Raw genomic sequence first — 72,089 nt, forward strand, 5'->3', positions numbered from 1 at the left:
AAAGCTATTGTTTTAGTAGTTTATATATAATATACATAATAAGTATTTTTTTTTTTAAAAAAAAACAAAACAGTAGCTGAAAAGCTACTGTTTTAGTGTGTGTGTGTGTATATATATATCAACAATTAAAAAAAATCGAAGCGGGGGCAGGGATCAGATTCAGGGTCGGGGAGTCGTCCTTGTCCCGTCCCCGACCGAGGACCTGATTTAAATCCCCGATTTGATCCTCGTACGATTCTCGCTTTGATTGGGTCGGGGACTCGTAGGAACCCTACCCTGCGAGAATTTTGCTATCCCTAACATACATAATACTTATATATATTAAATTAATGAAATATATATATATATATATACACACACACATACACACATGCATCTAAGCTATATATTATAACAATTATAACCTAAATGATGCATGAACATGGATGAACATATGTATATCCTCGTTGGCATTATTCTATATGACATACATTATGACATATATTAAAATAATCATACATCAATGATGATTGACTTCCTAAACTTTTATTTAAATTAATATAATAATTATATTAATTTAATTAAATAAAAAAACAATTAAAAACTAAATAATTACAAAGAAAACCACCAGAAACCAAACCATCAAGAGCTAAATCATCGAAAATCGAACCATCGAAAGCTAAGCTGTTTGTCTTTCCATTCTTCCTCTAGCAAACAAAAAATGCCCAAAACAACGGGCCTTTTACATATCGAATAAAAAATAAATGGCTAAAAAACTAAAACCAATCCCAAAACATCCAAACAATCAAACCACATTCAACATACATTTATGCAGAATTGTAATCCTACCATCACTCTGTATTTCGTATGAAAATTAAAATTAGGATGAAAACACTTGCTCTGATACCAATTGAAAGAATGTGAGTACCAGTTGTAGAAGTGATCACGTCCTAATTCTAATTTTACATAACATATAGAAAATATAAAAGACAGAAACAAGATGTATAAGATCTATTAAGCATATATTTTGTGTAGAAATTAAAAAGATAAAAGAGATTCAAAAGTCACATGCCTTTGAAGACTAATCTCTTCTCAATTCCTTTCCGGAACTCGAACACAACGAACACTTTGATCGTAAAACTGCAATAATCAATCAAACACCACCATGCAAAAACCTCGTTATTCTCGGGATAGAGAATCGATGAGGGTTGTGGGTTTCAAGGTTAATTTGGAGAAAGGATTTGAAGGAAATAAATTGAGAGATAAGGTAATATCACAGTCCTCCAAAATCTACACACTTTAAGTGTATTTATAAATGGGTAAGAGGACAATGAAATAATAAATTCATTCATCTTCCACATGTCAATTAGTGAAAGAACAAATTCATTCATCTTTCATTTGTGAATTAGTGAGAGAACATGAAAAGAATATGTTATTTAAAACCAATTTTCTAATTAAAAAATATTTAATTAAATAAAAAACTGATTTTTCTTTTATTAATAAGTATACATAAATTAACAAATTTATTCATCTTTCATATGTCAATCAATGAAAGAATATGGAGAGAAAGCTTTATTTAAACCAATTTTCTAATTTAAAAAATATTTAATTAAACAAAAAACTAATTTTTCTTTAATTAATATATACATAAATTAACTAATTTATTATATATATATAAACAAAACACATTCTCTCATTTAATCAACAACAAAAACTAATTTTTCTTTAGTTAATAAATATACGTAAATTAACAAATCCATCCATCTTCCATATGTCAATTAATGAAAGAATATGAAGAGAAAATGTTATTTAAAACCAATTCTCTAATTTAAAAAAATATATTTAATTAAATAAAAAAACCAATTTTTCCTTAATTAATATATATATATAAATCAACTAATTCAATATTATATATATAAAAACAAAACACATCCTCTCATTTAATCAACAACAAAAAACTAATTTTTCTTTAATTAATAAATATACATAAATTAACAAATTCAATCATCTTCTATAAGTCAATTAATGAAAGAATGTGAAGAGAAAATGTTATTTAAAATCAATTCTCTAATTTAAAAAATATTTTATTAAACAAAAACACATTCTTTCATTTAATCAACAATATTTAATATTGATCAAATGCATATTAATATTTTAATTACATTCAAACAATTATTTTTCTATCAAATAAATCTTTATAGTATAATGTATCATAAACATTATATTATATCCCAACATAGGATGGGTTGATAATTATACCTTTTAAGACAATGCGTAATTCTCCAATGTGGGATTCTTTTTACTTTTGTTATGGACCTAAGCCCAAGAGTCATTTCAATATTCATAAGTATTGCAAAATTAATATTACACGTATAATTGTCCGTTGAAGTTGAAGTTTTTCTTTTAAAAAATAATTTTAGCCTTTTCATATACTCATGTTATCACTTTTTAAATTCATTTTAAAAATAATCAGTACAATTATACGAAAGGTAAGATTTGGAAAATTTTTATAATATTACAACTTCATTTTCAATTATATTAGATGTCTTTAAAATTTTATAAATGAATGTTAAAAAAAAATTATATTCCTTTCATTTACCAACAATTATCTATACATTTAGATCTTTAATTTTTACTAACATTTTCTTTAGTTCGACATTTAAATTTTTATTAATTCAATCTAACTTTTTATCAACTATAATTTGCTCAGTATAATTATATGATTCAATACATTATCGAGCTAATTTTAATTATTTTCACCATCTAAAAGAATGGGATGGAAAAAGACCCATTTTTGTAATCGTAGGAAATTGAAAGTTTTCATCATTTCTCGAAATTGAAAATTATCTAAAACTTCTTACATTCCAACAAAGAGTTTTCATAGTCTACCTCTTTACATTTCTTTATTATTAAAAATTATGAATGTATTTAAATCTTCATTTATTGAATTTAAAATTGTATACAATTATAAATTTTTATAGTAAGATTCAAAAAGTCATCGGGTTAATTTTTACTATTTTAAAGATAATTCTAAAAAACATAATAAATTAAAAGTAGAAAGTCTTTTTAGTAAACAAATAATAGTAAAAAGAAAATGAGATTTTCAAAAATAGAAAAATAAGAGAAATTATCAACACAAAATAACAAAATTTTAATCATCTTTGATAGAGGTTGATAGAAGTCTATATTATCTAGTCTATCACTAATAGACACTGATAGAGACGTTGATAGAAGTCTATCCGTCTATCAGTGTTTTTTTTTTTTTTTTTTTTACTATTTTTTAAATAGTTTTACATTTTTTTCTATATGTGAAAAATTTTCTAAAAAAACGTAAAGATGCATAGTTTTTTATATATATATTTTTAAATTTAACACTTTAATAAGGACTTGTATATTTTTCTTAAAAAAAAACTCATAGTAAGATTAGTGGTTAAATTTCAGAACAGATTTAAGTAAATCGACAAATTTTTAAAATATATTTTAATTCAGTTAAGTAATTAAAACGTATATTTCCTAAATATTACTAATACTCTTTGATGGATCAACTAGGCTTTTGAAAAAAAATTTAGTTCACAAGTAGAGTGAGAATTCGTCTTAGTTCAAATTATATGTTTTAATCAATCGAATAATGCTCAAATTAGTGACATTGAGAACTTTTTTATTTATACAACATCATTATATTTAAATAAAAAACATGATTATCAAATTATTCTACATGAAATCAGACAGCGTACCGATAACATATTAAAAAACAAGTTTAGAGATTCTAAACCCTATTAATCTTTTTCAACATCATACTTTTACCACATCATATATGATAGAAATGACTAGAACATTAATATATCTTTGGTTTCTTTTAGCCAAAAAACTCTTTTTTTAGCTATGGTTCAAGATTGAATTGTAACTCAAATTAGATGGAAGAAAAAGGTTGTACAACCAAAATAAACATAGCTCAAAGAGCATAGTGTTTGTACTATCAACTTCAAAATCAAATGTTCGGTTCCCTTACCTCATACATGGTTTAAAAAAAAGAGACAATTTACACTAAACTATTAACATCTTTAGGGGACAAACAAAAAGACAACTTCGATCCACTTTCAAGGATGTGGATTACTTTGTAGATGCATAAGAACATATATAGAAAGTTATTCCAAACAAGTTGGATGTATATATATGGCTAACTAGCTACTGCTGCAGAAGCTGGAGAGCTTTGAGCAAAGTAGGTCTAAATCTGTTGATATCAAGATTCACATTTTGCTTATCAAAATAGATTGATTTGAAAGTACTCCAACCCTGTTTTTCAATTATCTGAGGATCTCTCAAAACCACATCTTCTTTTGGGTACTGTTGAATCAGAGTACTTTCCTCCAAACTCATCTTGTATTCCAAATACTTCAAATCCATATCCTTTGAAGGCTCTCCAAAGAAGTTAGATGAAACCCAATCTCCCCCTCCAAATGGTACAATCTGAATAAAAACTGCTTTTTCAGGAAGAAACACTATGTTAGTAAGTCCAGCTCCATGAACTCCCATCATCACATCACAAGAATTCACAATTTCTGCTACTTTCTTTAAGTTTATATCTGGTTCTACAACAATCACTTTGAAACCCAATATCTTAGCCATTTTTCTGATCTCCTCTATGTTTGTAAAAGACCTTGTTTTGCTCCTTTTAACTATAAGAAGCTGTGGCTTTTGCTTCTTCTTCTTCCTTCCTCTGCCTCCTTTGTTTTCAATTGCTCTGGCTCTCTTTAATGAGTATGAACTTCTCAAAAACTCCTTGAAATCTTTCATGGAGTATGAATGCTTTTTTGGGTTTATTCTAAGCTCATTTGGGTCACGTTTAAGACCAAAAATGGCTTGAGGAAAGCAATGAATTTGTGTTTCCCTGTCAATGTAAATGATTTCATAGTTGGATAGCTTTGATAGTATTGTTTGATACTTCAAAACCCACCAAGATGCTTCATCAGTTATGAGAAATTGGACCTCTCCATTGAACTTTCTTGCTGTTATGAACAGTGGAATGATCACATCTGTGAAGTCATGGAAATGGTTTCCTGCATATCCTCCAATGGAGAAGAGGATGGCTGGAACACTGTGGTTTTTTGTGCACCGAGGCAATTTTTGGGGGTTTTTTGGTGCTTTTATAGACCATTCTCTTGTATTACTCATTGCTATTTCGTCATCTTTTCTGGCATAAGGTTTGATTTTCCAAGTGGTTTTGTCTTCTGAGATATCTTTCATGTCAGTTGAAGCAAAAAATACTGAGGAAGATTCTCCATGAATTCTGACATTCACACCAATCTCACAGAAGTCTGTTCTATCCATCAAACTGCACATTGGTGTTGCCTTCTTTATAACAACATTGTCAGCAACTGCAAAACAGATGCCACTTTTAATTCCTCTTAAATTCAAAATACATATATCAAACAAGTCTAAAGTCCCCTATCATTGCTTGTTTTTTTCCATGGTCCTTTATATTTTCTACCAATATTTTAAAATATAAGGAGGTGTTTGGCACACAACTTCGAGTGGGTGGCGTGGACTATAGCTCACTTTAAGTTTGGGGCACCAATTATAATAATTGATATTTTTATAACCTACAATTAACTATATTACTGGTTGAAATCCCTCTTTGTTATAGTATTTACTATTTCTTGATTATCTTCTCTCTTTTTGTTACAGTGTTTACTATTTTCTATCCAGATTAACATAGCTTGCACTCTAAACACAAACTATTATAACTAAAACTAAAACAGTCTGCACCCTAAACAGAAACCGTTATAGTCCACGGACTATTATAACTCACAAATTATAATAACTAACTCACCGCTCCAAACACCTCCTAAGTTTTGAGACTTTGTTTGATAACTATTTTATTTTTAATTCTTGCTTTTTGAAAATCAAGTCTATTTCCTCTCAATTTCTTAAAATAATTTTCATCTTTCTTAAGTACAAGAGTTGAATTCTTAGCCAAATTCTAAAAATGAAAAAAAAGAAAGTTTAAAACCTACGTTTTTTAGTTTTCAAAATTTGGCTTAGTTTTTAAAAATATTGGTAAAAAATAGATAAACAAAGCAAGAAATTTAGAAGTTGAATGTGTGTTAATATGCTTAATTAAAAAAATTAATTAAATTTTAAAAAATCTAAAAATCAAATGATTATCAAATGAGACATAAAATGCTTAATTTTAAAAAATAATAAATCAAAACTAAAATGATAATCAAACAGAGTCTAAGTTATCTGTCGGGTGAAACTTTTAGAATGGAAAGGTTTTAGAGTAAAATATATCATCATTCCTTGAGAAAATTTGTGGCTCTCTCTGTGAATGCTAGCTAGTTGGCTTACCTTCATGTAATTCTTGAGCACCGATTTCCATTCCATTACTGATCATCAGCATTTTGATGCTTGAACCTCTAGGAAGAATCCTCAGATTCACTGCAAAAATATGTCACATTGAAAATGTTAAATAATATAGAAACCAAGAACTCTGGCTTTATGTTTTATTCATAAAAAAATCATATCAAAACATCCCATCCCACAACATAAATGTCAAACCAAATGTATAAGTTTTTTTTAACATTTTTGTTATGAAAATCACATTGTTTTGAGCAAAGAAGAGCTCCCCACTTAACCAAAATGTGTAAAGATCAATAGAAGACTTACAAACTTGAAGAGAGCCACCCAAATGAGGTTTAAGCAAAATGCAGAAACTAAATGCAATCAATAAGCAACCAAACAAAGCTCCATAACCCAACTTCTTTTGCTCATGCTTGCTAAAGCTTCTAGCAAGAATAGAATCATACAAAATTTTGGCAGCCATTTATGTACAAGCTAAAACTTGAGATCAAATACTGAACCCCATTTTTTCTACATGTAAAAAGGTTGTATCTTTGAATGCAAAAAGAAAATTTGAAGCATATGGGAGTTGTATTCACTTTCAAATCATGAACTTTGATGCCATTTTCAGTACCATATTTGAAGAAGTTGAAGTGCATACTTTGTAGGAATTGTTGCTTCCCACGAATTCGTTTGATGATGTCTACTAGTGACTCTAAAAATTTTAAAAATTGGGATGAGAAATGACTCATCAGTTTGACTTTTGAATAAAAATTGCACCCCCTCCCACCGTCGTGTGATCTTTTGTGAATGATGGGTGGAAAATTAAGGGTTGTTTCGGCCGTAATGGAATGGATTTAGATCATAATGTGTAATCCAAAATCCATATTTGATTGAGCGTTTTGGGTTTGATTTGTAATATAAATTCATTCCATTTTGACAGCATTTAACCTAATCCTTGTTTCCACCGTTTTCACAATTCACGATCTCGTTTTCGTTCTGCCTTTGATTCTTCACTTATTCCAATACTCCTCTGATTCTCATTAATCCTAATTACATTATAACCTCCTAAACAGTCCCTAAAAATCTATTTAGATTGACTTTCTAATTGTTTAAAGTATTATTTTTTTTCACTTAAAATACTTTTTTTTTAATATTTATAAAATTATTTTAAACCGATTTTAAATTAAGACAAGTTTTTTAGTTTCTATTTTTTGTTTCCCTAACCACATAGATCCATTTTTCAAGTCTACGTGAATATATTTTAACTGATATGAATTTGTGTTATCAACTTCGAAACTTGAGGTTCGATTCTCCACTCATATATTGTCAAAGGAAAAAAAGGAAAAAAAGAAAAAAAGAAAAAAAAAGAAAAAAAAGACAGATCCATTTCCCAAAAGATTTAAATTAGTGAATTCATTATTTCTTTTTTATTTGTTATGCATGCAAATTATACATCATTTGCAAAGGGCTAAGTGTATCTTTTCCAGAACAATATAAAGGTTCTATAAATTATAATGTTAGCATTTTCAAACAAAACAATAGTCTGCAAATGTACATAGTGACACCCATGTTGTGCTCTTTTTCTCTCTTTTATAATAAATATATTAATATGAAAATCAGACAATGGTCAAACTCCTGGCCTATCAAGAGAATTGATGTACAATAGGCTTATTTTCTTGCATTTTATATTTCATAAAGAAAAAACAAAACTGCCTCTTTAAGCTAATTTGTTAATTATTTGGTTTTTAGTCTTTTTCTTTTTTGAAAAATCAAGTATAAAGACACGTTCAAAATTCTTCATTTGCTATCTATTTTTTAACAATGGTTTAAAAAATGAATCCAAAATTTAAAAACCAAAGACAGTAACTTTTAAAAATTTGTTTTTATTTGTAGAATTTGGATAAAAATTCAACCATCGTATTTAAGAAAGATGCAAATCATTGTAAAAAAATGAAATAAAAAGAAAATAGGTTTAATTTTCAAAAACCAAAAACTAAAAACGAAATAGTTATCCAACAGAATCTTAGTTATTCTTTTGAAATGTGAAATAATTTATTTAAATTTTGGTTTGAGGTGCATGATAGATGATGTAAGCTATGGAAATTCGATAAAAAGGATTTCATTCCCATTTTTAGTTTTGATCATCATTATCCTCGAAGAAGACATGTTATGCCTAAAAAAGAAGACATTGTTTAAGGAACATGTTAAAAATTTGTTACAAAAATGTTAAATCAAATGTTATATTGTATCATTCTCGGTTAAATTACAAATTTTGTCATTAAATTTTGAAGTGTACATCAATTTGATTCTTGAGCTTTTATAATTATAAATTTAATCTCTGAGTTTTCTAATTTTTAAATACAAAATTGAAAGCTCACATTTATATATAACTGATTTATTTACTATTGAAAGATTTGAATTGTAAGAGATCTATTAGACACAAAATTAAACGTTTAAGACTTACGAGACAATATTCGAAGTTTAGGTATTTATTTAACGCTCTTGAAGGTTCAAAGACCAAATAAACACCCTTCTCAAAGTTAAAAAACTTAGAATTTAACCTAGTCTAACTTTTTTAACATATTGCATGATGACGATCTCAATTTTTGTATATTAAAGTCTCCCTCAACCATATTTACTTCCTCTGCATATAGAAGCTTCAGATTATTTGTTGACTAAAAATATTCAATCAATGCAACTTAAATCGTTCTTGGTCAATTAGAAGTGTGGCTTTCCTCATCTAGTAAGAGAAACAATATCCAACAAACTTATAAACCGAACCAATTAAGTCGAATCCAAAGTAAGTTAAGGTACCCCATAAACTCCTTTGTGAGTTCAAGGATTCTAACAATCAATAACTTGTTATATATATTATCAAGTCAACAACTATATGAAGTTTCAAAAAAAGAAAAAACAAAACAAAAGTCAGCAACTATATTTACATCCACACATTTGAAAGATCCCCAAAAAGCCTTGTGGAAGGCTTTTATTCGATATACAAACAGACCTCCCCCGAGTGCATAAGCATCACATAATTCTTTAGGGTTGTTTGGTTTAAGAGATGAAAATTGGTAAAGTAATTGAATTGAATATGAAAATCTTGTATTCTCAAACACAAACTATGGTTCTCTTTTTCTCTTGTTCGTTGACTTTTTATTTTAAATATGGTTACTTAATTAGAACTAATCTACCAAAATCAGTACAACGAATTCTTTAATTAGAATAACTCAATAAATATTTCATTAAAATATATATTTAATTTAATTGTACAAATCAAAACTCATTAGATATATTAATTGGCTATTTTAGTAATAAATTGCTTATTTTAGTACAGTTTGATTCTTAGTTAACTATTTTTTCCGATATATTCGATGATACTTATTACTAAAATTATGTAAAATTGTCATATTTAATTTCATAAATTAATATTTTTCATAAAATTTTAATATTATTTTCCACACAACACCAAATACAATCTTCATCAATTTCTGAATATCTATTTCCAAAACATAGTATTCCTTGACATCCTTTATCTCAGACATCTATAAAACCTTAAATTAAAAAGCTCTTAATTTCAACCCTTGCCTCCATTATCACTTAAATTTCATTTCAAATTCAATGAATCATTAAAACCTTATATAAAAGGCACATAGAAGAATTTAATCATGATCCTCTCCAATCTTGCCTCCCAAACAACATTCAAATGAAGCTAAGGAAGCTAAAATCACAAAACACCAGTACACGTTACTAATATGTCATACCATACGTATGTACCCACCCACATCATCTAAAGTAAAATGAAACCAAACCCATCTTGAACATTGAGGGGGGAATGGTAATATGAAATCTACAAAATAAAATAACTAAGTAATATGAAATCTACAAAACAAAATAACTAAGTGTAATTCTATCCACCATGGGAAGTGACTTCGTACAAGCCATCCTTCGTAACATATCCATTCCTACTCTCTACCGTTTTCTTCAATTTTTCTATCAGAAAATGCTAACAAATAATCAAGTTAACAAACTCAAGCTTCATCATCATGTCATGTAGCACCGTGAAGCATGTAGCATGTTAAGAAATAATCAAGTTAACAAACTCAAGCTTCATCACCATGTCAGGTAGCACCATGAAGGAAGTACAGACCAAAATCTTCATAACAATGGGGATACCAAAAAAAAACATTAAATTACAGGGATAAAGAACACAATAGTTGGGACATATGAATTGGATTAACTAAGAAACTGCTACTTATATTCAACGATACTGATGCAAATCAAACTTTACACTCATAAATAGAAAAACACTTGTGTATAAAAGCTGGTATCCAAACAGATGGAACCCATCAATAATTTTAGGATCTTTTACCATAGCCAATAATGCGATCAGGCATTGACTCCATTGAAAAAAAGGTCCGAGCATGCTAGGCCTTCGTATCAAATTTACCATAAGTTTCCCTGCTCAATATTTCAAAGTATCTAAGTCAGTCTGTGCACAACTTGACTAAACTTATGAAACAATTGTTTAACCCTATTACAAAAACATAAGAATATTAAATCGTGCCATCATGGAATCCCAACTTTATTATATTACAATGCCTAGGAAAAAATACCTTTTTAGTCCCTGAATTTTTTGGAATATGTATGTGCATTTGGTCCCTAAAGTTTTAAATTAGGGCATAGACCCAACATTGTGCTGGAGGAGGAAAACCCGCCAACAAGATTGTATTTGTGAATTTGAACAATAATTTGTTGTTTGAGGTTTTTAAGCATGTGGATGCCACATGGCAGCATGTGTGAGCAAGCAATGGCACAAATAGGGTTTGAAATCGAAATGTGAAACAAAGAGCGGATTTCTTCATTTTTCTCATGGGTTTTGTGTTCGCGTTCTCTGTTTTTTCAGGCTCCAATTGGGAATTTATTTTTCTTCTTTCTTTTGAGAAAAATTAAATATGAATCTAATCAACAAGCCACCTCATCAAATAAAAAATCAACTTCAACAAATCAGTTAATTTAAACAGGTTTGTTAATGAAGGAGACCTTTTAAACCTATTATTGAAAGCTTAATGACTAAATTGACTAATTTGAAACTTCAGGAACCAAACACACCTATTCTTGGACTAAAAAGGTATTTTTCCATATTGCCTAAATGTAACGACCCGAGTTTAGGAGGGATACATGAATGAACAGATATCACATCTGAATAAGAGAGGCTTAAAAGAATTGAAAGTTTCTACCTATACTAACAAGGTGCACCTTCCTTTTCGATGCCTCAATCATAAGAACTCTAAATTTAAGCGTGCTTTAGCTTGGAGCAATCGTATGTTGAGTGACCTCCTGGGAATTTTCCTAAGATGCATGTGAATGATGACAAAGCATGCTGAAAGGAACCATATTGGTTTATGGGGACAACTTTCACTTCTAATAAGCATTCAATAAAGGAGGAAGGGGCATTCAAGGCAAGGGAGGAAGGGAGGATGACATAGCCAGGTCGCAGGGGACGTAGGGGAATGCCAGGATCATTAGGCACCGAATCCGGATTCCGAATCCTGGACCTGGGGCGTTACACTAAAAGTTCTAAGATCTGCAATCAGAATTAAAATGAGTTCCCGGTGAAATTTTAATTTAATCATGTCTATATATTTTTCACAAACGTTGGTAATGGCTTCTTACTTTTATTGTATGTTAACTTGGAAGAACACATATTCAATTATTTCCAAGGCTAAATATATGTTTTAATCCATGATGTTTGGGTGTTTTTTTCCAACTTATGTTTTTCCACCAACTCCAGAACTTTAAAGTAGGAAAGGTACCTTGCACATATTATCTCCGCAATGGTATTATTCTTTATTATTTGTGCTATTCTATTAAATCGCTCCTCGAGGATTTGGTAGAGATTGTGAATTCTCTTTTAAAAGAATCCAGTAATTTGGAATGAACATAATGTTAGGTACACTTAAGCATCTTGGAGAACCACACTATTGGCTATGGTAAAAGCCTGATCGCACCACCTCAATAACTAGTTTTTGAGGTGGGAGTAGAGATGTCAACGGGGCGGGGTGGGGTTTCCCCGTCCCCATCTCCACCCCCTGTTTTAATTACCATCCCCGCAAGGAAAAATTACCCGTTTAGTTTTTTTCAATTTATTTTTTTTAACAATTTATTTTAATTTATATTCAACCAAATAAAATTTCTAAATTTTTCTACATTAAATTTACACAACAAACTTCAATTAAACAAAACGTTATTGTTAAAAAAGAGAATAGGGAAGAGAAAAACATCAGGATTACGTGGAAACCCTAGTGCAGGGAGAAAAACCACGATATAAATTTTTTTCTTATTTGTTTTAAAACTGACATACTAAATACACAAGGACTCACTGTATAAATAGACAGTAGGGAACCCTAGGGGTCTTACACAATTACATAAATGCCCCTAGGTTAAAAACCCTATTTCCAACACTCCCCCTCAAGTTGGTGCATAGATATCAACAAGCCCCAACTTGCTTACACAATAATTAAAATTTTGTCTCAATAACCCTTTTGTAAGTACATCAGCAACTTGTTGACTCGAAGGAATATAAGGGATGCATATGTTTCCACTGTCCAACCTCTCCTTAATATAGTGTTTGTCTATCCCACATGTTTAGTTCTGTCATGTTGAACTGGGTTGTTTGCAATACTGATGGCCACTTTATTATCACAAAATAATTTCATTGGAAGCTCATTATCTTGCTGGAGATCTGATAATACTTTCTTCAACCAGATTTCTTCACAAATCCCTAGACTCATGGCCCGATACTCTGCCTCAGCACTACTACTAGCAACAACTCCTTGTTTTTTACTTCTCCAGGTGACTAGATTTCCTCAGACAAACATACAATATCCAGACATAGATCTTCTATCAACAACAGACCCTACCCAGTCAGAATCAGTGTAAGCTTCAACAGATCATTTATCAGTTTTCCTGAACATTAGGCCTTTACCAGGAGTTCCTTTCAGATATCAAAGAATGCGTTCAACTGCTATCATATGATTCTCACAAGGAGCTTGCATGAACTGACTCACAACACTTACTGCATAAGAAATATCTGGTCTTGTGTGAGACAAGTATATCAACTTCCCAACTAACCGCTGATACCTTTCTTTATTAACAGGAATTCCATCATTCTTATCACCGATTTTCGCATTGTATTCTACTGGCGTGTCAACAGGTTTACACCCAGTCATACCTGTTTCCTTTAGCAAGTCCAGTGTATATTTTCGTTGAGAAACTGATATACCCTCTTTTGAGCAAGCCACTTCCATTCCCGGAAAGTATCTTAGCTTCCCGAGGTCTTTAATTTCAAGCTCTCTAGCCATCTCTGTTTTCAGTCTTGTGACTTCTACATCATCCTCCCCAGATAAAACAATATCATCAACATAGACAATAAGAACAACTATTTTCCCTGATGTTGATCTTCTTACAAAAAGAGTGTGATCGAAATGTCCTTGAATATATTCCTGTGCTTTCACAAACGTCGTGAACCTGTCAAACTAGGCCCTTGGAGACTGTTTCAATCCGTATAGTGATTTCCTCAATCTACAAACTTTATTTTTAAATTGACTCTCAAACCCGGGAGGGGGACTCATATAGACTTCCTCCTCAAATTCCCCGTTCAAAAACGCATTTTTAACATCAAGCTGGTGTACGGGCCAATCTTTATTCACAGCTACTGACAAAAGCACTCGAATCGTGTTAAGTTTAGCCATAGGGGAAAACATCTCAGAATAATCTACTCCATATGTTTGGGTGAAACCTCTTACAACAAGTCTAGCCTTGTATCGGTCAATTGTCCCATCTGACTTGTACTTTATAGTAAACACCCATTTACATCCGACTGTTTTGTGCCCTTCAGGCAAAATCACCGGTTCCCAGGTTTTATTATTTTCCAGAGCTCTTATTTCTTCCATAACAACAGACCGCCATTCTGGTTTTTTCATTGCAACACTTATGTTATCTGGAACCACCTCAGTGTCCAAGCTAGTAGTAAAAGCCTTGAACTCGGATGTCAGATTACTATATGTCATGTAACTATGCATAGGATATTTAGTACATGAACGGGTACCTTTCCTCGGGGCTATAGGAAGATCAAGTGACGCATCACGTTCTTTCACATCTTCAGGCTTCTCACCATGATTTACTATCTGAGTATCAGATATTTCAGTAATATCTTCCACATCATCATTAGCACGGACCATTTCATCCTCCGTAGCTTCAATCATTTCATCCTCTACAGTTTCCCTTTCTATCACTCTCTTAGTATCATTGCTTCCTTCCCCCTTGTCATGCCTGCCTTCATCATTCTCCATATATAAATCAACATCATTAGGAATATACGTACCTGGATCTAATGACAGGTTTGACTCCTACACTGGAGCCGACAGTTCTGGTTCAACAGGTGACACTGCTTCCTTCCTGAGATTCTTCCTATAGTACGTTTTCCAAGGAACTTGATTGGTATGAAGAACCAGACTACCATCATGATCAGGACTAGGTTTATTAGACAAGGTTTGAATGGGCGCTGACTCTAAAGGAATAGCATAAGAGGACTAGTTAGTCTCTTCATTTATGTTCTCCCCCTGAAGATGACTAACAGGAAAGAACGATTGATCCTCGAGAAAGGTGACATCCATAGAGATATAGTACTTTCGAGATGACGGGTGATAGCACTTATATCCACGTTGATGGAGTGGAAGAACCAGACTACCATCATGATCAGGACTAGGTTTATTAGACAAGGTTTGAATGGGCGCTGACTCTAAAGGAATAGCATAAGAGGACTAGTTAGTCTCTTCATTTATGTTCTCCCCCTGAAGATGACTAACAGGAAAGAACGATTGATCCTCGAGAAAGGTGACATCCATAGAGATATAGTACTTTCGAGATGACGGGTGATAGCACTTATATCCACGTTGATGGAGTGGATATCCAACAAAGACACACTTCTGAGTATGAGGAGAAAATTTCGTGCTGTTTGGACCATGGGAGTGAACAAAAGCAACACAACCAAAAACCCGAAGAGAAACATCAGAGATCAACCGGGTAGTAGGAAAAGACTCTTTAAGCAATTCTAAAGGGGTTTGAAGATGAAAAATACGAGAGGGCATCCGATTAATGAGGTGAGCAACAATAAGAACTGCATCTCCCCAAAGGTATGATGGAAGGGTGGCGGATAACATAAGAGATCGGGCTACTTCAACTAGATGCCGATTTTTACGCTCAGCTACTCCATTTTATTGCGGAGTGTAAGCACATGAGCTCTGGTGAACAATACCTTTAGAGTCGAGAAATTCTCTAAACGAGGTATAAAAGAATTCTCGTCCATTATCACTTCTTAAAATCCCAATCTTTGTTTTAAATTGAGTTTCGACAATTGTGTAAAACTGTTGGAAAACAGAGGACACTTCAGATTTATCAGTGAGCAAGAAAACCCAGGTGGGACTGGTGTGATCATCTATAAACATGACAAACCACCGTTTTCCCGTGGAAGTAGTAATTAGTAAGGGACCCCATACATCACTATGAACAAGAGAAAAAGGACTCGAGGGTTTATAAGGCTGAAAATGGAAAGAAACACGATGTTGCTTGGCACGAACACAAACATCACAATTAAAAAAAGTACTAACATTACGAAATAAATGAGGAAATAAATATTTCATATATTGAAAATTCGGATGTCCTAAGCGAAAATGCCATAACATAACATCATTTTCAGAAACAAAGAAATTTAAAGACATAAACCCCGATTGGTGATCATTCCTAGAGGAAGCCTCGTCAGAAAGGAAGTAGAGTCCCCTATCGTGCCGGGCAGTGCCAATCGTCATCCCTGATTTCAGATCCTGAAATAAAACTGAATCAGGTGAGAAAATAGCCTTACACCTCAAATATCTTGTTAGTTTACTGATAGATAACAGATTATATGATATTTTAGGCACATGTAAGGTATCACGTAGAATTAAACCATGAAACGAAGAGATATTGCCCTTTCCTGCAACAGGGGCAAAAGATTCATCCGCAATTCGAATTCTCTCATTACCAACACTCGGATTATATGACATAAATAACTCTGAGGAACTCCTAAGATGATCAGTAGCCCCTGAATCCACAATCCATGGTTTTTTACCATTCACACTATTTAGGCCGAAAGAAGGAAAATTACCTGACTGTGCAATTGCACTCACCCCAACTGTACTTGAGCTGTTTTTACCGTCACTAGGAGATTTCTTCTGAGTTAGGTCATCTACTGAATCACTTGTCAGGGCACGATTAGATTTGTCATGAGACTGTCGACGCCTGCTATTTGGGAGCTTCCCGTGTAATTTCCAACATTGATCCTTCGTATGCCAAAGCAATGTTCACAAACGGGAGGAGGTTTCTTATCACCATCAGTACTGGACGGCTTGGCAACGAAAGCGGCTGCATCAGTAGTTGAGGTGGTATTATTCATGACACACGACCGATCTTCCCGCCGTATTTCAGAACAGACTTCTCGAAGTGAAGGAATCGAGCGCTGGCCCAAGATCTGACTACAAACCCCATCAAACTTTGGATTTAATCTAGCCAAAAACACATAAACACGATCTGCTTCCTCAATCTTCAAATATTGGACCCCATCCTGTGGACAATTCCAGACAATTTCTCTACACAAGTCCATTTCTTGCCACAGCATCAATAGTTTGTTAAAATAAGAGGTAACATACATAAACCCTTGTTTGGATTCACATCCAACATACATAAACACCGAGAGGCATTCTGTCGTTTAGAATATAGATCTTGCGTCGCCTCCCAGATATCCTTTGCTGTGGCAACATATAATAGCGATCTTCCTATCTGGGGTTCCATACTGTTCATCAAGACAAACCGTAACAACGAATCTTCTCCTTTCCAAATTCGTTCTTGTGGATCATCTGGGGCCGGCTTTAGAATTTTCCCTGTCAAATATACAAACTTGTGACGCCCTTCCAAGGCCATCCGAATCGATTGAGACCAAGAAAAATAGTTCTGGCCATTTAATTTTTCTCCGACAATAAATCATGCGAAGGCAGGAAACGTTAGGCACTATAGGTAATGAATTTACCGAATTTTCTGAATAAACCAGTTGAGGATTTGCACCGAACATCGTATCCAAATCAGAAATCTGCTATTGCAGGTAAGCCAACCGTTGTCTCACATCGTCTGGGTAACGAACTGAACCACAATTGATTGGAACAGGTGTTGGTTGCTCGAGACCTCGATTGTTGGATGTGAAAAAACCATCGGGTCGGCTTTTGAAGGAAACTGGATCGTCGGGTCGGGCTGGATGGTCTGAAAGTGGATCAGTTGGCGCAAAAAACTGGACAGATGAATTTTCGGGTCGGACGTGGGTCGGATCGCGGGTCGAAATTAAGGACTGCACTTTCAGGTCGGGACAGGCGTGGGTCGGATCACGGGTCGGAATTGAAGGCTGCATTCTCGGGTCGGGCCTGGCGTGGACTGGGTCGGGTCGGTCAGAATTAAAATCAACATACCGGCTGGTCTGCCCGGGTTCAACTCGAACCGGTCCGGTTTGCTCCAGACCGATACTAACCCTAATCAGATCACACTTCTGCTCTTCGCCCCCAATACTTCTCCCTCTACTTTGATCGTGACCGCCGACAATCAACCCATCCTCGCAGCCAGTCTATTCTTCACGTCTGAGACCGCCGACGACTCTGCCATGATCGTGATTGCTCCGATCGTGAATCGATGGTTCCTCGCGACCGGCTCCAGCTCCAATCGGATTCTGACTGGTTTCGGAATGGTGATACCCGATTGACTGAGGGCGATTTTCCAAGGATTGTACCTAAACGACAGATATTAATTCTGGTAGGGCATCCTAAAAACATTCCTTTACCGCTGCTCGGATTGCCGTTCTCATGTCAAAACTTGAAGACCCATCACCAGAGGAGGATTGAGGTTGATTCTCTTCCATAACGGCTAGGTTTTCATCACCGTGCTCTGATACCATGTTAAAAAAGAGAGTAGGGAAGAGAAAAACAACAGGATTACGTGGAAACCCTAGTGCAGGGAAAAAAACCACGATATAAAGTCTTTTTCTTATTTGTTTTAAAACTGATATACTAAATACACAGGGACTCACTAATAAATAGACAGTAGGAAACCCTAGGGGTCTTGCACAATTACATAAATGCCCCTAGGTTAAAAACCCTATTTCCAACAATTATAAAATCTTCGGCTAAAAACAATAATATTTAACATTCAATGCATAAAAGATATAATTAAAATTTTAGTTTCCATAATAAGTAAGCTTAAAAACAAATTTAATGTGTGTGTGTATATATATATGTGTGTGTGTGGGGGTGGGTGTGCGCGCGTCTAATTAGGGATTCCCCAGACCCCTCAAGTTAAGTGAACATCTAGGTGGGAGAGCCATTAATTACAACAAATAGGTTGCAATGGAGGATACCTTATATGCACTTGTGTCGGAATTGCTTGGTCACCTCCTCATGCATTGTCTATTTGCATCCCGTTTTTGGATCATTGTTTTGGAAGCTTTTGGATGGCCTATGCCGTTTCCAAACAATGCTTATGGTCTCCTAGCATCTGCTTTTGTGGGTCATTTTTTTGTGATTTTATGAAGATTTTATGGCTAGCTCTCCACCGTTTTTCTTTGGCATCTTTGGGTGAACGGAATGGTCGTATTTTGGATGTTTCCTTCTTTTTTGATCGTTTTATGGACACGGTTCTTTCTACAGCTTTCTTTTTGTGTAAAAATCAGTACCCCTTTGCCCTTTGTAGCTTATCATCATATTTAATTTTCAATTAGAGATTTTAGATGCAACTTTCTTTAGATGTTTGGACTTTTACTCCTCTATTTTTCATCAATGAAATAATTTTGTAAATAAAATTTAAAAAAGAGAGAGAGGGAGAGAGAGAGAGAGGAGGAGGAGGAGAAGAAACAAAAAGAGATGAAAAACTCAACTCACAAAGAAGAGAATATAGTAAATCAAATCTCTACTCAACCAACCTCGCAGATCAAAATTGTTTAATTGCTTGCAGCCGAAATATCAGTGATTTTTCCTACGGCAACTGTCTTCCCTACAAACAGAAAGAATACAATAGATATAACTATAAGATTGTGATAACAAAGATTAGCCTAAATGAATTCATAAAAATAAGGAAACTTATATTTGTCACCTTCAGTACGAAGTGTAAATCTCCCAAGCTGAGGAACATCAGAAAACTTCTCGATGCAGATCAAGTTATTGACCTGCAAGGTACCAACCGGATGCTAATCATTAACTATGCGACTTGATATAACTAATTCTACAGTAACCAATCAATAAATTGTTTAGCAATAAGAAGCACAAACACAATGAAAGATCAATTTCTAAAAGTTCAGTCAATACTGCACCCACGATCTCTTAAAATGCATTTTATTTTTCAAGGTTTTTATATTTCGAAGTTACGGCTTTTTGCTTTTTTAAACCTTTTACGTTGGAGGGATTAACGAGTGAGCTCTAATGTTTTTCCAAAAAATTTTCAAGCATGTATTAGGCATGTCCCTGACATGTCTAAGAGAAGTTATTCTAAGAAAAAGGGCAATTGAAAATATAGCAATCAAGCCCAAAGTATTGGTAAATATAGCACAATACAAAAGAATTTGCAAATATAGCACAATTTACATCCAATGTCCAAAAGGCTCAATCAGAGTCTATTGCAGATCGATTTTGCTATCGGTAATAAAAATGTATAAGTGATAGACTTTTATCAATGATAGACTCGTATTAGTGAAACTTCAATCAACGATAGCAAAATCTCTTAGTGATTGACTTGATCTCTATCATCGATAACAAAATTTACCAGTGATAAAAGTTTATTATTGATAACCTCATACTAACGATAGAGTCCATCACTGATACTTTATCACAAATAGACTCTATCGGTGACATGAGGTCATCATTAATAGACTATCAATGGTTAGAGTTTATGACTTATAGACTTTATTTAAACCCTATCAACAATAGCCAATGATAGATATCAATAAGCATATATAGATCTATCACTTATATAGAAGGCTATCATTGATAAGACTTTTATTACATACTTTTAAGTTTCAATCATTGATAGTTTAGTCGTAGTTTAGTTTATTTTACAAATTATTATAAATAAATTAATTACAAAAATAAATAGACTTCAAAGACTATTAGTGATACGAGTGTATCACTCAATTAATACGAGACTATCAATAATAAACTCATACCACTTTGCTGAGAAGAGTTTACCAATGATAGACTCGTATCATTAAAAATAGTGATAATTCCACCATATTAGTGAATTCCTATAAAACCACCCAAGAAGGGAGAGGGAGAGGGAGATTAAAGTGAAAACCCAATTTCAATCAATGATAATGCGTGATTTTATTCCAAATAAGGATATAATTGGAATAAAGATAAAATAAATTATGAGATTGGTGAAAATCTCTATATTTGCATTTCTTTTAAAATGCTGCTATATACTTAATTATAAACTCTAAGAGTGCTACCTATTGTAATTGCCTAAGAAAAAAACATATTTAAAGCCTGAAAAAGATCCCTACTATTCCATTCGGCACAGGGTTTACAATATTATTATAAAAAACATTAACATTTGCCATAAAAATATCTCGTACTTCCTTAAACATTTTCAAAATTCCAAAATAACTTATCCAGGCAAAGTTTTGTCTAGAACATGATGACACTCAAAATATTTCAGTCAGCCTAGGGCAAGACATTCCAAGCCTTGACTTGACTTATATCAAATGCTGGGTAAGAAATTGAACCTGGATGCGGCACAAAATAACTGCACCATTCTTCACAAAGAGAACTTTCTTTTTCATAGGTTTCCTGGTCTTCGGATCAATCTGCTGTAGCAGCTCTATGATCTCACATTCTTCAACAACAGCATGAATGTGAAGTACGGCCTTATATCCAGCTGTAAATATTGCCTAAAGCAGTTGTAAGACTTAGTTTACAATTTTGAATCACCAAAGGAGGAAAGAAAAATTAAGCTTGAATCATAAGCTTTAGGAAGTGACAGAAGACGATGTTAACAAGTTCAAAATTATCACTCACATTATCCAGCAGCTCAAGAATCTGCAACTGTGCAACAAACTCTGAAACAGAGGGTATTGGTTTTGCTGCAAATTTTTTTGGAGGGGGTGCAGCATTAGTGAGAAGAATGGGCAACAAAATAGTATGGAAGATCATATTGTTCAGGAAAATGGAATTATAGGGAATTAAAAATGACAATAACACAGTAATTGTCTAATCGCCATCCTATTAGAAGCATCAAAGTTAATCCTGTAATATAATAGGTTATCCATAAATAGTGGTATACTACGGAGGGTTCTAGATTTTCAAGTCTATCCTCCAACATAAAACGCATGAGTATAGAGATAGAATGACAGATTTTGAAATATTACGAATTATTGATTATTAATGAAGAAAAAGCTCCAAACATATTTAGAAGAAGGCATGCAACTTTTGATAGCAAGACAATAATTTCATAGCAGATGAGAATCTTGAAGGGAAAACTGGAGCACCTTTACAAGATACATTTCTCGTGTCAATGTGAGTCAAGACTGCAATTATTGGTTTAAAAGGTAAATAACTGGTGGTAGGAGCACTCCCCTTCACTATGGGCAAACGATATCTAAACATAACCTGACTGCTTCACCCATTCTGGAATTCTTTAATATCATTTTAATATTTTAAAACAGTGCTTCCTCTCTTTTACTGAAATCCGGTCCAGTGTAAATTTCTTAATAGTATGCCTTGGGCCAATGTTGAGATCAAGTTACCCTTGGAATAGCTTTACAGATGGGCGTTGAGTTTAACTAAAAGAGTAAAAACTTGAATGGAAAATAGTGATTATGATTATACGCTATTATACCATCAAGGTCAATTCAAGAATAGCCAATAGCCCAAACTTTAGAATAGTCCAAAAATTCCTTTTTGATGTGACCCGATAGAATGTAATTCACTGTCCAATGTGCCCAATACTATCCTCACATCTTAGGATGTTTTAAGTTGTATGGCTGTACCTTCATCAAAATGAGATAGCTAATTTGCATTGCACTTAAATTACAACTAATTTCATGATTGATCATCATTAAACTTGATTCTGGGGAAGGAAAAATATCAATCATCATAGACCTCAACCATGTATACTCAAACAATAAAGAAACACCGGGAGAAAAACAGAGCCATACCAATGCTGGACAGTACAAACCCAGACATTATATCTTCTTCTTCAATTCCAGATATTCTAACACGAAGATTTTCCCCAGGTCCTGCACTCCTAACTTTATTTTCATCACAAATCACAGCAGCAACTTTCACCTGAATCTGTACGTGCATTAAAATCCCCAATCCCAATTGTAAGACAAAAGGCAGAAAGTTGAAAAAAGAACGCAAAAAAGGGTGAAAATAATAAATAAGTTCTCTAGTTAGTACCTTATTTGGCATTACTAATAAGGAATCACCCTCACGAACAGTGCCAGATTCAACTTTACCCATAACAGTTGTTCCCATATCCTTGAACTTGTCAATGATAGGCATCCTACAAGTTAAATATCAATTATTTGCATTAACTAATCAGAACAGCACCCTATAGAAGGTGTTAACAAATTTACAAATGTGCAAGAAAAAACATGTACTTGTGGAAACTTCGGGTGCCTTTATACAGCTTGATTTGGTGTTTGGGTTTAGTTAGTACTCATAGATTTAAATTTAGACAATGTTTTGTTCGAGAGTACTTTCTTTGTTGGTTTTTCTGTGATTTATTGGTTGGTTGGTGAGAAACTTTTCCATTTGAATTCGAAAAGGTATTTATTTCACAATCTATTCAAATTCAACAATAGAATGAAATTAGAAGTTAAGGTTACATCGAGTAAATGAGTTGTTTATACGAAACCCCGCTTTCATTGAGAAGAAATGAAAGAGTTCAACGAGCATACAAAAAGATAATGTTATAAAAGAGTCAAAGTAAACCAAAAAGAGGTTCCAATCTAGCAAAATAAGCCTAAAGGAAAATTACAATAATCCTTATGCACAGCAGCTCAAAAAGTGACCTGAAACTTCAAAAGGTACCAAATCTCTCCAAGTTAAGTATTACTGTAAATATGAAGTTTCTCAAAATAAGATTAGTATGAAGTCTTCTTTGTAAATTTGGAAGTTCTAAGACAAAAGCAGCTTGGGACTAAAAAATTCTTAAAACTAATTACAAGCGAAGTGAAGTAGACACCATATCAAGTGTAAGATAGATAATCCATATAATAGGATGTCAGGAATTTGCGGCAAGAGTTTTAGAGGGTGGAAGTATTCACCTAAATGGATCTTTTGGATTTCTAGGTGGACCTTCAATTGTATCAAGGATTTCAAAGAAGCACGGACCATTCCACCATGGGCATACTTTCTTATCCACTCTTGTTTTCATATTAACACCATGAAGACCAGATATAGGTAAAAACTGGACATCTGCAAATAGAAACAATTATGGGACAACGTAACTAATCAACAATTTGTATCTCCAAAATTAATAATCAACATTGACAAACAAGAAAAGGAACATGGAGTCCTGTACGTCAACAACTTCAAATCATGTCAATAAATTGGAAGCCCACCATAAATGAGCTAAGTATGTGACTTTATTGTCCTAAAAGTTATGGATTTTTTTTTTCACTACAGCCATGAATGAGCACGCTATACACACAATATCCATTAAAACATTAATTCTTAAAATCATGTTGATATCTTTCATCTAACTCGATCAGTTACTAAAAAGTTGATTAAACTTAATTGAAAAAGAAAAATTGGAAAAACGCTCCAAAAAAAAAATCCAAAAGACACCTTCTACACAATCATGACCTTAAGAAATTGCACGAAAAATATTGATCAATAAAGCTACAAAGAGAGAAGAAAAATTAAATAAGAAAGAAAATAACAGACAGAATAACACATATATTGCTGTACAGGGGATAACTTTACAGTACCTTTCTTTACATTGTAACCAGAAGACTTCAAGAAGGGTGCCATCTTAGTCTCTATCTCATCATACCTGTAGACAGCTCCCAACAAAGTAAGTGACCAGACCAGATGACAAAATAGGGGGCCATACGGGGCCAAGGGAAAGGAGGTTAGAAACACCTTTCTTTCGACCATTTTACTGTGGGTTCATCCATCTTATTCACTACAACAAGAAGCTTAGCAACACCCAAAGTTTTTGCCAGCAAAACATGCTCACGAGTCTGTCCACCTCTCTCATACCCAGTTTCAAATTCTCCTTTCCTAGCAGAAATTACCTTGAAACATTGAAATCAAAAGAAAATGAGACAAGTAGGCAGATACAAACACACAGTGGCAATAAAGGTACCAGAATGCCAAGGCACGGAAAACTAGGAAGGGTAATAACTCACCAGAACCCCTATATCAGCTTGAGATGCCCCACTGATCATATTTGGGACATAACTTTTGTGACCCTGAATCAGGACGGAAGAAAAACATGAAAATGCACACACACCATAAATCACACAGATTATACATAATTAAGCAAACAGAGGAACATTAAAGGGAAAGAGAAGATAGAACAGAAATAAGAGCATATATGTAATGTCTTAGAACAGTAATTACTATTTTTCATGCCTCTCAAAACTGCTTGCAAAACAATGCAATTTAAAGAAGAGTCGCCCTCCTAGAGTTGTAAAAGGGAAGACGTAATCACTATTCCTTCTAAGAAAGGTAAGAGACAATGAATTTAGAGAGATGCAACGTAATTATGAAATTTTTATATCCTCTGTAGCAACAGAAAAAAAAATGTGTCCAGGAGGGCATTGGCCTTTAAATCAATACAAAGAGGAATATTGATCATAGAAGAAAACAAATTCAGTTATTCACAGCCAATTCCAACACTAATCAAAAGTGATGAGACATAATTTGATAACTTGAACGTGTTCACTACATGGAGTTGTCCCCCTTTGTAATTTCATATTATCGGTGAAATTTTTTCTTAATAAAAAAAGAATTAACTAAATAATATTTACTATAAAACCAACTGACATCTGAGGCTAATCCGTTGCATCAAAATGACATGTAAAAACCGTGAAGATAGTATGGCTAAGGGCAACAAGTATAGAAATAAACAAAATCATCTATTTAACATTATGGCCCAGGTCACTACTATTCCTAAATATTAAGGGTTATAGCACACAAAGTTATGTTTCTAGTGACATCTACAAGCATTATGGAAATATATAAATACATCTACTAACCGGAGCATCCAAAATCGTAAACCTTGTGGTCTCAGTTTCAAAATGCGCTCTTCCCACTTCAACAGTTTTCCCCTACAATCAGCAAAAAGAAAATTAATTAGTAATATAATAACATGGAAACTTCTGGCCATTAGTATTCATCTTAAACTTACAAGGAGAATAAAATATAGGCATTCAGCCATGAGAGATATAACAAGGCAAGAACATGTGGAGTACATAATATTTTTAGAACCAAACTATACATCATTATGACTCGATAAAGAAAGAGTTCAATAAAAAAAATCATACCTTAACTCTCTCCTCTTCATTTGTGTCCATTATATACGCCATGTACCTAGTAGAAATAATAAGAAATAAGAAGAGAATAAAATAAAGTTGCATTACATATTGTACAAATAACAAACAGATAGTGTTTGGGACAATAAGAATTCCACTAAACATAATTGTCTAAAGAGACATCATAAGAAATGGAGTTCACCTAGAACCATGAAGTATGAATGGCTAAACAAACTTTAACTTAATCTACTTTTTTTATGAGAACTTAATTTCCGTTTTAGATAAGGGATTGGCCTTTTGCAAAATCCACTAAAATTTGTTTCCCTATAATAAATGAAGCCTGAACATGCATGATTCAGTGACCAGCCAACTTAAGATTAAATTGAAGAACTGGAATTAGATAAACAATATTTATGTCAAAACAGTAAGTTAAAATCAGGAAGTGAATCTTACCAGCTTTCTCTGCTTTTATCTTTTGCTTCTTTTTCATACTTTTGGATTGTACGCTCATCAACCTGGTTGCTGAGGAAAAGTATCTGGCCTCCAATTGTAGACTTACCAGCATCTATGGATTTTGATTTGAATGAATATTTTATGTGAAAGAAAGGAATAAAAAAAAACAATTGAAAGGAGATTTCTTAGGTATAAACAGTATGCAAACAAGTGATAAACAAACTAAGTTCCATAAGAATCCTGAAACACGGAACTTCAAAGGTATATGAATATGAGACTCATCATGCTAAACACTGACCAGTCACCAAATGAATAAACTCGATGTTCTATCATTCAGAATGTAACATATTGCAACACATGGAACCTGCCAAATAGTTTACTTACCAACATGACCAATGAAGACGACATTCAAGTGTCTTTTGCGAGGCAACTCCAAATCCCCTTCATCTTCATTTTCATCAGCCAGAGGAACTTCCTTCTCCTTAGCAGATATGTTCTCCTTCACTGTAAAAGTAACTCGGTTGTTCATTCACACAATACAGGAACTATGAATTCAAGTGCTTATACAAACAAATATAGCTCAACTAATATTAAAGAAATATTCTTAACGCAAGCAAGTCCAGCTGAGGCGCTGAAATTAAAATAGAAATATGGTTCACCATCACCTTGTCCTTCAAGGTGGATAGCTTGGGCTTGTTGGGGACGGTCCTCTGTCATCAAATCCAAAATTAACATACTAAAGCCCTCAAAAAAGTAATTTAAGATTGTGTTCTTGGAGTAGCTGATATACATCAGTTCTCCCATCAAATATATTGATATGATTGAAAGCAGAATAGTTACTCACATCAGCAAACAGTCTATCAATCATAAAAACAATATTCAAGAAACTCCAACATGGGCATACGATAACTATGAGATTAAAAAAATCAATTAATATTCCTATATTTGAAATAACACAAAGTGCGGTAAGTTGCATGTTAATATACCAAAAGCAGATGAAATAATCCACAATTTCAGACGTATGACAAGCTAAAATAAATCAAGAAGGGTTAATTAAAATCAAATAATGATGATGATGATTATGAAATAATATTAAAATATTAACATGACCACGGAAAACTTCAATATACAATTCATTTAGATTTCCATTGAAAAAAAAAAACATACACAATTAAATAACAGTTAAAGACAAACCTTTTATTCAGAATTTTTAGATTCAATATTGGCAACAACTTACAACCCATAAATCATTCCTAATTTACTGGAAGTTAACATTTATTGCCAAACAAGTTGTGATATTTTAAACGCAAGAGAAAAACATTACAACGACTAGTAAATTGACCAACCTTCTTCCATCTGATCGGACTTCACAATTTCTTCAGTCTTTGCATCTGGATTACGAACTCCATTACTAACTTCGAAGAAGAAACAGGGAAGAGCCAGAGAGAGAATTCGATGACTTTAGTAAATTGACTGACCTTCTTCCAGATTATCGGATTTCACAACTTCCTCCATCTTTGAATCTGGATTAGGAACCCCATTAACATCTTCGGTAAAGTTCCGAGCAGGGCAGAGTCAAGAAGATACACAAAAATTAGGTAAACAGCAAATCACTAGGGTCTTGTGTAGGAATAGTTTAAAATGAACAAGAATGATAATCTGCTGAATTTACTGTACCTGGTGGATCAAGTTCTAGTGCACGAATGTCCTCCTCGATATCTATCAATTTCAGAAATACTAAGTTATAGCCAAAACAACTCATAAGTTACATAAGGATCTGACACGATCTTATTTTACTAACAAATTCATCCTGAAGGCATATAAGGTAGTTTGGCTCCATTAATTGTTTGTACTACTAGATGCAGGAAGAAGATAAGCATGAAACTTGAGGAGATTGATATTCCATGTCAATCCAAATATTAGCTTCATTTGATCGATAAGAGATAAAATATTTGGATGAGCAAAACTAATCCTAGTTATTAACATTCAACGCGTAGTCAGATACTAAAATCTTGATTAATCATGAACCAGAAAAAAAATTAAAAATAATAATAAAACTATAGATTCCGCGTAAGCTAGCAAAGCGGGAAAAATCAATGGTGTCGAAGAATCAAGAATTCCATTCGGTATTGAATTAAACAACGAGATAAATTAAGCAAAATGAACAGATCCCACGCCATGACTTCTGGAAACCATGCAATATTTGAAGTTAGACGGCTAGTTACAGGGATGGTGAGGGAAGTGACAAACAATCGAAAACGAGAGGAGATGTGAGATTCATACCCATGGAACTGTGGCCGTAAGCTGCGAAGAAGTAAGTCTAGGGTTTCTCGTAGCGTAGTGAGCAGGAAGAAAGCTTCACGAGGTAAGATGAAGCTGCAATGGGCTTATGGTACAGATGTTTATATCTGATTGATTCTCTGTCTGTGGCCCAACGAACCCGGTTCATCTAAACCGCTGCGTGGGTTCAAATAGTTTTTTGTTCCGTAGTGATTCATATTCTAATTTCCTCCATATTAGTTAATAATACATTATTATTAATTTATTTATGAACCTAAGTTAAAGAATATTATGAACATTGTATATAAGATATATAAATCATTTTAGTTCACCGAAACAAAATCACAAATAATGTATATCATTTATCAACGATGATCATTCGCACTAATCATCGAGACCACTTACTTAATATTTAATATCAGACAAATTTTGTTGGCAACCAAATTGAACATTCGACCTTTAGAGAGGAATGTCGTACCAATTACTATGAGCTAACTTAATTTTTGCTTTGATACTTTATAAATAGATATATAGAAATGGTTTTGTGTGGTTGGAATCATTTATTTTTCATTTTCTAAGATTCTAGGCTCCCTCTTGCCTTTTTTTTCATGTCACGTATCTTTTGGTCACTAACACATTTGTATACCAATTGAATTACACTATGATAATATCAACAATTATTAATGTTATTTTAATATTTTATACGTAAATGGTTTAATTTATGTTCATATTCACAATATTAATACATCAAGCACATGCATCTAACTCTCAATGTTATTTTATATATATATATATATTCCACTTGTATTATAAGTATTTATTATTTTAGGATTACAAATTAGAGTCGATTGCATATATCGCACCCATGCAAAAGTATTGGTAGATATAGCATAATGTAAAAGAATTTGCAAAAATAGCAAAATTTAGATTCAGCTCTCGAAATCTACTAGTGATAGATAAAGCCTATCACCAATTGATTTTGACTATGTCTACAATTTTTTAAAAATGTTGTTATACACTCAATTATTAGTCTTAATAGTACTAAACCTGCTCAAAATAGAGTGACATTTTAGGATAATAACTAAACAAACTTTTCCTTCAAAAATGGCCAAATGGCTAATTCGGATATTATTTAAAATGCAAAAATGAACCAAGAATATTTCCACGGTCAACTCTATATAAATATAGTTAAAATAAATTATAATAAACTAAATCACCTCAAATCTCATCAACTTTCATCTTGGACATACGTATTATGAAGCAAGCAGGAAAATAAAACTGTTAAAAGTCAAATAGTATATAGACAACTTTTTAAAAAACAACACTAAGATAAATCTATCCCAGGGCTACAAAATCTAAAAATCATAATTATAGATTAATGGTTTGGAAACTATCAAACTATACCTCAACTAACTGATTTTCAACGATAAAATTAACGTTATCACAAGGCATGTTTAGTTAAACCTAACTCAAAATTTAGACACATAATGAGTAAATATATTGAATTCAAAATAGTTATCAAATGAAGTCGGCCTCATATTAAGTTCAACAGATATCTTCTACTCATAAACAGTTAAAATATTCACAGCATGTTGTCACACATATTAAAAGCGACTTCAATATTTATTAGTACGAGTCATGCAAATACATTGTATTAGCTAGAATCTTCATTATTTTTTTTTTGTCACACACCTTATGCTAAAAATAATTTAGATCCCACATAAATATCTTGTAACAGCTAAAAAACAACTTGTCACACCCCTCTATGAATTACCCTTTCAACCCGAGGAGGGACGTGGAGACAACAGGGACCATCTTCTTAATAGTACCTATTGCCTGACTTACTTACACGTAACTTGGAAACCCATAATATTATCATTGTAGAAAACACATTATGCCTACAAATGCATGCAACTTTTTCTATTAACTCACTAGTATTAAGGATTGTGTCATAAATCTCAAGGTCTATAATGTATAAATGAAATTCATTTATTTAATAAAATTAGAAGTTATTTTATCTGACATTTAAATTTGTGTAACTCAATTCAATAAACTAAGACCGAGGTTATTTTATGTAATTTAAACATATATGTGGTTGACCTATAGGTAGATCAAGTTTAAGTAATAACCTTAGTGGTATGTAGTATATGAATGAGTTTTGGTGTCTTATCCTTGTGACACTATAAATACGGCTCACTTTGTATTGCAATAGTTGTAAAGTGTTACAAATGATTTGATCCTAATCATTCATGTGGAGACATACGAGTGAATGTAACCTAAGAGTTTGTATAAGACCGGACTTTGAAATGATTGATTTTTCTTTATAACGATGTTAATTGAATATGTTGGGATTGGTGTCCTGTATCTCTTTGTTCTCGTAGTTTGTAAATATAAACATTTTGTTATTAATAAAATAAAAGTTATTTTATTTGTGCATTAGCTTAATCCAATAAAGTAAGATCTAATGTTATTTTATGTAACTTAAATATATATATGACTGATATATAGGTAGATCATGTTTAAGTAGTAACCTAAATGGTCTGTAGTATATGGATAATGTTGGGTGTCTTATCCTGGTGACATTATGTATACGACCCACTCTGTAATTATTACAATTGTTGATTACAAACGATTTGATCTTGATCGTTCATGTGGAGGCATGTGAGTAGGGGTATCTCATACAAAGACTTTGTATGAGACCGGACCATGAAATGATTAGACTCTCTTTATAATACCGTTACTTGAAGAGATTAATATTTCAATAGAATGACCATGGGTGACTTGACCTTAATCATAAGTGAGTTATGAATCATTATTTTCTATGGGGGCAATCATTTGATTTGTATGGGTGAGAGTAGCCAAATTGGCCGACTCAATGTGTCTACCATTTTAGGGATTTGTTTGTACAGGGAGCTGGGAACATAACTACACAAGATGAAAATCACTCGTTCTCAGTTTTAAGATAAGTAAATGAATTGTTCCCTTAAGGGCTAATTCCGAGTCTTGAATAATGAGGGTCCACATCCTTTCACTGACCAGATAGTGGTTTAGTTTATAGTTGGACTGTAACTAATTGTTCATTAGAGGAATCAAGTGATACTTAAGGAGTTAGATGTAACTACAGACGGTAATTTGACCAAGTTGTAGTTACAAACAACTCGTGACGGGTCGACGTACTGTTGATTGGCTATATCCATGGACACAGACATATATCTACAATACGAAAAGTGTAGTTGTCGATCTTTAATGGAGTGTTTGGCAGTTAATGAATGTTGGCTAATTAATCAAATAGTTTAATTAATTAATATCGTATCATTGGAGCTTCTAATTTGTAGGTTCATTATATGTCCCTGCTAGCTCACTAAGGGTAAACCAAAGAATACATGGTTTTGGTATAATTTGAAATGTTCGGATTATTTAATGGAAATTTTATATTGATATAATTAATATAAAGTACAGTGTATATTGATACATCATAGTTAATTATGAATGTGATTTATAATTGATACTATGTATAAGGCAATTAATAAAATGTATATTGATACATTATAGTTAATCATGAATATGATTCGTAATTAATAAGAGAGATAAATATTTGAATAAGATTCAAATTAAGATAATATATATTGATACATTATAATACATAGTTAACTATAAATATGATTTAGAGTATTGTATAATATATGAATGTGATTCATATAAATACTATAGATTAAAATCAATATGAATAGAATTCGTATTAAAACTATAGGTTATGTGAGATGGATGTTGTTTGAATGTGATTCAAATGAAATTAAATATATGATAATTATCAATTAATTATTATATATATATATATATATGTATGTATGTATGTATAATGAAATTTAATATATATAAATATTTAAAATTAAATAAAAATATAATAATTACCAAAGAGAGTTATTATACGCGATGATGAGAAAGGAGTTATAACTCCCCTCTATGTCCATTCCTCCAATAACGATTTTCTCTAGATCTATCAAAGAGAGGAGTTCTATAAAAAGTTACAGAAAACAACAAGCACAAAAACTCTCTTGACAAATTGATCTAAAAATATTCTATTTCCCTTCCAAAACCAGAAAGGATCCCACGATCCTTTGTTCATTGCCTGAGAATAGCAAGGAAGCCCGAGTGGTGGTGTCCCCTATAATTTGTTCGGTTTGTAGGAAGGCTTTGTTATACTTGAGTTTGTGGGAGAAGATTGTGTTGTTCATGACTTAGAGAGGAATCATCGTGAAGAAAAGTCTTTAAGGGTAAGTTCTCATTGATCTCTTATCCATCTCTAAGAAGCGTGCTTATATCGATGTTTATCTCTGTTGTTTTTCTTCTAGGTATTTCATGCTTTTCAAATCGATTGACAATGCACGACGTTCGCATGCTTCCGCGAGAAATTTCATTCCTTAAAAAAATATTAACATTTTAATAGGATGACCATAGATGACTCGACCTTAATCTTGAGTGAGTTATGAACTCCTGTCTATGAGGATAATCCTTTGATCTGTATGGGTGAGATTTATCTGAATAGGGAGCTAGGAACATAGCTACACAAGATGAAATTCGCTCTTTCTCGTCTCGAGGGGAAGTAGAAGAATTGGTCCCATAAGGATTGATTTCAGGTCTTGAACATTGAGGTTTCACCTTCTCATTGGCTCGAGAAGGATTAGTTTATAACTGGACTATAAACTGTTTGTTCATTAGAGGGATCAGTAGTACTTAAAGAGTTATATGTGACCGTAGAGGTAAACTGGTAATTTGACTAAGTTGTAGTTACGTACGATTCGCGAAGGGTCGACTTACTGTTAATTGGTTATATCCATGGACACAAAAATATATCTATAGTACGATGAATGTAGTTGTGGGTCATTAGTGGAATGACCTGCAGTTAATAAATGTTGATTAATTTAATTAAAGAGCTTAATTAGTTAACTCATATCATTGGAACTTCTAATCTATGGGTCTAGATCCCTTTGTTAACTCACTAAGGGTAAAACAACAATCAATTAATTTTGATTTAATTTGAATTGTTCAAATTAAATAAGAGAATCAATTGTATGAGATACAATTAATATAATATATATACATACACTACAATATGAAGTTGATTTTGAATAATATTCAAAATTATACTTCATAATACGTGAGAGATAAACATTTGAATAAGATTCAAATATTAATTATATGAATAAGATTCATATAATACTATAGGTTATAATTAACATGAATAAGATTCATATTATAACTATAAGTTATAATTAAAATGAATGAGATTCATATTAAAACCATAGGTTATGCGATAGGTTGTTATTTGAATATTATTCAAATTAAATTAAATATTCAATATATATTAAATTTGATTTAATATATAAATTATTTAAATTAAATTTGAATTTAAGGAAATAACTTCATTGAGAGTTATTTGTGAAGTGTGGAAGGGAGTTATAATTCCCTTTCCAACCACTTCATCTTCACTCATGAAAAGAGGAGTTTTTTTTTTTTTTTTTTTTTTTTTTTTTTTTTTTTTTTTTGCAATGTCGATTCATTGGTACATATTACAAAAAAATAGAAAGAATTTCTCTCTACAAAAAAAAAAAAAAAATCTTCATCTACCTTACACAAAAAAACTCTCTCTCACAAGAACTTTCTGTACCAAATTAAGGATCCTGCAATCCTTGGTTCTTGTTCGGAGAATAGCAAGGAAATCGAGTGGTGGTGTCTTGCTACGAGTTTGTGTTTGTTCATGAGTTTAGGAAGAAGTTCTGGTGTCTGTGAGTTTATGAAAAAAAGGAGGATTGCGTTGTATGTATATATGTTTATCTTGTACATGTTGTATGTTTTATCTATTTTTCGAGTTTTTAAAATGAATAACAATGACGTGTGCATTCATACGCTTTCGCTATGGAATTTCATTCCTTCAACTAGAAATACTTAAAATCTACATATTTTGACTCTAGTCTTTTGTGCTTATTTTATATGACATCATACTTGTTAATGCATGGTGACTTGACAACTATGAACGTACACTTTGAAATATGACTATTCGATAATATGATGGACTTCGTCTCCAGGAGGTACCTGGAAATCTTTTGCTACTTTTGTTGAATCGTAAGACATAGAACTACAAAGATCATTTCATTAACTTAGTCAACGCCTAAAAGTCATCACAAGCGCCTACCCCGGTCTACCACAATGAGGTACATCAACATGCAGCAACACTCAGATCCTCACGTTTAGTATTCTCAAAGGTCGCAAATTACAAAGTTTCAACACTTAAGATAGTTTTTATTACTTATCTACGCATGGAAAGAATTTTATAACGAAATATACCTCAATGCATAAGAAGGAACTTACAGAAAAATACAACACATGGTTCACAATATATCACATTTCAACGCATGGTTCAATCCATTTAAACCGTCAAAGTTCACAAGAATAATTCGTAAACACCACTATTAATCCTTATCATCAAACCCGTTCCCAAGTTATCCTGGGGTGGACCAACTCAACACTCCAAGTTCTCGTTGGTGCGGACCAACTTATTGCACACAACTTAATTATGTCATCGTGCATCTAACATTCATTTTATTTTTTCTTCATAGGCTTAAACGCTAAATCCGAGGATCCTTTGATCATCCCATGTGATGTTCTGCCATAGACTCAAAAACTATATCCGAAGATTCTCTGACCATCCTATGTGGTACTATGAAGACATACTCGCACAACTTAGATAAGCTTCTCTTGGGTACCAGATTCAATGGTTTGGAAACTCTTTCATATACATTACGACCTTTCCTTTTCCCTTAACCTAATGTTCTCTAAGTTAAGTACAATCAAATTAGGGACACATTCACGACTCCTTAAAATTGAGTTGTTCACTTATGATTTAAAAATTGAATGAATGTTGCAAAAGTTAGGGTTGATGTCCTAAATATCGTGGTTTAGTAGTTTGTAAACTATTTTGTACAATGAATTATTTATTTAATAAAATAAAATGTTAATTTATTTGACATTTAGTTTTCATTAACCCAGAACCAATAAACTAACATTCAATGTTATTCAATGTAGCTTAAACGTGTATGTAGTGACAGACAAGTGGATCATGTTTAAGTAATAACCTGAATAGTTTGTAGTAGATGGATAATGTTGGGTACCTTATCCTTGTGACACTACGGATACAACCCATTTTGTAGTTGTTACAATTGTTGTAAAGTATTACAAATGATCTGATCCAAATCATTCATGTGGAGACATGTGAATTAAAGTATCCTTTACAAATAGTTTGTATAAGATTAGACCACGAAATGATTAGTCTTTTTCTATAATACTGTTACTTGAAAAGGCTTACATTTCACTATGATGACCATAAGTGACCTTATCTTAATCTTGAGTGAGTTGTGAACTTTTGCCTACAAGGGTGGTCATTTGATCTGTATGGTGAGAGTGGCCTGATTCGCCGACTCAATATGCCTAGAGATGTCGAATTTTCCCACGGGGACGGGGCGATGATTCTCCGATTAGGTGGGGAATAAGGAGGGAGTGGGAAAAAAAATTCTCATGAGCTAAACGGGGTTAGGGAAGGGGAACATTCCCCGTCCCCGCCCCCGCCTCATTCCCTATCCCCACTATGATTAATTTCTACATATTTATTTAGTATAGTTATCTAATGTTATGTTGTTATTATTATTATATAAATATTACATTTAAATTTCAAATTTGATTATTTATTAGGAAAGATAACGAATATTTAAATTTAGATTATATATGAGGAAAATTTTGATTTATATTTATTTATTTCTACTAAAAAAAAATAATTAGTTTTTTTAGGCCAAAATTTGAGTAATTTATCTTTAAATTCAAGTTGTCATGTAAAACTAACCGTAATAAACAAATCAGTGATAAAGTTAATTATTTAATTAAAATTTGCTCATATTAGTAATTTAAATTAATTGGCTTTTTACAAACATAAAAAGGTAATGGAGAAATATTCCCCACCGGGAACCCGATCCTCGTGAATTCCTAGCGGAGAATATCCATCCCTATCCCCGTGGGAAATTTCACGAGGATGGGGAGTGGGGACGAGGATGTCCTCGGCCCCATCTCGCCCCGTGAACATCTCTAAATATGTTTACCATTTTGGGGATTCGTCCGAGTGGGGAGCTGAGAACACAGCTACACAAGATGGAACTCATTTGTTCCCGTTGTTAGGGTAAGTAGATAAATTTATCCCTTAAGGATTGATTCCAGGTCTTGAACAATGAGGTGTCTGCTCTCACTGGCCAGAGAAGGGTGTAGATTATAGTCGAACTATAACTAATTGTTCGTTAGAGGGATCAATGGTACTTAAGGAGTTAGATCATGTAACTGCATGGGTAAAATGGTAATTTTGACCCAACTGTAGTTACGAGCAATTTGTGAAGGGTTAACTTATTGTTGATTGGTTATATCCAATGAACAAATAAACATAACTACAGTACGAAAAGTGCAGTTTTTCAGTTCTTAGTGGAGTGATCGACAACTAGTGAATGTTGATTAATTTAATTAAATAGTTTAATTAATTGATCTCGTATCATTGGAGCTTCATTTATGTAGGTTCATAAGGTCCCTTGCTAGCTCAGTAAGGGTTCAATGAGAACCAATTAATTTTGGATTAATTTAAATTGTTCAAATTAGTTAAAGAGAATTAATTGTTTGAGATGCAATTAATATAATATTTATACATTATAATATAAAGTTTAACGAGAGATAAGTATTTGAATATAATTCAAATATTAATTATATAGTTAAAAACTATAGGTTACAATTAATATGAATATGATTCATACTAAAACTATAGGTTACATGACAAAAATAAAGTTAATTTATATTATATATATATAATATAAATTATAGATTGTATTATATGAGATATAATATAAGGTCATTTTAATTATATTATTTTAATATAATTAAAATGTAAAATTAACTCACTTGGAAGTTATTTTACGTGATGAAGGGAGTTATCATAACTCTCTCATCTCTCTCATATACAGGATCAAAGAGGTTTGGTGGATGAAGGTAACGTGAAACACAATTGGAAAATTCTCTCCGAGATTTTCTTCCTCTAAAAAAAAAAAATCTTTCTAATGTTCTCCCTTATCCCTTACCAAAATTATCAAGACAAGCCCACAACTTTGTCTTGATTTTCACCTTGAGAATAGCGAGGAAGTCTTTTGTGGTGGTGTCCAAAAGGTACAATATCCTTGCTATGTTTATGGGAGAAGTCTTTGTGATGAAGATAAAGTTCTTTGTTCGTAACTCAAGAAGAAGAGCACATGAAGAAAGAGTTCTTCAAGGGTGTGTGTTAATATTCCCTTTTCTTTATGTTTAATTAGAATGCATCCTTAGGATGTGTTATGATTTATCCTTTTTGTACTTACTGTGTTTTCTCTATTTTATCTTGTTCTAAAAACAAATTAACCGAAACAAAAGGCGATCATTTGCTTCCGCTTTGAGAATTCGATTCTTGCAATTGGTATCAAAGCCAAATTGTATCTTCGAATTTCTTGTTGGAAATTAAAACTAGAGAAATGTTGGGTATTGTACTGCATTATGATCGTGATGTGCAAATTTGGTGTTTTAAAAAATTTGGCACTTTAGATTTACTACTTTAAATTGTTTAAAATTGTAAGGGTCAAATGTTTTGAGCATTTAATTCTTGTTATTGAGACTCTAAGTTTGTGTTGTTTTTTATGCAAGCATTGCCGAGAAGATAAGTTTAATTTGGAGGAAGAACAGACGGGTGTTTGTAGCAAAAATTGCATTATGTGCTACAGTGTGATGGGAGAGCATTGCAACACTGTCGTTTATGCTATAACACAGAAAGGCCAATGTTGCAACATTCTACCCAAGCGTAACTACATTGGAACATTTTCCAAACCAATGTAATTATGCTCTAGTCGAGCGCAATTACGCTAGAACATTTTTCAAACCAGCGTAATTATGCTTCAAGGGGGTCACGCGCACGCGCAACCGACTTGGAGATCATGAGATTCAAGGTGGACGTGGAACAACTACAGTTCTTTTTTAAACTATTTTTGATATTTTATGTAGTTTATTTGTTTTAAAATTAATTAAATTAATATAAATATTTTATTAATTTAATTAATTATTAGGAGTGCCAATTTTTTGTCCAAATTTGTTGTTTAATTAATTTTAAATGTGATGCATGATTTATTTTTATATATAGCATAATGTATGTCATATAGTTTAGAATCCCACCATAGGATAAACATTTTATCATGCATCGTATTTAATATAATGGTTATATTATATAGTTGCATGATATATCCTAAACATGCCCATGCATCATATGGAATATAAATGTTAAATTATATGATTGTAGCATAATTACCATGTACATGCATCATATTATAGTATAAAAGTTATATTATATAGTTTATATGATGGATATGTTTTATTTTCATTAATTTATAATATATGTGCAATATTATATAATGAAAATGAAATTGCATTGAGCATGACATTACCTAGTAAATATAAGTGTTATATTTAATGAATGTCATTAGATGCATGATTTAAGTTTTAATTATTTCATTAATTTATAAGTGTTATAAGTTTGATGATTAGAATTAAAATCTATAATCAAGAGTTGCATGCAAACATAGGCTTCAATTAATTTCAAATTGTTTAAAATTAATTCGAATGATTATTTGTAACCTATGTCGAATTATTTATAATGTGGTTATAAATATGTCAATATTTTATTTCTTTTTCATATGATTAAATTGGAAATAATAAAAGATTAAATTTATAGAATGATTATTTGTAAGGAACCTTTGTCTAAGGAAGGTTCTGTCTAAGGATGAGTATTTAAATTGATGGAAACGAAATACCCCTACCCGAGAACCGACCTAAAAAGTGAATTATACAAGTATTTTATAAGCATGTAATAAATGATTTAGTTTATCAACGTGTTTAATGAACAAAATCATATAAACTACCCAATATAAGAGTTATATTGAGTTGACTTAACAATACATTTAGATACATTGTTGGTCGGATCTACCTAAGTAACAAACCCTAGGTTTAAAACACTTATTGGGAAGAAAGTGATGTATATGATATGTCAATTTTCTTTCACGTTCTCTTTAAAAGTTCACATAATGATATCTATGCTTGGCCTTGTGGCACTGTTTGCTTGTGTCCCCCTAAGAAGGTGTTTGCATAGGTCAATATTAAGGTGAATGGAGAAAATGTTTATAGTAAATGGGAGAGAGACGTGTGTCAATACATCCCATGGTCTCTTTCATTAGTTCGCAGTAAGGTTTTATGCTCGGCCTTATGGCACCTTTTACTTGTGTCCCCCTAAAAAAGTTATTTGCACGAAATTTTACTCAAACTCTAGTAATAGATAGAATTGCTTTAGTTTTTGCCCCAGTCGATTTTTTCCTATGGTTGGTTCATTGGGGCGAAACTATAGTGTCTAAAATGAAGGATTACATTTACAAGAAATTACTAAGCAAGTTAATGATTTCTTGACTGAACAATGGTGACTAATCATTATAGGAATAAGAGTTATTTTGGTGTAATGATAGGTTGAGAATGTCTCAATTCAGTGAAAGCGTGACTATCCACCCTACGGTGGCTTTCATTCTAACTCACCGAAGCATCATTGCAAAATTAGATGTCATGTAGGGTACATTAAAATTTTGCTAAAATTTGATCAAATTTTTAATAGATAATGCATATAACTAATATAAATAATTTGTATGGTTTCAACAAACTTCAAAATGACTAGCGCTACAGTCAACCTATTAAGTATTGATAAGTTAAGTGATGATAACTACATGAGTTGGAAAAACACAATGAATATTGTTCTAATCATCAATTATTTGAGGTTTGTCCTACTTGAGGAGTGTTCTCAGGCTTTAACTCAAAATGCAGCTCAAAATGTTCAGGATGCATACGGGAGATGAGTAAAGGGCAAACGAGAAGGCCAGAGCGTACATTCTTGCCAGCTTGTTTGAAGTTTTGGCAAAAAAACATGAATCCATGGTCACTGCACGCAAGATTATATATTCATCGCAAGAGATGTTTGGACAACTGTCCTCACAGTGCAAACATGACGCTCTAAAGTTCATCTTTAATGCCCGTATAAAAGAAAAGACATCTGTTAGAGAATACGTTATCAACATGATGGTCTACTTTAATGTGGTTGAAATGAACGGGGTTGTCATTGATGAAACCAATCAGGTTAGCTTTATTTTGTAAACTTTGCCTGAAAGTTCCCACCAGTTCCGTAGTAACGCTGTTATGAACGAACTAGACTACAACCTGACCTTTCTCCTCAATGAGCTACAAACTTTCCAATCCTCGATGAAAGTCAAGAAACGGAAGGGAAAAGCAAATGTTGCCACTTCTTCTAATGAGTTCTGCAGAGATTCAACCTTTGGATCAAAGTTTGTGTCTTCTTCATCTAGCATTAAAATGAAGAAAAAGGGAGGTTAGGGAAATGACACTAACCCTAATATCGCCTAGAGGGGCAAAAAGGTCAAGGTTGTCAAAGGAAAATGTTTCTTCTGCAACCAAGAGGGACACTAGAAATGGAACCGTTCCACGTATTTGGCAAAGAAAAATAAGGCCAAACAACATGAATATCATTTGCTAGTTTTGGAAACATGTTTAGTGGGGAATTGATTCGACCTGGATAATTGATTCAGGGGCCACTAATCATGTTTGTTCTTCTTTCTAGAGAATTTGTTGATGGCAGTAGCTCAGGACTAGCGAGATGATGATGGGGTTGGAACTAGGCGAGTCATTTCAACAATAGCAGTGAGAGGCATTAGATTACTTTTAGAAAAATCTTTTTTGTTATTGAACAGTGTGTATGTAGTTCCTAGTTTGAATAGGAACTTGATTTCTGTAAAGTGTTTGCTTGAACGATTATTCTCTTAATTTCAATGTAGAAAGTGTTTATTTATAAGAATGGGGTTCAAATTTGTTATGCAAACCTAGAAAGTAATCTTTATGTGCTAAAGTCGTTAGCAACTAAAGCGCTTCTAAATACTAAAATGTTCAAAATTGCAACAACTCCAAATAAAAGACAAAAGATTTCTCCTAAAGAAATGCCCAACTTTGACACCTAAGATTGGGTCAAATAAATCTTAATAAGATTGACAGATTGGTTAAAAGTGGACTTCTAAGTGAGTTAGAAGAAAACTCTCTACCAGTATTTGAGTCATACCTTTAAGGCAAAATGACAAAAATACCTTTGCTAGAAAGGATCATATAACCAAAGAGCCCTTAAAACTTGTACATTCAAACCTTGTGGTCCAATGAATGTTAAAGCAAGTGTAGGGTTTGAATACTTCATCTCTTTTATAGATGATAATTCAAGATATGAGTATGTTTATCTAATGCAACATAAATCTGAAGCCCTTGAAAATTTCAAAGAGTATAAGATTGAGGTTGAGAATTCATTAGATAAAACCATTAAAACACATCAATTAGATCGAGGTGGAGTGTATATGGATTTAAGATTCCAAGACTACATGATAGAACATGAAATCACATCCTAACTCTCGCCACCCGGTATACCTTAGAAGAATGGTATATCAGAAAAGAGAAATAGAACCTTGTTGGATATGGTTTGGCCTATGATGAGTTATGCTTATTTACCTGATTCGTTTTCGTTCGGTTTTATGCTCTAAAACTCGTAGATAGTAAATGTAAATAATCGACTGTCTTCAATAAAAAGTTATCGGTGCTATTTCAATAAGTGTTATTGATTGTGTTTTATGCATTTTTTTCTTAATAATCCTAAATCCAATAAATTAACATCCTAGATTGTCTTATGAGTCTTGAACTCGATGTGGAGACATATAGGGATCAATGTTCAAGATACAGTCTTAAAGGGTTTATAGTATAGACATACGACTGAGTACCTTGTCTTGGTGACACTATAGATACGACACATTTTGTATTTGATACAAACACAATGATCCAACGAGTGGGGCATCTTATGTAATGAGTTTGCATAAGGCCGAACCGCGAAATAGTAACCACTAAATATAACACCGTTGACTAGTTAGGTTTATATTCTAATAGGATGATCTAGGTAACTTAGTCTTAATCTTGAGTAGGTGTTCACAAGGAATTGTTCTTTGATTTGTATGGGTGAGAGTTCGCCGACTCAATAAGTCCACCATTTTGGAGACAAGACCGAGAGGGGAGCTGGGAACATAATAATACAAGATGGATTTCACTCCTTTTTGACTTAAGGGTAAGTAGATGAATGTTCCCTTAATTGGTGTCTCCAAGACTTGAACAAAGGGATATACCCTCTCATTGGCCCGAGAGGAGTTTTTATTTAATGGTTGGAACATAAATAGGTTGTGAAGGAACTATAAATCGAGATCCTGTGAGCAGAAGCGGATCATTCCAAATCCCATTGAAAAAGAACACAAACAATCACAGTCTAAACGGAAATGATTATGCATAAATAGTAAATTACAACATGCTTATTTTAATAGATTGAACAAGGGATAGAATATGCAAACCTTTGAAGAACTCTTCTTCAAGTATCCCTAAAACATTTAGTAACTCATTCAATAACACGAACTTGAACACAACAACCAGAACATGATCTCAATGAACAACTGGATATCCCTCGATCACAATCGTGTTCAACTCGATCCTTGAACGAAATTAGAACACCACCACAATGGTTACCTTGGTATTCTCGGTGTGAGAATCCAGGAGTTGTGGGCTCTGTATGATTTTGGATTGAGGAAAGCAGGAGGTAGACGATCGAGTAAGTGGAAGATGAATGAAGTCTATCGTATAGACTAGATACTCGATTGTTTAGAAAGACGACGCCTATCGTATAGACTTTACTACTCGATCGTGTAGCAACGAGTAAACGAGTAACTATCATATAGTAAACTCGTAATTCAATTGTGTATGCTCTCTATGCTATCGTTTAGTAAAACAATTTTAGTTGATAGCCTCTTTTGTGAGATTAATCCGAGTGAAAAATCAACTGAATTTTAGAAAACCATTTTCCTATTTCAAGGTTACCATAAAACTTCCAATAACCTCCCATTCAATTTGGTTATTAGAGAAAAAGAATAATTAATTATCATATAATTAATATGTTATAAATAAGTATAATAACCAACTTATCATATCATATTTATAACCTATAGTTTTAATATTTCATCATATGAAACATATAAACCATAGTTATTTTTCTATTTTATGGTATTTAGTATAAATCATATTAATATTAATTCCTCCAATGATAATGTGTCAAATACATTGAATCAATTATTTCATATATAATTGAATTTTCTCTTGTTAATTTGAACATTTCAAATTAACCTAAAATCTGATTCTTAACTTTTAACCCATTGAGCTACCAAGGGGACCTCATGGACCTGTAGCTTGAAGCTCCAACGGTACGTGAATAACTGATTAAACTCTTTAATGACGAGATCCACCATCCGTTAACTGTTGGTCACTCCACTAAAAATCGACAGTTACACTCTTCGCACTACATATATATTTTTGTGTCCGTATGAACAATAAATAGTGCGATGACCCTTCATAAATTGCTCGTAAGTACAATTGGGCCAATTCGCATTTTGCCCCGTGCAGTTACATCTAACTCCTTAAGTACCACTGATTCCTCTAATGAACAATAAATCATAGTCTTACTATGACTAAGTTTTCTTGGGCTAGAAGAGGGTTTGACCACTATGTTTAAGACCCAGAATCAACCCTTAAGGGAATAATTTATCTATTTATCCCTGCTTTGGGGAAGGAGTGAATTCTGAATTGTGTAGTTGAGTACCTAACTCCCCAATCAGACGAATCCCCAAAATGGTAGGTTTGTTGAGTTGGCAATCTGACCACTATCATCCATGCAAATCAAACGACCGTCCTCATAGGCAGGAGTTCCCAACTCAATCAGGATTAAGGTCATGTCATCTATGGTTATTTTAGTGAAATGTAAGTCTCATTTATCAATAGTGTTATATAAAGAGACTAATCATCTCGTGCTCCGGTCTTATACAAACTCTTTGTATAGGATACCCCCGCTCGTATGACTCCACATGAATGGTCAAGATCAGACCATTTGTAACAGTTCACAACACTTATAATATCTACAAAGCGGGTCATATTCGTAGTGTCAACAAGATAAGGTATCCCTCCTTTATCCATCTACAACAGGCCATTTAGGTTATTACTTAAGGCATGATTCACTTGTATGTCTCCAAATACATGTTTAAGTTACATGAAATAACCACGGATCTTAGTTTATTGGATTTGAATAAATGCTTATAAAATAATATTTATTTTATTAATAATAATGTGTTTATAAAGTGTTTACAAACTATGAGACTACTAAGAGAATTAGGACACTGATCCCAACAATCTCTCACTTATCCTAATGCCTCGAGAAACTAGTGTACAATACAAAAACAGTATAATGTACAATAAACTAGGGCATACTCTATACCCTAGTATCATTTCCCACTTGCCCTAGATAAGGTGTCACATGTCCCGTAGAGCCAGACTCTCCAGATGACCCTCGAATACTTTAATTGTGAGAACCTTTGTAAATGGATTAGCAATGTTGTGCTCCGACGCGATCGTCGTGATTATCACATCACCGCGATGCACAATCTCCCTGGTCAAATGATACTTCCGTTTTATGTGTTTGCCTCTCTGGTGACTAGAGATGTCCATGGGGCGGGGCGAGGTTGGGGATGCCATTCCCCCTCCCCATTCCTACTCCTCATTTCATTCCCCATTCCCATGAAATTCCCCACGGGGAATTCGCGAGGATCGGGTTCCCTGCGGGGAATTTTTTCCCGTTACTTTTTTTTTTTTGTAAAAAATCAATTAATTTAAATCACTCATGTGAACAAGTTTTAATTAAATAATTAATTTCATCACTAAATTGTTTATTATGTTAGTTTTACATGACAATTTGAATTTAAATATAAATTACTCAAATTTTGGCCTTAAAAAGCTAATTAATTTCTTATAGTAGAAAGAAATAAATATAAATCAAATTATTCACATATATAATCTAAATTTAAATATTCAATTTAAATATATTCATTATCTTTTCCAATAAATAATCAAAATTTAAATTTAAATGTAATATTTATATAATAATAATAACAATATAACATTAGATAGCTATACTAAATAATGTAGAAACTAATCAGGGTGGGGATAGGGAACAGGGCGGGGACGGGGAATGCATTCCCTGTTCCTATCCGCATTTAGTTCATAGGGAATGTTTGTCCCCCACTACATCCCCCATTCCCTACCTAATCGAGGATTCCCCGCCACGTTCGGGGTGGGGCCCCATGGGTCCCTGTCTCTGTGGGAAAATTAGACATCTCTATCGGTGACTCCGAGGTTCCTTAGAATTTGCCACAACCCCGCTATTATCACAATAAAGTATGATTGGTAAAGACACGTTTGGAACAATTTCCAAATCGGTAAGGAACTTCCTAAGCCAAACATCTTCTTTAGCAGCTTCACAAGCAGTTACGTATTCGACTTCCATAGTGGAGTCTGCGATGTATTCCTGCTTGATGCTTCGCCAAACTACAACCCCTCCATTTAGAGTGAACACTGAACCTGATGTTGATTTTTTAGAATCTCTATCAGTTTAAAAATCAGAGTCTGTGTATCCTATAAAGATCAAATTCTTATCTCCATACACGAGCATATAGTCCCTCGTTATTCGAAGATACTTGAGGATTGTTTTGACCGCCGTCTAGTGATCTAATCCTGGATTGGATTGATATCGATTGACAATCCCTGCTTCATAGCAAATGTCAGGTATAGTACATAACATTGCATACATAAGGCTACCAACAGCCAATGCATAGGGAATCCGTCTCATTTCCTCGACCTCTTGAGGTGTCTTAGGACACGGTTCCTTAGACAAAACAATTCGATGTCTTAAAGGTAATAAACCTCTCTTGGAATTCTGCATCGAGTACCTGATCAACATCTTATCAATGTACGATGCTGAGACAAGCCCAACCTTTGTTCTTACGATCCCGTATAATCTAGATCCCTAGATCAAACTGCGCTTCTCCAAAATCTTTCATTTGGAATTGGGCGGCTAGCCATTTCTTAATGTCCATCAGAAAACGTACATCATTCTCAATGAGTAGGATATCATCTACATATAACACAAGGAAAGCTACTGAGCTGTTGATGGTTTTCTTATAAACATAAGGCTCATCAACATTCTGATCAAAGCCAAATGATTTGATCGCATTATCAAATCTAATGTTCCAAGATCTAGATGCTTGTTTCAGGCCATAAATGGACCTATTAAGCTTGCAAACCTTTTGCTCCTTATTTGAAACAATAAACCCTTCTGGTTGAGCCATATAGGTGGTCTTCTCAAGATTACCATTAAGAAAGGCAGTCTTGACATCCATTTGTCATATCTCATAATCATAAAATGTGGCTATGGACAGGAGAATCTTGATAGACTTCAACATGACAACAGATGAGAAAGTTTACTTATAGTCCATTCCTTCGACCTAGGTATAACCCTTTGCCACGAGTCTAGCCTTAAAGATCTGCACCTTTTCATCTATACCTCTTTTTTTTTTTTTTTTTTTTTTCTTGTAGATCCACTTACAGCCTATAGGTTTTACCCCATCAAGCTGATCCTCGAGTTCCCAGACGGAATTGAAGTACATAGACTTCATTTCCCGATTCATGGCTTTAATCCACTAATCTTTGTCAACATCATTTATTGCTTGCTTATAAGACAATGGATCCTCAACGTCGTCATCAAATATGATGTTTTGGGCTTCAGTCAAACCATGTAGCATTCTAGTGGGTTCGCAACCCTCCCACTACATTGAGGCAGTCTCAACTCTTGAGATGGTTGACTAGATGAATCGACATCAACAACTCTTGTTGATCTATCAGTCTGTTCAACAACTCTTGTTGGACTCTTAGTAGTCTCACGAGAAATCTCATTTAAAACAAGCTTACTTCATGGTTTATGATCCCATATCTGGTATTCTTTCAAAAAGATAGCATCTGTCGACACAAACACCTTGTTCTCACTTGGATCATATAAGTATCCACCCCTCTTATCTTTGGGGTAACCTACAAATAGGCAGACTTTCAAACGAGGTTCCAACTTTTTGGGGTCTGCCACAAGTTGTGGGCTGGACATCCCTAAATCCTGAAGTGGCATAAATTACCTTTACGACCTCTCCATAACTCAAAAGGTGTTTCAGAAACACTCTTGGAGGGAATATCGTTCAAAATATAAACTTTAGTTTCCACTGGAAATCCCCAAAATGAGTATGGAAAATGAGCATAACTCTTCATAGATCGAACCATGTTTAACAGGGTTTCATTTCTCATTTTCGATACACCATTTTTCTAAGGTGTACCTGAAGCCAAGAGTTAGAACGTAATTCCATGTTCTATCATATAGTTCTGGAATTAGAAGTCCATATATTCTCCACCACGATCAGATCGTAATGTTTTTATCTTTTTACTTAACAAGTTTTCAACTTCAGCCTTATACTCCTTGAACTTTTAAAGAGCGTCAAACTTATGTTGCATTAGGTATAGATACTCATATCTTGAATAATCATCTATGAAAAAGATCTAATATTCATACCCATATTGAGCTCTAATACTCATCGGACCACAGAGGTCTGAATGTATAAGCTCAAAGGTTTCTTTGGCTCTATAATCTTTTCCAGTAAAAGTGGTTATCTTGCCTTCAAAGCATGGTTCACATACCGGCAAAGAGTTTTATTCTAAACCATTTAGAAGTCCATATTTCACCAACTTCTCAATTCTATTGAGGTTGATATACCTAACCGTAGATGCCAAAGATGTGTGTTTTCCTTAGGAGAAACCCTTGGTCTTTTTGCAGTTGTTGTTGTTCTGAACATTTCAATATTAAGCAAGGCTTTTATGACTATGGACATTAGTATATACAAGTTATGTTCTATTAAACCAAAACCAATCTCCATACAATATACACTTTATTCTCAGAAAAGAATATGGAATAACATTGTTCAATCAGACAAGAAACTGAAATTAAGTTCCTTTTGACATGAGAAACTACATAAACATTATCCAGTAACAGATAACGTTTATTGTCCAAAAATAACTTAAGTATGCCTATAGCAACAGTTGAAACAACCTCACCAGTACCGACTCGAAGAGTCATCTCTCCATCGTCCATTTTTTTTCAGGAACTAAATCCTTGATGGGAAGAACATACTTTATTAGTAACACCAGAATCGAGTATCTAGGCATAATCATCATTCTTTACCAAACACGTCTCCAAGACAAATAAATCATATTTATCATCTTTAGACTTCTTCTTTTTTGGAGAGTAGTGGGACCATTATCAGAACCTATATAAGCTCCAAGTTCCATTTCAGAGAACAATTCTCGTCAATGAACTTCATCTGAGTCAGCAACAATTACTTTCTCTTTTAGTCCCTTGACATTCAAGAAAGACTAGAGGTTACCTTTTAAACCGACAGTACTAGTTTCTTTGTCAACAATCCATTTTGCTAAAAAACTGAGAACGTACATTCCAAAAATTCTTGCAACGAATCCATTATCTTACGTGCAATGACCATGCTGTCAACCCTTTTGGCCAATGCATCAGGTATGCTTGCCAAAGTGTGAAGTCGAGCCATCGAATTAGCCTTCATCCACACCTTATGCATTACGGACATTTCGTGGTGCATCAGGGTTTGGGACTTTAGGACACTCCTCAACCATGACAAACTCGAGGTCGTTTACCATGAAATATGGTTTAAGAGACTCTTTCCAATGTATGTAATCGGTCAAATTAGAAGAGGAAACTAATGAAAAATCATACAACCAATCAATATATTTTAGCAAATACTCTTGAAAACAAATCCAATCTAATTTAGCAAACTCTAAATGAACCCTGCGTGACATCTAGTTTTGCAAGGACGCTTCAGTAGTTTAGGAAAAAATCCACCAAAGGGTACTCAATTTATCCCTCATCTAAATTGAGGCACTCTCAACCAATCATTATACCAGAACAACTCTTGTTCCTATAACGACTAGCCATCATTGATTTGGTTAAGAAATCATTAACTTGCTTAACAATTTCCCGTAACTGTGACTATTCATTTTAGATCCTAGAGTTCCGCCCCAAGCAACCAATCCAAAGGGAAAAATCTGATTGGGATAAAAACTAAAGTGTCTCTATCCATTTATGGAGTTCACCTTGATATTAACCAACCACACAAATCATTAGAAGGAGGATGCTCCCAGGGCGCCATGAGGTCGTGCAAGAAGATCTCACGGTGCAAACCAATGAAGGAGACCGCAAGACATGTTGACACACATTCTTCACCCACTTACTATAAATACTATCTCCGTCCACCTTGATATTGACACATGCAAACACCATCCGAAAGGTGATGCTCCCAAGGCACCTCGAAGCCAAGCATGAATCTCACAACGTGAATATCCAAGGAGAAACGTGAGTAGAATTGACATATAATATATTTTTTTTCTTTCCACTGAGTATTTTAAGATCCTAGGGTTTAGATTACTTAGAAAAAATACGGCTAATTGTTTTAACTAAGTGACTGTTTAGGTGTGCCCAAAAGTAACTCTTACTTTGGAAAGTTAAACAACTTTTGATCATCATTCATTAAACACTTTAGCGAACTCTTTGATCAACTGTTGCATGCTTGCAGTAAATCTATCTAATTCACCTTTCCAGATAGGTTCCTAGGTAGGGGTATTCCGTTTCCGTAAGCTTAAATAACCCAACCTAGCAAGAACCCGCCTTAGACAAAAGGTCCCTTATAGATAGATTTATTACAAATTTAATCTTTTATTCAAATCAATTTAATCCTATTAAACTGAATTTAAAAGATTAAACTTAGGTTTCTAATCTCATTAGAACCATAAATTTAGGTCTATCTCAATCAAATTTTAAAACCCTTTTAAAACACAATTTTACATAAGTTTACATGCAACTCTTGGTTATTGATTTTAGTTCTAATTTCTATTATAACCCTTATAAAAGAAAACAACTAAAACCATCCATAATGCGAAGCAACACATTCTCAAGGCATTTATAACTCTTATAAATAAACCTAAGTGTCATGCTCCATGCATTGTTCATTCATTACTACTTTTATATAACTCTTATATAGCAAAGTAATGAACCAAGCATATATGCTCTCATATATCCTTATACTATAACACTTATAATATAAAGATGATGCATGAATATACTCAATACATGCATAAATATAACTCTTATATTATATGATGCATGAGCATGCTTTAACGTAATTTAATCATGCAATCTACTATATTATAACACTTATAATATAAAGATGATGCATGAAGAAATGCATAACCTAAGGTGGGTTTTAAATCTATATGTCATACATTATGGCATATAAACAAACATACATCTCATGTACATTAGATAAAAGTTGATGGACCGAGATAATTAGCCTCAAATCCTGAAGAATAAAGCTAAAGTTTACAAAGAGCATTGAGTCCGACGATTCAAACCGGCAAACTGGGTCTTGAACCGTCCGGACAAAGCCGTGTCTCTTTGATTGTGTAACAACTCCTTGCGATCATCTAGCAACGCTATATGAGCATAAACGATCATTTAGCATGGATCGAATGCCTATGACTATGCGATGAGGCATGAAGGTCACGTGATCGTGCAGCGCACATCGTGTAACGCATGTCTAAATGATCAAGTAGATGACAACTATATGGTGAAGCATGATCGTCCAAACGATCGCGGAGCAAGCGTCAAGTATCGTATACCGGGTGATCGAGTAGCCAGTAACTATGCGATGAAGCATGTTGGACGACAGTATCGTTTAGTGTGCGCGCTAACCATGCGACGAGTATAAAAAACTATATGCGATCGTTTACCTCGAGCGTGTACACGATCGAGCAGCCAATGCAATACGGTAAACTTTTTACTCAATCGTTTAGCATCAGTTATACGATCATTTAGTAAATACTACACGATCAGGTAGAACTTTTCTCATGTAGCCTGGGCTACACGATGCAACCAACCTTTGGTCTTCTTCCTCGATGAGAACAACATCTTCATGCTTCAAAACTTCAACACGAACGACTCAAAACACTCCAAACACTTTGAATACAGACTCAATTGCTTGTTAATTATGCCCAAAAGCGCAGGGGCCCTTACAAATTAACACTTTGTAAACTTAAAGAAAACTTTAAACAGAGGCAATCATCCCGTAAACATCCACAAACACATTTAACTCTTAAACGCATTGTAGAAAACTTAAAACCCATAATGACTGTAAAGGAAGTTCAATATAACAATGAAATTTAGAATATCAGAACAATCTGGCTCCGTTACCAATTGAAGGAACTCTGAATCGAGATCCTGTGAGCAGAAGCGGATCGTTTCAAATCCCATTGAGAAAGAACACAAATAATTACAGTCTAAACGGAAACGATTATACATAAATAGTAAATTATAGCATGCTTCTTTTAAAAGACTGAACAAGGGATAGAGTATGCAAATCTTTGAAGAATTCTTCTTCAAGTATCCCTTGAACGTTCAACAACTCGTTCAACAGCACGAACTTGAACACAACGACCAGAACATGATCTCAACGAACGATTGTGTAACACCTCCGGAGTTTTTTTTCTTTCAAGAATGAACTTTCGAGGATGAAAGTTCTTTGAGGAGGGAAGATGTAACACCCCACACATTTTTTTAGTAATAATGTAATTTCAGTAACTTTATTATTTGGAATTTCAGTAATTGTTATTAGTTAGAGGGCATTTTTGGAATTTTGGACTTCAAGTGTAAGTGCGAAAATTTAATTGTTGGCGTGAAATTATTCAAATTGGATATTAATTGCAGGAATTAATTTTCTTTTCAAACGGAAAGGAATTTAATTGTATAAAACAAAAAGGAATTAAATGTAATTATATTTATTTTCTTTTTTGTTTTATTATTATTATTGTTGTTTTTTTTTTTTAATAAAAAGTCAAACCACACCCCCCTTTTTCTTCCTCACGTTCGTGAGCCCGTCCGACACCGCCCAAAGCCACTGCGTCAGTTTCTTCTTCATGACCTCCGTCCACCACTACTCAAGCATCGTTCGCTTTTGCCATCACTGGATCTATCGATTTGGGTAAGATTTCTGCCATTTGGGTTTGTTTTCGGTTGATTCTTGAATACTCTTTTACTTTTGGCATCAATTGGTTGATACCCATTGTGTTTCAACTTTGGATTCAAGTTTGTGAAGGTATTGAGGTGTTGTTCAGTGAAGTTGGAGTTTGTTTTAGCGAGTTTTGGTAAATTTTATGCTTTTATTACCCTCTTGTGGGTTAATTTTGATTGTTGAGAAATTTTGGTAAAGTCATTTGGAAGTGATTTTTTTACGAAGCTACATATGGATAATTTATTTGAGATATTGGTAGTGAAGTATGTATTTGATTCAAGCTTTAATCATGTAAGCTTAATTTCAAATTTGGATTAGGGGGTTGATTCAAGAATTTCATTGAAGATGAAAAAGAGTTTGGTTTGCTAATTATTTGGGCTTAAAATTGGTGGTTGGAAGGTGAATTTGAATTGGACCACACCTTAGGTAAGATTATCTGGAAATATTTTGTAACATTTGGGTGTTTGGAATTTGGACTCAACTATTAATTTTAAAGCTTGGTTTATGTTTAGGATTGATTAAAGATTTAAGAATTTCACAAAGATTCCATTGCTTTTTGGTTCGACTTAATATCAAGGTAAGTAATCTTACTACTGGAACTGCCCACGAGCCAGGCATTAGATGTATGCTAGCATGGTAAATGTACGATATGGCAGAATGTTAGCATGATAGACTGATAGTATAATATGATCAAAGTATGTTCTGGTACGAGATCTGAATTATTTATTTATGCACATAGACACTTGAATGCTAGTATGAGATGGTATGTGCTTCCATATGGTTGTATTTGATCTGATGATGTTGAGGTATACATGTATGCTGTAGAACCATGATGTTGAGGTATATGTGCATGTTGTAGAGCCATGATGTTGAGGTTTGTATGTATGTCATAGATTCGTACAATGATGGTTATGATGTTGAGACTGTGCAAATGTCCTTACTGATTAGTTAGATGCCTATTAGATTTTGTGTTTCCTTCGGGATTCACCAGTTTGTGTTTCCTTCGGGATTCACCAGTTTGTGTCTCCTTCGGGATTCACCAGAGGTAGTGGGCATACTTAACTACAGTAGGATAAGACTCATTCTCCTTCTTATTTCATGTGCATATGTGTTCCATGAGGACTAGGGCAGTTTATATGTTTCATCAGAGGTGGGTATCTAGGGGACATAAATGCCCAGCCTAACCCCAGTAGTGGGGTTACTTACTGAGTATTTTATACGCATTCTTTCTCATGTTGTTGTTTTAGGTAAAAGTAGGGACGCGCCGGCGAATGACAAGCGGAATCCGTGATCGAGCCACTGGGACCAGTTTTTATGCTTCCGCTCATAAGACTTGGATTTCCTTCATGTTTTTTTCTAAATTTTCAGTTTTGATGTTTGAAACTTATTATTAAGAATCTTTTTTCATACTTATTTATTAACCTTTATGGTTTATGGGTACCCTATTATTGTTTTTAATATTTACATTTAATAAAGGACTTTTGAACTCCCCTTATCTATTTAGCATTTATTTCATCATAAAAGAGTGTCGTTTTATGTTCCATGCATGCATGTATTTTAGTAATGACCTAACTTAAGTCCTAGGGGGTCGGGTCGTTACAGACTGGATACACCTCGATCACAATTGCGTTCAACTCGATCCTCGAACAGAATTAGAACACCACCACAATGGTTGTCTTGGTATTCTTGGTGTGAGAATCTAGGAGTATTGGGCTCTGTATGATTTTGGATTGAGGAAAGTAGGAGGCAGAGGATCGAGTAACGATCAAGTAAGTGGAAGATGAATGAAGTCTAGACTAGATACTCGATTGTTTATAAAGACAAAGCCTATCGTATAGACTTTACTACTTGATCGTGTAGCAACGAGTAAACGAGTAACTATCATATAGTAAACTCATAACACGATCGTGTATGCTCTCTAACTATCGTTTAGTAAGACACTTTTACTTGATGGCCTCTTTTATGAGATTAATCCAAGTGAAAAATCAACTGAATTTTGGAAAACCAGTTTCCTTTATATCTCACAGTTACCTTAACTTCCAATAACCTCCCACTCAATTCGGTTATTAGAGAAAAAAAATAATTATCATATAATTAATATGTTATAAATAAGTATAATGACCAATTTATCATATTATATTTATAACCTACAATTGTAATATTTCATCATATGAAACATATAAACCATAGTTCTTTTTCTATTTTATGGTATTTAATATAAATCATATTTATATTAATTCCTCTAATGATAATGTATCAAATACATTGAATCAATTATATCACATATAATTGAATTTCCTCTTACTAATTTAAACACTTCAAATTAACTTAAAATCTTATTCTTAGTTTTAACCCATTGAGCTACCAAGGGGACCTCACGGACCTGTAGCTTGAAGCTCTAACAGTATGTGAATAATTGATTAAACTCTTTAATCACGAGATCCACCATCCGTTAACTGTTGGTCACTCCATTAAAGATCGGCAGTTGCACTCTTCGCATTAAAGATATACTTGTTTGTCTATATGACCAATCAACAGTGCGATGACCCTTCACAAATCGCTCGTAAGTTCGATTGGGCCAATTCACATTTTTGCCTCGTGTAGTTACATCTAACTCCTTAAGTACCATTGATTCCTCTAATGAACAATAAGTCATAATCCTACTTTGACTAAGTTCTCTTGGGCCAGGAGAGGGTGTGGCCACTATGTTCAAGATCCGAAATCAACCCTAAAGGGAGTAATTTATCTACTTACCCCTGCTTTAGGGAAGGAGTGAATTCCGTATTATGTAGCTAAGTTCTTAGCTCCCCAATCAGGCGAATACCTAAAATGGTAGGCTTGTTGTGTTGGCAATCTGGCCACTCTCATCCATACAAATCAAACGACCGCCCTCATAGGTAGGAGTTCCCAACTCACTCAGGATTAAGGTCATGTCACCTATGGTCATTTTAGTGAAATGTAAGTCTCAATTATCAAAAGTGTTATATAAAGAGACTAATCCTCTTGTGGTCTGGTCTTCTTTGTATAGGATACCCCCGCTCGCATGTCTGCACATGAATGGTCAGGATCAGACCATTTGTAACACTTTACAACACTTATAACAACTACAAAGTGGGTCGTATCCGTAGTGTCAACAAGATAAGGTATCACTCCTTTATCCATCTACTACAAACCATTTATGTTATTACTTAAGGCATGATCCACTTGTATGTCTCCACATACATGCTTAAGTTACATGAAATAATCATCTATCTTGGTTTATTGGATTTGAGTAAATGCTTATAAAATAACATTTAATTTATCAATAACAATATATTTACGAAGTGTTTACAAACTACGAGACTACCAGGAGAATTAGGGCACTAATCCCAACAGGTTGTTCATTAGATGAGCACTGATACTTAAGGATACATAAGTAACCTAAGGGTAAATGACTAACTTGGTGTTACGAACACTCGTGAATGACTAACTTGTTGTTATTGATCTATATCCGTGGACACATAAATATATCTGCAGTGGGAAGAGTGCAGTTGTGGGTCTTTAATGGAGTGTACCCATAATTAACAAATATCGATGAATGTGGTTAACGAGTTTAGCCAATGAATCTCATATCATTGAAGCTTCTGATCTATAGGTCCATGAGGTTTCTTTCCTAGCTCGCAAAGGGAATTGAGGTAACTGTGTCTTGAATAAAGTACGAAATGTTCAAATTCACTTAGAGAAATAATATAATGTATAGTGATACATTATACTAAAAGTTTATATTATAATTAAACTTTAAAATATGAATTTATTTTTGGATATCATTTTAAATTAATTTATGGAAGAATTAAATATTTGAAAGAGTTCAAATATCAATTTTATATGAATTAGATTCATATTAAAACTATAAGTTAAAATTAATGTGCATTAGATGTATTAAAACTATAGGTTATGAGAGAAATATAATTGAATATGATTCAAATATGGGTTAAATTAAATATTTAATCTTTAGTTTGATAATTATTTAATTGGAGAATTAAATAATTATTTAATTTAATTTAATTAATTGAATCAAAATTATAAGTTATGTGAGAGAAGTTTTATTTAATAGGGATTTAAATAAAATCATTAATTAAGTTAGATTTAATTAATTAAATTAATTATTGGTTTAATTAATTAAATTAATTAATCAAATAACTCTCACATAAGGGATTTATCTGAAATATAGGCTATCCACATATCATCTCTCTCTCACTTTCTCCATTGTTTGAAAAGACCTGTAAAAAAATGGAGAAAATAGATGATATTGGTATTGCTTTATAGAAAAATTTACTCTTAAATTCTTATTCTTTCCATATTCATTTGGTTCCCAACAAACCACACCTCATAAATTCTTAGAGAATAAGGAGGTAGCCTTGTTGGTAGTGTTCTTGATGTCAATCCAGTTGGAGAATTGGCGATTTCATTCAATTCTACAAAAGTGAGTCTTTTTTCCCTTTTCTCTATAGAATTATCCAATAGCATGCTTAATCTAGATTAATTTTACAGTATGTAGTTGTTTTTGTTTTTTGTCTATGTAATTATTCTAGAATTTTTCATTGTGGGTATTTCACGTTTCCTAAATTAATTTTGAGTTTGGTCATGTTTTCTTCCACTGCATTAAGACTTTCATCCCTATAGTTTTGGGGTTATGCATTGGTGATTGCAGCTTTTTGAATCGTGTTCTGTCCAAAAGTGTTTCTGAAACACCTTTGGAATTATGGAATGGTCCATTTTAGAATTTGAGGTTGCCCAACATATGTGATTGAGGCAAATCCTAAGAAATTGGAACCCCATTCAAAATTGTGCCTGTTTGTAGGCTATCTCATAGGAATGAGAGGTGGTTACTTCTACGATACAAAAGAGAATAAAGTAATTATGTCGACAAATGCTACATTTTGGAAGAAAACTACATAAGGGAGCATAAACCTCGTAGTAAAATTGTGTTGGATGAGCTTTCTAACGAAACTACTAACACTTAAACAAGATTTGTTGAAGAGGTTAATACATTAACCAAGAGTTGTTGTTGTCGGTTCATCTAGTCAGGCACATCCACCTCAACAGTTGTGGAAGCCTTGACATAGTAACCTGCTCGTTATATGGGTTTAACAAAAATCCTAACCGTCATATTAGATGATGAGGTTGAGGATCCATTGTCCTATAAATAGACAATGGATGATGTGGACAAAGATGAATGGGTTAAGGCTATAGATCTCAAAATAGAGTCTATGTACTTCAATTCAGTCTGGGACCTTGTAGATCAACCTGGTGAGGGTAAAAACCTATAGGTTGCAAATGGATCTACAAGAGAAAATAAGGTGTATATGGGAAGGTACATACCTTTAAGGTTAAACTGGTGGCAAAGGGTTATACCCAGGTTGAAGAAGTGGACCATGAGGAAACTTTCTTTCTTGTTGTCATGCTTAAGTCTATACAGATTCTCCTGTTGATTGTAGGACTATGAGATATGACAAATGGACGTTAAGACTGCTTTTCTTAATAGTAATCTTGAGGAGACCATCTATATGCAACAACTAGGGGAGTTCATTAAACAATGTTAAGAACAAATTGTTTGCAAGCTTAAACGTTCATTTATAGATTGAAATAGGCATCTCGATCTTGGAATATAAGATTTGATACTGCGATCAAATCTTATGACTTTGATCAAAATATTGACAAGCTTTGTGTCTATAAGAAAATCATCAAAAGTTTAGTAGTTTTCTTAGTGTTATATGTGGCTGATATCCTACCCATTACGAATGATGTAGGCCTATGGACAAATGTTAAACAATGGTTAGTCGCCAAATTCCAAATGAAAGATTTGGGAGAGGCGTAGTTTATTATAGGGATCCAGATCATCAGGGATCTTTGGAACAAAACGTTAGCTTTGTCTTAGGCATTGTATATTGACAAGATGCTTGTCAATATTCGATACACAATTTCAAGAGCAATTTATTACTTTTCAGGCATGAAATTATATTGTCTAAGGAACAATGTCCTGAGACACCTCAAGAAGTTGAGGAAATGAGACGGATCGCCTATGCATCAGCTATTGCCAGCTTTATGTATGCAATGTTATATATGTTGGGTTTTATGCCTTAAAACTCGTAGATAGTGAATGTAATTAAATGACCATCATTAATAAATAGTTATTAATGTTTTCCTCAATAAATGTTATTGATGTTTTATTTTATTTTGTCATATTAATCCTAAAATCCAATAAACTAATATCATAGGTTGTCTTATGAGTCTTAAACTTTTTGTAGAAACATATAGGGATCAATGATCAAGATACAACCTAAAAAGTCTATAGTATAAGGGTAAGGTTGGGTACCTTATCCTGGTAACACTATGGATACGACTCATTTTGTATTTGATACAAATGCAGTGATCCAACGCATTCGTGTAGAAGACACGCGAGTGGGTGTATTCTGGGCAATGAGTTTGCACAAGACCGGACCGCGAAATAAGAACCACTAAATGTAACTCCGTTGACTAGTTAGGTTTCTATTTCAATATGATGACCTAGGTAAATTAGTCTTACTCATTAGTATATTATTAACTTTTATTCACGAGGGATTGTCCTTTGATTTGTATGGGTGAGAGTAACAAGTTCACCGACTCAATATACCTACCATTTTGGGGATAAGACCGAGTGGATAGCTAGGAACATGATCATATAAGATGGATTTCACCCATTCTCGACTTCAGGATAAGTAGATGAGTGTTCCCTTAAGCGGTGTCTCCAAGACTTGAACAAAAGGCTCTACCCTCTCATTAGCCCGAGAGGGGTTTATGTTTAACGGTTGGACTATAAACACGTTGTTCATTAGAAAAGCACTGGTACTTAAAGATGTAGAGGTAACCCAGGGGTAAAACGGTGATTTGACCAAGTTGGTGTTACGAACACTCGTGAAGGACTAACTTGCTGTTATTGGTCTATAGTCTTGGGCACAGAAACATGTCTGTAGTGGGAAGAGTGTAGCTGTGGGTCTTTAGTGGAGTGTACCAACAGTTAACGAATATTGATTAATTTTGTTAATGAGTTTAGCCAATTAATCTCACATTGTTGAAGTTTGTGATCTGCAGGTCCATTAGGTCCCCTTCCTAGCTTATAAAGGGTATTGAGGTAATTTGTCATTAAATTGAATTTGAAATGTTCAAATTCAAATATGGAAATTTTTTAGTATATGTTGATATATTTTAATATAAAGTTTAATTTTAGACTTTATCATTAATTTTGGATATGATTCAAAATTAATAAATGAGAGGATGAAATATTTGAAAGGAGTCCAAATATTAATTTAATACGAATAAGATTCACATTGAAAACTATAGGTTAAAAAAATGGGCATTGAATGTGCATTAAAACTATAGGTTAAATGAGAGAAATATTTTTAATATGATTCAAATGGGAAATTTAAATTTAATTCTTGGAGTGAGAATCCAAAGGGTGGGTTTTGTTCGGATTTGGTAGAGGAAAGAGGTAGAGAGATCGTATACAACGATCAAGCAAGTGGGAGATGAGCTCGTCTATCATATAGACAAAATGCTTGATCGTTTAGGTGAAGTATACGATCGTGTAGGAAAAAGGTAAATAGCTCACAGTGTGTTAAGCATGATATGTGCGAACATTGGGTTAAAAAGCGTGTCATCGCTTAGAAAATCTTTGCCTATACGATAGTGCCTGCACGATCGCTTACCTATACGATAGTGCTAAGCGATAGCTTAGTGATTACACCCGCGTGCGGATCCTTCTCCATGAAAGTAGCATTCGTGGAAAAAAAACACCTTGTTTTTGGACGGATCATAAAAGTAACCTCCACGTGTACCTTTGGGGTAGCCTACAAAGAGGCACAACCTCGATCGTGATTCCAACTTCTTAGGATTTGCCTCGAGCACATGTGCTGGGCAATCTCATATGCAGAAGTGACGTAAACTAGTTTTACGCCCATTCCACAACTCCAGAGGTGTTCTCACAATACTCTTAGAAGGAACGCAGTTGAGAATGTATACCGCAGTCTCTACTGTGAAACCCCAAAATAGTCTATAGTATATGGATATAGAAGGGAAACCTTATCCTAGTAAAACTATGGTCGCGACTCGCTTTGTGGAATTGTTACAAGTGTTGTGACTTGTCACAGATGGTCCGATCCTGATCATTCATGTAGTGGACATGCGAGCGGGGGCGTCTTATACAAAAAGTTTGTATAAGACCTGACCTCGAAGTGTTAATGTCTCGTCATATAACTTCACTTCACTAGGATGACCATCGGTAACATGAGTTCAATCCTGAGTGAGTTGGGGACTCCTGCCATTGAGGGCGGTCATTTGATTTGCACGAGTATGAGTGGCCAGAGCGTCGACTCAAACCTACCACTTTGAGGATATGTCTAATTTGGTAGCTGGGAACTCAGCTTCACAAGATGGAGTTCACTCCTTCCCCGAAGCAAGGGTAAGTAGATAGATTGCTCTCTTAAGGACTAATCCTGAGACTTGAACGATGTGGCGCCACACACCTTCTCATGGCTCGATAGGTGTTCACACATAGTAGGACTATGCTGTATTGTTCATTAGAGGGATCAGTGGTACTTAAGAAGTAAGATGTAACTACAGGAGCAAAACGATAAATTGGCCAGTTGTACTTACGAGCATCTGTGAAGGGTCATCGTATTGATGATTGATTATATCCAATTGAGATAGAAATATATCTATGGCAAGAAGAGTTCAAATATCGGTCTTTAGTGGAATGCCTGACAGTTAATGGATGGTGGATATCGTGACTAAAGAATTTAGTCAACTATTCACGTACCATTGAAGCTTCGAGCCATAGGTCCATAAGATCCCCTTGGTAGCTTAGATACAAGTTGAGAGTCAGTTTTTGGGTCAGTTTGAAATGTTCAAATTGACAAGAGGGAGTTCGATTATATATGATATAATTGAACTAGTTAATTATATATGATATAATTAACTTTATGTATAAGACACTTTAATTTGGAGGAAATTGGATATAGATATGATTTATATCTAGTGGAGGAAAAATACTATAATTAATGTACAATATTAATTCATATGTTATGAATATGATGTGATCACATTCATTGGACAGTTAAAAGAGAAATGGGGCGGCGTCTCTTATGTTTTAATAACAGATGAGTAAGTTGAAAGATCACTTTGAGATGCATAAATAGCTCAGGATGTGTCAAGCACGAGATGCGCGGACATTATATTAAAAAGTGTGTCATCGCTTAGAAAATCTATGCCTCTATGATAATGCCTACACGATAGCTTACCTATACGATAGTGCTAAGCGATCGCTTAACGATTATACCCGCACACACTATTTACTAAACGATCATTTACTTTTTCTTCAGCGATCGTTTAGCGCCCGATATTTACTAAACGATCGTATAGACGATCGCTTACTTTTTTCTACACGATCATTTAGATGATCGCTTACCTTTTTTCTAGGGGTGTTCGTGGGTTGGGTTGAGTTGGGTTTAGGGATATTTTAGGCCCAACCCTATGCTTTGGTTTGTGTATTTTTCTAACCCAAAATAACCCTTGTTAAATTATGAACCCGAACCAAACCAAACCAACCATAAAAAATGGGTTGGGTTGGTTTGGCTCCATCGGTTCCCTTAAAAAAAAAAAAAAGCTTGGAATCACCAATAAAAAACACATAAGATTCCACAATCCACAAGAACAATATCCAAAATCTATTATAACAAAACAAGTCTCCAAATTTCACAAGAAAGACCATAATGTCTACAAAATTCAAAATATAGGCAACAATGTTTTCAAATGTCTACAAAATCTATACGTAAGACTATAATGTCTATAAAAGTCTTTAAAATCCAATAGATTTCAATAACTCATTCATGATCCTGACAAAACTTGCTCCTTAAAGAATCTTAAACAAGATTTAAACAATAAATTATATAAGAATAGTATCATAATTTCAATATATTAATATAGATTATAGAGTAAATATATAAAAGATAACACTACCTGATAAAACTTGATCACAAGTTTCCAATTCTTCAGTTTGTGGAGTAAGATCCAATAATGTCGGCTTCGCACGTAGCCAATTTTGTGTACATATTAAAGCCTCCACCATCTTAGGCCTTAAAGAACTTCTAAAAGAGTCAAGTAATCTACCTCCTGTACTAAATGCTGTTTCAGAAGCAACTGTTGACACTGGTACGGGTAAGACATCTCGAGCAACTCGTGATAAAACTTTGTATTTAGGAGCATTTAATTTCCACCAATTCAAAATATCAAATTTTCTATCAGGTCTTCATTAGGTTCTGATAAATATGTCTCCACATCATTTCTTGTTTCATTCAATTTTTTCTCTTTTCTTCTTCGTTTGTATCCCAACTGTAAATCTATTTCCATGTCATCACAATCCTCACTTATTTCAACTATGTGATATAGTTGTTCAAAAGCATGACCACTCGAATCACTTATCTTATAAAACTAATACAATATCATCAAACTAACTTTCACCTCATCAGTCATTGTTTTACTAACTCCATCCTCATAGATACTTATGAAACAAAAGGACACATAATCCAACTTATATCATGGATCAAGCACAATAGCTAGAAATAACACTTTGTTCATCTTATCAAGAGATCCCCAATATTTATCAAATTTCGTTCTCATATTGGAAGCCATAGTATATATCACACTATTTACATTTTGGCTCCAACCTATTAAACGTTGTTGAATCCCACAAAGTTCATGAAAAAATGTATTAGAAGTGACATAAGTTGAGCCATTAACCTTCAATGTAAGATCATAAAACATCTTAAAAATTTGACAAATGTTGGAACATGGTTCCAATCGACTAAGGTCGGTGGTCCCTTTCTTTTCTTTCCATTCTCATCTTCAGTATAGTGATGTGCAAAATCTTCATCCTCTTCTTCTAAGCATTGAAAAGCCTTTTCAAATTTTAAAGCATGATCAAGCATCAAATATGTTGAATTCTATCTTGCAGAAACATCCAGATAAACAAGGGCTTTAGATTCAATCTTTTTATGTCCAACACAATCTAATTTTTTTTTTTTCAATCGCTTAGAAGAAGATCTAACATATCTTACAACATTTCGTACACTAGCTATCAAATCATTCAATTAGTTTAATCCATCATTGACAATCAAGTTCATAGTATGAGCACAACATCTCATATGCAATAATTCACCATCCAAAATAAGAGACTTCCAAATCTTTATTTTTCTCTTCATATATGAGATTGCTAAATCATTTGAAGTTGCATTATCAACAGTAATTGAAAAACTTTATCAATATCCCAATCCAATAAACAACATTAAATTACTTTACCAATTGTCTCTCCCTCATGATTAGGCACTTGACAAAAATTCAATATTCTTTTCTATAAATTCCATTCAGAATCAACAAAATATGTTGTAAGAACCATATAATTGATGTTCAGTAAGGACGTCCAAGTATCTGATGTTCTGTAAGGACATTCAACAATTTTTTTCCATCCATATGCAGTTGATAAATATCCCTAACAATTGTGATTCTTGAAGGAATGTCAAACTTAAGACATGCAATATTACAAAATTCTTTAAACCCCTCTGTCTCTACAAATCTAAAGGGTAACTCATACAATACTAGCATCTAGCACATGCATTTCTAACTCTTTGTTGACTAAAGGCAGTAGACAAAAAATTCATACTGATAACATCTTTTGCATCAATTTCATTCGATTGAAATTTTAGTATGGTTTGCCCTTTAGGTTGCCCTCTAAATGGATAATTTTTGCATTTTTTTTCCAAATGCTTCTATAAGGTACTAGTTCCACATGAAGAAGTGTCACAAGCGTAATCTTTATCACAATAATTACATTTGCATCTTTGTAAAGTGATCCCACATTAAAGATGATGGCCTAGTTGGTTTTCTCTTGCCAATGACTATCATTTCCGGTGGTTTAGAACATGCATTGGGGACGAAAATATTTATAGGTGGCGATTCATTGTCGATCAACTCACTATTTTCCATCTAGAATATTAACAAATAAAGAAAAAAATGTGAGCATAGGTGAACCACGAGGAATAAATAATTAGAAATATATATATAAAGAGTTTAATGGCTAACCAGTAACCAATGAGGCTGTGAAGGTGTGATATTTCAATGTGAAGATGACATTGAAGAAGAGATGGAAACACAATGGCAACCAGAGAGGAAGATAATGGCAGATGGAGTTGGACGAGATATGAAACCCAATGGGATTCAAGAGTTTGACGGATAGGAAGACAGAAACTAAAGGATGGAGTCGGACGAGTGAGGAGTGACGGACGGAAAGGAAGAGTCGGACGAACGAGTGATGCTTGACGGTCAGAAGACAATAACTGAAAGGAAGGAAAGGAAACGATTAAGGCTAACCTACCGTCTGATGTCTACCGAGAAGTAGGAAGTTGGAACGTGGAGAAGAAGGAAACCAAAATGACCTCCAATCTCCAAGGGCCACGTGTCGAAAAGGGAATGGCACATTTGGGGTTTGGGCCTACCGTCTGGTGTCTACCGAGAAATGGGAAGTTGATACTGGTTTGAACCTTCTAGTTCTTGGGCTGAAAGGTAAAGGAAGGCTGATGCTGCTCGCTGAACTGAAGGGCAGCCGTTGGGTCTGAATCTTGGGTCGGTTCAGTTCAAACCAAATTTTTTTTTACAAATTCACGAACCAAACCGACCTATTCGGGTTTATTAAAAAAACCCAAACCAAACCAATTTTTTTTTAACCAACCCAAACCAGCTGGGTTGGGTTGGGTAGCTTGGTTTTTTTGGATCTTCGGTTTTTGTGAACACCCCTATTTTTTTCCTACACCATCGTTTAGATGATCGCTTACCTTTTTCCTACACGATCGTATACTTCACCTAAATGATCAAGCATTTTGTCTATACGATAGATGAGCTTATCTCCCACTTGCTTGATTCTGGTAACACTACGGACGCAATCCGCTGTGTGGAATTGTTACAAGTGTTGTGACTTGTCATAGATTGTCTGATCCTGATCATTCATGTAGTGGACATGCGAACGGGGGCATCCTATACAAAGAGTTTGTATAAGACGTGACCTCGAAGTGTTAATGTTTCGTCATATAATTTCGTTCATGACTAAGACTTCATTTCATTAGGATGACCATAGGTAACATGACCTCAATCCTGAGTGAGTTGAAAACTCCTGCCATTGAGGACGGTTCTTTGATTTTCATAGGTGCGAGTGGCCAGAGCGCCGACTCAAACCTACCACTTTAGGGATTCGTCTGATTTGGGAGTTGCGAACTCAGCTTCACAAGATAGAGTTCACTCCTTCCCCGAAGCAGGGGTAAGTAGATAGATTGCTCTCTAAACGGATGATTCTGAGGTTTGAACGTGTGGTGCCACACACCTTCTCATGGCCCGAGAGGTGTTCACACAAAGTAGGACTATGTTGTATTGTTCATTAGTTCACTCCTTCCACACACTTTCTCATGGCCTCTCGCATTTCTCCCTCGTAGTCCACACCGTGAGATCTATCCTCGGCTTTGTGATGCCCTGGGAGTGTCCCCCTAAAGGATGGTGTTTGGGTAGATCAATATCAAGGTGGATGGAGAAAATGTTCATAGTAAGTGGGAGCGAGAAGTGCGACAGCATATCCCACGGTCTCTCTTGTTAGATTGAATAAAGTTTCTGCGCATCTCCTCGTGGCACCTTGGGTGTGTCCCCCTATAGGATTGTTATTTTGCATGTTTCTTTATTTGATCTCCTGTAAGAGGATTAAGTTACTTAGTCTCTTGTTCTACTATGCTTTTTTCCTACAGTGAGTGCATTAGGGTGGGACTCTGGGGCCGAAAACGAGGGGTTACACTTACGCAAAATTGTTAAGGGTTAAAAGTTCTGGACCGAACAAATGGTGGCTATTAGGTTCACTTCTAAGAGTTGGTTCTGCCTAATGGTTAAGAATGTCTCATACCTTTTCCTAAGTGATCGTTTAGCGCCTGATATTTATTAAATGATCGTATAAATGATTGCTTAGTTTTTCTATACGATTGTTTAGACGATCGCTTACCTTTTTCCTACACGATCGTATACTTCACCTAAACGATCAAGCATTTTGTTTATATGATAGACAAGCTCATCTCCCACTTGCTTGATCATTGTATACAATCTCTCTTCCTTTTTCCCTCTACCAAATTCGAACAAAGCCCATTCGTTGGATTCTTACTCCAAGAATACTGATTGCTCTGAGTGGTGGTGTCATCTCCGTTTCCTTTTGTTCGTGTGGAGACTATTCGAGGTAGATGATTAGGTTTTAGATTTGCTGTGAAGAAGAAGTCTTCAACTGGTATGATCTCTCGAGCGGTCTCGTAGACCCATACTCTGAAGGTGACCCTCAAACACTGTAGCCGCGAGAGCCTTCGTAAACGGATCAGCAATGTTTTGCTCCGAGGCAATCTTCGTGATGATCACGTCTCCTCAATGCATTATCTCGCGGATCAGATGATGCTTCTGCTCTATGTGTTTGTCGCGCTTATGACTCTTGGGCTCCTTGGAGTTCACCATAGCACCAGTATTGTCACAATAGAGGATGATAGGCCTAGACATATATGGAATAACTTCCAGCTCTATCTAGAACTTTCTAGACATATGGCCTCTTTAGCAGCTTCACAAGTCGCTACTACTCGACCTCCATCGTGGAGTCGGTGATGCACCCATACTAAGTGCTCTGCCATACTACAGCTCTTTTGTTAAGAGTAAATACTGACCCTGAAGTGGACTTCCGAGAGTCTTTATCAGTCTTAATGTCAGAATCCGTGTATCCAGTTATGATCAAATCCCTAGACCCATACACGAGCATGTAGTCCCTCATTCTCCGAAGATACTTGAGAATAATTCTTAATTATGGTCCAGTGACCCTGGCCTGGATTAGACTGATACCTACTGACTGTTCCCACAACATAGCAGATGTCTGGCCTAATGCAGAGCATCACATACATTAAATTGCCAACGGCAGATGCATATGGGACCCGTCTCATGTCCTCAACCTCTTGAGACGTCTTAGGACACATGTCCTTAGACAAAGTGACTCCATGCCTGAATAGTAGTAGACCCCTTTTGGAGTTCTGCATTGAGTACTTGAGCAAGATTTTATCAATATACGATGCCTGAGATAGCACTAGCACTTTGTTCTTACAATCCTGAAAGATCTGTATACCCATAACAAACTGAGCCTTTCCCAAATATTTTATTTAAAATTGGGTTGCTAGCCAGTTTTTAACTGCAGTCAGTAGACCTACATCATTCCCAATGAGTAGTATATCGTCCACATACAATACTAAGAAATTTACTGAACCATTGACTATCTTCTTGTAAATACAAGGTTCATCAACGTTTTGGTCAAAGCCATACGATTTGATCGCAGCATCAAACCGAATATTCCAAGATCGAAACGCCTGCTTCAGCCCATAAATGGACTGATTTAGTTTGCAAACTTTTTGCTCTTGACCTTGGGCAATGAATCCTTCGAGTTGCACCATGTAAATGGTCTCCTCAAGATTGCCATTTAGAAAAGCCGTCTTGACGTCCATTTGCCAAATCTCATAATTATAATAAGCGGCAATGGACAGGAGGATGCGAATCAACTTTAACATGGCAATAGATGAGAAAGTATCCTCATAGTCGACTCCCTCCACCTGGGTATAACCCTTTGCCACAAGTTGAGCCTTGAAGTTTTGCACCTTTCCATTAGCACCCCGTTTGCACTTGTAGATCCATTTACAACCTAGAGGTCTTACCCCATCAGGCTGATCTACAAGGTCCCATACCGAGTTGAAGTACATCGACTCCATCTCGAGATTCATGGATTTGACCCATTCATCCTGGTTAACATCCTCCATTGCCTTTTGATAGGACAATGGATCCTCTACATCGCCATCTACTACCATAGCTAGGATTTCCGTGAAACCTAGATAGCGATCAGGCGAGTTCGTAACCCTCCAACCGCATCGTGGTTCCCTCAACTATTGAGGTGGAACCGACGTACCAGATGAACTATCATCAACAACTCTCGTTAATGAAGCAGGTTCTTCAACAACCCTTGTTGAAGTTTCAGTAGTTTATTTGGAAAACTCACTTAACACGACTTTACTACGTGGACTGTGCTCCCTGATATGATCCTCTTCCAGGAAAGTAGTGTTCGTGGAAACAAGCATCTTGTTTTCGGACGGATCATAAAAGTAACCTCCTCATGTACCTTTGGGGTAGCCCACAAAGAGGCACAACCTCGATCGTGATTCCAACTTCTTGGGATTTGCCCCAAGCACATGTGTTGGGTAACCTCATATGCGAAAGTGACGTAAACTAGCTTTACACCCATTCCACAACTCCATAGGTGTTCTTGCAATACTCTTAGAAGAAACACAGTTGAGAATATATATCGCAGTCTCCACTGCGAAACCCCAAAATGAGTTCGATAAGGAAGCATAACTCATGATCGAACGAACCATGTCCAACAAGGTTCTGTTTCGCCTTTCCGCTACACCATTTTACTAAGGTGTACCTGGTGACGAGAGTTGGGAAACAATTCCATGTCCTAATAAATAGTCCTGGAACTCATAATCCAAAAGTTATCAACCTCGATCTGATCAAAGTGTTTTAATTCGTCTATCCAAAGCATTCCCAACTTCAGCCTTAAATAATTTGAACTTTTCAAAAGATTCAAACTTTCATTGCATCAGATAGACATACCCATATCTCGAGTAATCATCAGTAAAACTGATAAAGTACTCATAGCCTCCTCGAGCTCGCACATTCATAGGACCACAAAGGTCAGAATGTACTAATTCAAGAGGCTCTTTGGCTCGATAACCTTTTCCTGTAAAAGGTTTTTTAGTCATCTTACCTTCAAGGAAAGATTCGCACACTGGTAAAGAATTTTCTTCTTTCTTAGAATACCATTCTTCACCAATCTCTCAATCTTATTGAGATTGATGTGCCCTAATCGAAGGTACCAAAGTTTGGCATTTTCTTTTGGAGAAACTCGTTGGCGTTTAGATTGAGTTACGACAAATTTAAACAACTCTATGTTATGGAGGGAACTTAAGGCTAACGATCTTAGCACATACAAATTATTTTCTAGTTTAGCCGTACAAATTCAACACCATCCTTATGAATAAACACTTTATTCAATTTAAAAGAAATAGTGTAATTGCATTGTAACAGACACTTTACAGAAATAAGGTTCCTTTTTAGTTCAGGAATTACAAAGACATCTTTTAATAGAAGAAACCTATTCTGTAAAGTTAACTGGATGCCTCCCACTGCCACAGCTGAGACGACGTGCCCAGTGCCTACTCACAACGTCATCTCACCAGCCTCCAGCTGTTGCCAGGATCTAATCCTTTTTGTGTACCTTGGTTTTAGCCTTGGCTGCCTTCTTTTCCTTCAGATAACGAGGACACAGTGTCCATCCTGGTTACAGTGGAAATATTTTCTTTTTTCAACCGGCGGTGGACGCTTCTTCTGGCGACATGTGGCAGGTTAGCAGGCGTATTCCCTTTCCTTTTACCACCTTTCTTTTTCTTCCTCTTTCCAGAGTTAGAAATTGAAGGTGTAGACTTTGTTCCTGAGGTCGAACCTGATGGAACATTTTAGAAGACAAGACAACATTTGCCTTACCTCATTTTTTCTCCTTACTTTTCAGCAAGGATTGGTAAGTCTGTAACTTGTTGAGGAGAGTGGTAAGGGAATAGTCCATTTTGTTAAGAATCGTATTGCTAACAAAATGGAGGAAGCTCTCGGGCAAAAAATGTAGGATAATGCTAACCTGACTGCCCTCATCGATTTTAGACCCATTCATCTCTGCCACGTTAGAGTGGACCATCATATTCAGCACGTGTTCATGAACAGAGGTGCCTTCCTCCATTTTGGAGCTGAAGATGTGTTTTAGAGCCTCATGCTCGAGTTGTCTAGACGACTGTCTGAACATTCCCCGCAGAGACTCCATGATCTCACGTGCTGAGACCATGAACTCGTGTTTCTTGGCCAACACGTCACTAAGACTGGCTAAGATATAGGCTCGGGCCTTCTCGTTTGCACGTGTCCAACGCTCGTACGTCGTCCGAACATTTCGAGTAGCGTCCTGAGGTGGAATAGGAGGACATTCCTCCATAAAGAAAAACTTCAGATCCTCTATGACGAGTATCGTCGTGAGCATATGTTTCCAACTTGAATAGTTTTGGCCATTCAGTTTTTCAGCGCTAAGTAAACTGATAGTGGTTGTAGCCATTTAAAACCGTTGCTGAAAAAATGAATAACCTTTTATAAGACTTTGCAAAAACCTCATTTTAACCAATTAGTTTTAGCAAAACAGATTCCAAGTACCCTAAGAGATAAGACTTTTATTTTGCAATGATACCCCAACAAGGCAGAACAAATGTCACCGGTGGGGTGATCAGATGTCCCTTCACTAGGATGAGACATTCTCAACCATTAGGCAGAACCAACTCTTGGAAGTGAACCTAATAGCCACCATTTATTTGGTCCAGAACTGTTAACCCTTAACAATTCCGCGTAAGTGTAATCCCTCGTTTTCGGCCCCAGAGTCCCACCCTAATGCGCCCATCATAGGGAAAAAGCAAATTAGAACTAGAGACTAAGTAACATTATCCTCTTACAGGAGATCAAATGAAGAAACGTGCAAAAGAGCCATCCTATAGGGGGACACACCCAAGGTGCCACGAGGCGATGCGTAGAAACTATATTCAATCTAATGAAAGAGACTGTGGGATTTGCTATTGCACTTCCCGCTCCCATTTACTATGAAAATTCTCTCCATCCACCTTGATATTGATCTACCCAAACACAGTCTTTTAGAGGGACACTCCCAGGGTGTCACGAAGCCAAGGATAGATCTCACGATTTGGACTATGAGGGAGAAACGCGAGAGGTGTAAAGGAAGCATCAAATGCCTCAAGTCCCTAAAGTCTTGTGTCCTATGGTTTGTAAATAACTTTGTAAGAACATTTGTGATGTATAATATATATGATATTTACTTCACTTATTGACTTTGCACATTTATATGTTTTTTATTTTACCACAAACAAATAAACTTAATA

General features: G+C 34.4%; 2 protein-coding genes and 1 pseudogene across 9 annotated transcripts; all 3 read right to left on the reverse strand.

Annotated features, from left to right (window-relative positions):
- Window positions 1-3,969: 3,969 nt before the first annotated feature.
- On the reverse strand, window positions 3,970-6,450 carry LOC120083884 (alpha-1,3-arabinosyltransferase XAT3-like). Its single transcript, XM_039039792.2, has 2 exons — window positions 6,328-6,450; window positions 3,970-5,354 (listed from the first exon to the last, which is right to left on the reverse strand). Exons 1-2 carry the CDS (start codon window positions 6,377-6,379, stop codon window positions 4,165-4,167), a joined length of 1,242 nt encoding a protein of 413 aa, XP_038895720.2. The 5' UTR covers window positions 6,380-6,450; the 3' UTR covers window positions 3,970-4,164.
- Window positions 6,451-10,340: 3,890 nt separating this feature from the next.
- LOC120083168 (Translation elongation factor EF1A/initiation factor IF2gamma family protein) lies at window positions 10,341-28,776 on the reverse strand. Of its 8 annotated transcripts, none has more exons than XR_016531421.1 (21): window positions 28,664-28,776; window positions 28,058-28,099; window positions 27,859-27,927; window positions 27,727-27,771; window positions 27,046-27,090; window positions 26,765-26,884; window positions 26,381-26,492; window positions 25,940-25,985; window positions 25,652-25,723; window positions 24,800-24,862; window positions 24,531-24,685; window positions 24,377-24,441; window positions 23,711-23,861; window positions 22,839-22,944; window positions 22,595-22,730; window positions 21,456-21,520; window positions 21,164-21,328; window positions 19,540-19,612; window positions 19,370-19,440; window positions 16,105-16,202; window positions 10,341-10,779 (listed from the first exon to the last, which is right to left on the reverse strand). XR_016531421.1 is itself a non-coding variant. In XM_039038776.2 (20 exons), the coding sequence occupies exons 1-19, from the start codon at window positions 28,665-28,667 to the stop codon at window positions 19,388-19,390; spliced, it is 1,587 nt and encodes a 528-aa protein (XP_038894704.1). In that variant the 5' UTR covers window positions 28,668-28,776; the 3' UTR covers window positions 10,341-10,779; window positions 19,370-19,387. The 8 variants fall into 8 exon arrangements, 4 of the variants coding, with proteins under 4 accessions (XP_038894704.1, XP_090172723.1, XP_038894706.1 ...); XR_016531422.1 differs by having other exon boundaries at window positions 27,859-27,903; window positions 28,664-28,769; XR_016531423.1 differs by lacking the exon at window positions 27,046-27,090.
- A 34,165-nt stretch (window positions 28,777-62,941) lies between these two features.
- Window positions 62,942-63,645, reverse strand: LOC150034583 (zinc finger BED domain-containing protein RICESLEEPER 2-like; annotated as a pseudogene).
- Window positions 63,646-72,089: the final 8,444 nt, after the last annotated feature.

This window comes from Benincasa hispida, chromosome 8 (assembly GCF_027475165.1).
Source record: "Benincasa hispida cultivar pf3 chromosome 8, pf3_genome.v1.1, whole genome shotgun sequence".
In the NCBI taxonomy this organism is placed as follows: Eukaryota; Viridiplantae; Streptophyta; class Magnoliopsida; order Cucurbitales; family Cucurbitaceae; genus Benincasa; species Benincasa hispida.

Excerpts from the sequence above, each read along its gene's own strand:
- LOC120083884 (XM_039039792.2), bottom strand. The coding sequence starts at position 6,379 with ATGCTGATGATCAGTAATGGAATGGAAATCGGTGCTCAAGAATTACAT. Across the intron at positions 5,355-6,327 it reads TGCTCAAGAATTACATGAAG|TTGCTGACAATGTTGTTATA; the intron begins GTAAGCCAACTA and ends TCTGTTTTGCAG.
- LOC120083168 (XM_039038776.2), bottom strand. Across the intron at positions 25,724-25,939 it reads ATGAAGAGGAGAGAGTTAAG|GGGAAAACTGTTGAAGTGGG; the intron begins GTATGATTTTTT and ends TGCTGATTGTAG. Across the intron at positions 21,329-21,455 it reads TTCTTGAGCTGCTGGATAAT|GCAATATTTACAGCTGGATA; the intron begins GTGAGTGATAAT and ends CAACTGCTTTAG.